The 72,089-nt window shown below is 31.5% G+C and overlaps 7 protein-coding genes across 12 annotated transcripts; 4 read left to right on the forward strand and 3 right to left on the reverse strand.

The window, feature by feature from the left end:
- The first annotated feature begins 3,602 nt into the window (after positions 1-3,602).
- Positions 3,603-4,747, forward strand: LOC125421301 (probable cyclic nucleotide-gated ion channel 10). Its single transcript, XM_048469858.2, has 2 exons — positions 3,603-3,919; positions 4,026-4,747. The coding sequence occupies exons 1-2, from the start codon at positions 3,671-3,673 to the stop codon at positions 4,560-4,562; spliced, it is 786 nt and encodes a 261-aa protein (XP_048325815.1). The 5' UTR covers positions 3,603-3,670; the 3' UTR covers positions 4,563-4,747.
- Positions 4,748-16,289: 11,542 nt separating this feature from the next.
- On the forward strand, positions 16,290-17,735 carry LOC112491633 (thiol-disulfide oxidoreductase LTO1-like; the record flags this gene model as incomplete). Its single annotated transcript, XM_060819360.1, has 5 exons — positions 16,290-16,433; positions 16,537-16,649; positions 17,036-17,183; positions 17,353-17,490; positions 17,644-17,735. Coding segments are annotated over 5 exons (606 nt in total), but the record flags the coding sequence as incomplete, so codon positions are not given.
- An 8,442-nt stretch (positions 17,736-26,177) lies between these two features.
- Positions 26,178-31,080, forward strand: LOC107414583 (cyclic nucleotide-gated ion channel 1). 2 transcript variants are annotated; one of them, XM_048469850.2, is made up of 8 exons: positions 26,178-26,440; positions 26,586-27,066; positions 27,331-27,540; positions 27,768-28,054; positions 28,410-28,521; positions 28,758-29,009; positions 29,238-29,486; positions 29,685-31,080. In XM_048469850.2, exons 1-8 carry the CDS (start codon positions 26,409-26,411, stop codon positions 30,180-30,182), a joined length of 2,121 nt encoding a protein of 706 aa, XP_048325807.2. In that variant the 5' UTR covers positions 26,178-26,408; the 3' UTR covers positions 30,183-31,080. The 2 variants fall into 2 exon arrangements, with proteins under 2 accessions (XP_048325807.2, XP_048325808.2); XM_048469851.2 differs by having other exon boundaries at positions 29,768-29,943.
- Positions 31,081-32,188: 1,108 nt separating this feature from the next.
- LOC107414607 (cyclic nucleotide-gated ion channel 1) lies at positions 32,189-37,873 on the forward strand. Of its 2 annotated transcripts, none has more exons than XM_016022752.4 (8): positions 32,189-32,405; positions 33,029-33,467; positions 34,006-34,215; positions 35,108-35,394; positions 35,914-36,025; positions 36,275-36,520; positions 36,714-36,962; positions 37,068-37,873. In XM_016022752.4, the coding sequence occupies exons 1-8, from the start codon at positions 32,371-32,373 to the stop codon at positions 37,539-37,541; spliced, it is 2,052 nt and encodes a 683-aa protein (XP_015878238.3). In that variant the 5' UTR covers positions 32,189-32,370; the 3' UTR covers positions 37,542-37,873. The 2 variants fall into 2 exon arrangements, with proteins under 2 accessions (XP_015878238.3, XP_024927619.3); XM_025071851.3 differs by having other exon boundaries at positions 34,006-34,170.
- A 165-nt stretch (positions 37,874-38,038) lies between these two features.
- On the reverse strand, positions 38,039-43,736 carry LOC107414606 (spermine synthase). 4 transcript variants are annotated; one of them, XM_025071849.3, is made up of 11 exons: positions 43,510-43,736; positions 41,942-42,162; positions 41,752-41,796; positions 41,235-41,311; positions 40,994-41,116; positions 40,022-40,126; positions 39,838-39,910; positions 39,659-39,730; positions 38,953-39,148; positions 38,616-38,745; positions 38,039-38,442 (listed from the first exon to the last, which is right to left on the reverse strand). In XM_025071849.3, the coding sequence occupies exons 2-11, from the start codon at positions 42,129-42,131 to the stop codon at positions 38,359-38,361; spliced, it is 1,095 nt and encodes a 364-aa protein (XP_024927617.1). In that variant the 5' UTR covers positions 42,132-42,162; positions 43,510-43,736; the 3' UTR covers positions 38,039-38,358. The 4 variants fall into 4 exon arrangements, with proteins under 4 accessions (XP_024927617.1, XP_015878235.1, XP_024927616.1 ...); XM_016022749.4 differs by having other exon boundaries at positions 43,485-43,736; XM_025071848.3 differs by having other exon boundaries at positions 43,448-43,736.
- Positions 43,737-57,637: 13,901 nt separating this feature from the next.
- Positions 57,638-60,958, reverse strand: LOC107414614 (protein phosphatase 2C 51). Its single transcript, XM_016022763.4, has 3 exons — positions 60,113-60,958; positions 59,004-59,109; positions 57,638-58,234 (listed from the first exon to the last, which is right to left on the reverse strand). Exons 1-3 carry the CDS (start codon positions 60,899-60,901, stop codon positions 57,921-57,923), a joined length of 1,209 nt encoding a protein of 402 aa, XP_015878249.2. The 5' UTR covers positions 60,902-60,958; the 3' UTR covers positions 57,638-57,920.
- An 890-nt stretch (positions 60,959-61,848) lies between these two features.
- On the reverse strand, positions 61,849-64,706 carry LOC107414570 (pentatricopeptide repeat-containing protein At3g49170, chloroplastic). The gene has a single exon (XM_016022707.4). It carries the CDS (start codon positions 64,606-64,608, stop codon positions 62,032-62,034), a length of 2,577 nt encoding a protein of 858 aa, XP_015878193.3. The 5' UTR covers positions 64,609-64,706; the 3' UTR covers positions 61,849-62,031.
- Between the last annotated feature and the right edge of the window lie 7,383 nt (positions 64,707-72,089).

Consider the following 72,089-nt stretch of genomic DNA (forward strand, 5'->3'; position numbering starts at 1 on the left):
ATCAGGATAACTTGTTTTCACAGCATTTCATTTATGCAAAGAAAAGTTTCACACTTTTCAGTACTACTTACTATAAATAATAGTCAAGTTTGGCATGTAAATTCCATGATCCTAATGAAGTTCCTTTCTCACTAGTTGCTGCTTAATGCCCTCCTCCTTGCTCCATCATATAAAGGTTTTATTAAATAAAATATTACACCTTTTTTTTTGGGTACGAAAATAACATTGTATGTTTTAAAGTTTCATTGTAACTGTCTATTCCTTTCTTTTATAAACTTCATTTTTCCTTAAAAAGCATATCGTATCTTTCTGCTTGGCATGCTGAAAATCATTATTTGCTCTCGCATTTTGCAGTTGTTGGCTTTGTTCATACCCCCTAAAAAAAAAAAAAAAAAAAAAAAGATGGAATTTGTAATTACTTATTAAACTAGTTATAGTAATTTTTTTTTTCTTCCTTTTTTTTTTTTTTTTGTTGTTGTTGTTGTTTTTTCCGGTAATTAAGTGCATCAATTATGATAATTAACCGCGGATATTCTATTTGGCTTATTTCTGTATGTTGTTATCTTTACCCTTTTTAATAGTTAAATGAAACTAGGAGAAGAAGAAAGAGAAGCAAACAGAGAAGAATGAAAATATTATAAAAAATTAATGTCATTGGAAATTATGAACGTTTTATTTATATATTTCTTGACCATGTATTATGGTTGCAGTTGTTGACGGGAAGTGGCATTTTCTCAAGCTATGGCTCAATCAATCATAAGGTTAGCATTGTCTATTAATCTTACTACTCTTATTTATAGCATTTCGTTTGCAATGAACACTAATGAACTAATAATTTATGCACTCAAATAGATTTGCAAGTAGTTAACTGAAATGGATTCAATTGGGTAGGCTTTCAATACTTATTCCTGAAAGTCATGTCATGGGTTAGAAATACTAAATAGGAGGAATTATTATAAATGAAAAAAAAAATTTGCAATTAGTATTTATAATAAATAACAGGAAATCTTGTCATGGTTTAGAAATACTAAATAGGAGGAATTATTATAAATGACAAAAAAAATGTGCAATTAGTATTTAAAATAAATAACAGAAAATCTCTATTTTTATCTGTTTTATTTCATTTCGATTCATATCTACCATTAATATATAATATCATCTTATTTAAAAATATTTCTAAAGAAAAAAATTAAAAATTATTATTATTTTTTAAGATGACTTGGAATTTTATTACTATCGGGCAAAAAGATCTTCGTCCAAAATTTATAGTCACCAAACTTATCATCAATATTTATTATATAAAATGGGTATAAGTTTGTGAACAGGAGCCAACTGCGAACTTTTATTAATTGTTTATTTGGAGCTTTTATTGGTGCTGATTTTTAATTTTTGTTTTCATGGATGAAGATTATGTTTGAGGGTTTTTTTTTTTTTTTTTTTTTGGGGAACTCTTTCTGATCCATATATGATGAATGCAAAATATTCAGGGATATTGCTCTGGAAGGGAAAACAGATGGTACTGAAGAGAACAAACTTTCTTGGAAAAAATATTTGAAAGATTCTAAAGAAGTTCTGAAGCCGGGAGGGAAATATCCTTACAAATGGAAGAAAATATTTCTGTGGGCATGTGTGATTGCAGTGTCAACGGATCCATTGTTTTTATATATTCCAATAATAATTGAAAATCATCACAAAAAATGTGTGGCACCAGACAAAAAAATGGAGATTGCAGCACTGCTTTGTCGAGCTTTCAGTGATGTATTTTTCATAACCGATATTTATTATCAAATTAAAACTAAATCAGCTATGAACGAGTCCTTCGAAGTAACCACAATAAGAAGAAAGCTTTGGCGATATTCCATCTCAGCTGATGTTCTAGCTGTTCTTCCCCTTACACAGGTAAAACCAATCTTAATATGAATTTATTTCTTCAATTCATCGTTATGTTTTTTTTTTTTTTAATGATGTTTAATATTTTACATAATCAATATTATTATGTATAACTTCTGATCAATGTTTAATTACCAGGTGGGAGTTGTATATTTATTTTTCAAACGGAGTCTTTGGAGATCTTTTGTAAATTTCCTTCTTGTTTGCCAATATACAATAAGGATTGTTCGAACGTACCTAGCGTTTAGTGAACTTAAAAGGACCCCTGAAGCACTGGGCCCAAAGACTAAAGGTGTACTGAATTTGTTTCTCTATGTTACTTCCAGTCACGTAAGTTACAAATATATATATATATATATATATATATAACCTATTATTATTTTACCTTATTATAATGGCTATTTTAATTATTTATTATTTTTTTGATGTATGTATATATATATATATATATATTTAGGTACTTGGAGCGTTTTGGTACTTTCTTTCAATTCAACGACAGACAGCATGCTGGCGAGCTGCATGTAGAAAACTTCGTATAAAAGCTTGTATTCATGCTAATTTCGAATGTACCGACCGTAAATGGTTAAAGCCGGCATTTCTCAAAGAATTTTGCCCTGTAGATCCACAAAATCCAGCTATGTTTGATTTCGGAATATTTGTTGATGCCATTAAGCTGGGTATTCTCGGTCCAGTTGACTTTCCAAAAAAGTTTTTCCATTCTTACTGGTGGGGCCTACAAAATCTCAGGTTTGTTTGTTCATCCACTCATAAACAAAGAAAAAATAATACAAATCTATAGCATTCACCAAGAAAAAATAAAATAAAATAAAAAACAAATGTATAGCGTTATATAAGAATTCTCACTTTGGACTTCCTCTAATTAATATTAAATTATCAAAACCTTCATTATTAGTTTTTGATTTTTTGAAAGGTTGAGATTTGAATCCTTCTTTAATTCTGATTTCTGAATCCATCTTTTCAGTTCTTTCGGTCAAAACTTGAAAACAAGTCCCTATGTCTGGGAAGTCTGCTTCGCGGGTCTTATTACTGTCATTGGCTTGCTTCTGTTTACATATTTAATTGGAAATATTCAGGTTAGTACTACTGAACTTTTTTTTTTATTTTTTTTTCTGATTCAATAAAATTTTGTATAATTTCCAGCTTCGAATTTCTCAACAAGCTCAGAAAAGACTGATCAGGCTTCTGTCCTTGTCCTGTTTTTGATGATCTTAATTCTTGATACTTCTCAATTTGTCATGGACAGACATATATGCAGATGGCCGCCACAAGATCGGAGGAGATAAGAAAAACTATGAAAATCAAAGATAACGAATTGAAACTCAAAGAAGAAGAATTTAAGATAATTGTCGGCGACCAACTTCCTCCGAAATTTAAAATAATTTTGATGCAACAAATTCAATATGCAGATGAACATCATAAAGATGTTGATTGGAAAACTGTGTTGGATTCCTTCCAGGGTCGAACACCGCCTCTCACCATGGAGGAGCTAGAATTAGTGAGTTCCTCAGCCACTTCTGAACAGCAGCTTTTTTTTTTTTTTTTTGGTTAATAATTTTCTTATCAGTTAATCATGTGTTTTCCTGTGCTGTAATTGATTAATTTTCAGCATAACTTGTTGTGAGAAAAAGTATTAATTAGGGTCTTTATATTGAATGAGCTTTAGTTATACATATTTATATATGTTAAGTTATGACTAATTCTAAAAGCTTTGAATGTATATCAAGCTCTGTCAACAATAGACTATATATGCACATATGTTATGGTACAGATATGTAGGAAGATTGATGCCACAGGATTCGGGAATGAGAAGGAAATTCAAAAACTAAGTGCAGACTTGTGGTTGCACAATAATAACATCCCCATCCATTTGAAGCGTATTATTCGACAATATGTGGCATGGAAACTGGAATACAGCAAAGATGTCAATCTTCAGACTGTGCTCTCTGTTCTTCCCCTAAAACACAAAGAGTCTATCAAGATTCATTTTTGCTTAGCTACCCTGAAGAAAGTAAGTTTCTTTAATTTTTCCCTTATATTAAATTTGTTATATATGTCCAATTTGTTCTTCATTATACATATTTCTTACATATATGATGTGCACCTATATATGCTAGTTGCCGATGCTTCAACATATTAGTGAGCAAATGCTTAAACGAATCATAGATCATGTCAAGCCAGTGATGTACAATGCAAACAGCTACATTATCCGAGAGGGTGAACCACTTGATTTTATGCTTTTCATTACGCAAGGCACCGCGTGGAGCTTCACAGCTAATAATTATAGATCTTTCACCAGTTTTACGCGTCTTAAGAAAGGTGATTGCTATGGTGAAGAACTTGTGCAATGGACATCTACATTTGCCTCCTTCCTGGACTTCCCAATGTCGCACTCAAATGTCAAATCCCATACCAAAGTCGAAGCCTTCATTCTCAATGCCAGCGAATTGATGACTTTTGTCTCTACTAACTGGAGCCATTTCACCAGAAACAAACGCCTTGATCTAACCAGATCTAACTTGGAGCGTTTGGACTCTGCTGCACTTCAAAGTGTACGAAATTTCTGGGAAAGTTACCGGCGCCGCCGCCATTCCCATTATCCTAGAAGACTTAAAATCCAACGGAGCAGTGTGGCTAACAGAGCCACGTTCTAAATGGTCATGAAATCTCTAGGCCATGGTATAAGCATTTACTGCAAGATGATGAAGGCATTCCTATGCTTTACTTTATGGACTATTTACACACTAAATATTGTTGTAAAGTCATTAATATATAGTTTCTTTAAATCCTTTTCTTTCTTTCTTTCCATATTTTCTGTGGATTAATCATGCACCAATTAATTTTCTGAGCTCTGGACATTTGCTGTTTGATGTTGCTGTAGATGAATATTTAGTGTTAACAGCACTTTTATTTTGTTATTTACTGTATTTATTTTAACAATATAATGTGTATGTATAATTAGTATTGATCATTTTTTTTTTTTTTTGGGAAGAAAATTATAATTGATCACTTCGAAAAAGCTAGCTAGAACTTGTACGGACGAAATATTTTGAAATAAAGTACCACTGTAAAAATTTGTTAAAACACTGAAAGAGAATTCCTGGTAACTAACATTAAGCAAAAACAAAAACAGAATTTGAGGATTTAATTAACAAGATTTAATATTATTTAACCAAATTTGCCTCTTCTTTTTCTATGGCTTAGATTTCTTTATTCTTCATTATCACTTCATTGGAGTGGGTTTCACGGCATCCGTTTCCTGTACAAGATATTTTCTTTTCTTAAGAACAAATTAAGAATGTATCAAGTCATTGTTTGTGCTTTCGTCTGTAAAATTCATGTGAAATCTAGCCCAACGTAGTGTGTTTGGGTTCAAAAAGAAAGATGTCCCATCTTTCAAAATAATTAAAAGAGGAATTTTGCCCGATACCCTTATTTGAAAGCCTTTAATGAAATATACCCCTCTCCTTTCAAGGTTTTTTGTTTTACCCTTTTATTTTTTAATATTCCTAAACTATTCTTTTCAAATATCAAAAGGAAAAATACACATGAAACGCCCAACGAAAAGAGGAAAGGGAAAATGAGAGAATGGCGAAGCAGCTATCGGAGAGTTCTTCAGGAGGAGAGATGAGTGAAGGAAACATCCTAGGTTCAGCAATTAGCCCAGCCATGCCCTTCTCGGTTTTGGCCTTGGAGTCCTGTCATCGACGTCTACTTGATCGGCGAGCAGATCTACAGCAAACTCCTTGGTCCTTCCTCTTCCTCCTCTTTTGGGTCTGCTTTTAATGGTGTGGTCTTTCCTAGGTTTTTCAAGAAATCTTCAAAATGGAAAAATACAATTAGAATCCTATCATCGGAACCCTAGCTTGGTTTTTATCGTAGGACTTGCCAAATGGAAGTTTATTTTGGAAGCCGCAGCAAGAGGAATCATCCATGGTTAGATTCAATTCTGCTATACTTTTAATCTTTTTCTCTTAATTTTATTGCTTTTCTTGCTTTGAGTAGGGAGAGAAAAAAAAAAAAAAAAAAAAAAAGGAAGCGAAAATTTGTTTTAAAAATGCAAAACTTTAGCAGTTAAGTTTTGTCAAGTTTTCTGAATTCTTGACTATATATGTTTTTATGATAAATTTTTAGGTGAAGTATTCAAGAAGGCCTAATCCTACCAACTGTGAGTAATTTTTCCATCCTTTTTTTTTTTGTTTTAATTGTCGTTGTTGATTTATAGAATTTTGTTAGCCACTGAAAAAATCTTGGAAAAGGGAGGAGAGAAGTTAATTTTTTGAAATATCAAATTCGCATTTTTGAGCAAAAGATATTGATTTTTCTTAGTTAATTATATTAAATTTTGGTCTAAAACAAGGCTTTTCACTAGGGATTTTCTTCAGTGTCTAAACAGAAGTTAGATTAGTTAAACATGGTTTTAGTTTTGGAAAATTTATTATTAATGTTGTTTTTTATGATCTTAATCAGCCTGCAAAGCCAAGGGATCAGACCTATGAGTTCATTTTAAGGTATGCTTGTTTAACTAGATTGCCTTATTAATTGCTTTTATGTGGTTGGTTCTGTACTTTGTGATGAACAATAGTTCTACAGATCACCATCTATTCTTTAAAGCCTATTTGATTGGTGGACTTATAAGGTATATTATTGGGTTCACTGGAACACAGTAATGGAAGCTGTATTGAGTTGGGACAGATGAAGGTCCTATGCTGTTATTGGAAGATAGAATTTCTTTTTTGTTCGCTTCCTTCCTTTTATTATTGCTTTATGTACCAAAGTGTCTTTTAGAGTTAAGGTCCTGGTATGCATGATAGACATGGATATTTTTTCCATGGGCATGTCATTTCTTATTTTGATTGAATCTTGAATCTATGCTTACAAAATTTCTCATTTGTAGGATTGCTACATTGACATCTACTTCCCAGAGATTCTAATCATTTTTACTAACAATTTTGATTACCAACATCTATGGTGCCATTTTGTCAAGGGATTGCTTGTTGATGATGTATGTATTTCAAATCAACTATCTATTGTGTTAAAACAAATTCAACCTGTCAGCTAGATTTACATTTCCATCTCATACTTATACAATGTATTTGTCAGGATCCGTCCAAGATCCCTCATCGAAACCCTAGATAAGTCCTGATCCCTGGGAAACCCTACCGGACCCTTCAATGGAAAATCCGGCAGAACCTTCCCTAAGGGTTGAACTTACCACAAAATTATCCTGCACGAAAAACACTTCTAGATACATCCCTTTATTCCTCCCACCTTACTACAATATATTTTCACAGATTTGCAGCACTCCAAGGAATCAATATATGATTCAATAAATATGTGTCCAATCAGTATACAGAGTATTATACAATACAATTAAGTATGAAATTTAATACAATATAAGATAAAAAGAAATAATACAAGATAGAAAGGAAAGGAAAACCCTCTTGGACTTTCGGCAACGAACCAAGACATCGAGTTCGCCCCCGGATAATCAACGTCGACTAACCTAGACCTAAGAGAACGGAATTTAAAAATATGAGATGCTAATTATCTCAGTGAGCGATCCGATCTACTAATCAATAACAACAATAATAATAATAATAATTATTATATTATTAGAAAATAACACTTGCACTCAAAATTCTCACAATTCACACAGTTGGAAAAGTTTTCCTTTTAAAACATTTTCGCAAAACCCAATCTTTTATGCCCCAAAAAATTCAAGGAATAATTAATTTAATAAAAAATTAAATAATCCAAATACGAATAAAATATAATAAAATAAATTTAGAATACTTGCATTAAAGAAATATAACATAAAAGTGAAATTTAATATATAATTTATAAAATTTGATTTAATAAATCAAAATAAACAGTGTCAAAAATATAATTTAAATAATTACAAATAATCATGTAAAATAAGTGGTAGAAAAATACTATAATATTTATTTTGAAATAGTAAACCAATCTATATAATATTTTTATGTCAAGATGCATTTTAAAAACATTAATTTAAAATAAGTGACATAAAGTATGAATAAATACATTTTAAAAATTACTACTTGGAAATAGGTGGCAAAACAAATTAAATACGTTTAATTTAAATATAACTTTAAAACTTTGATATTTGAAATTTATATCTAAAAAATATTTGACGCACCAAACTATATACCAGTGATGTCTTACGATACACAGCATCCCGAGCACCGTCCGGCAAGAGGTTAAAGAGAGAAACTTGCATACTGTCGCTTTGGCGTCCCGACAGCGCCGCTGCTTAAACCGTCATCCCGACCATAGAGGGGGACGGCTTATGGCCAATATCAAACTCGCCTGCCCTTGATCCAATGGCAACTCACGGGAGACATTATAACTTGCGCGCTCACCCACATACACAGTACAGAACACCAGTACTGTATGAGTGCGTCTAAAACAAATAACCACATTATTTTAAAAATAACAATTTTTTCAAAACTCACTGTGGGAATCATACCATTTTTCAAATTCACAATCCCATATTTTTCTTTAATATCACCAGTATAAATCCATCGATAATATATAATTTTTCCCATATCATAAAACCCACCATATAATATTTCAAGTGCAAAAATATATCTATTTTGAAAGCAGCATAACTTGAACCAATATTTTTCTTAAAATCTTTAAAATCAAATCATGCCAAAAATATTATTAAAACCACATGAAATTCATATATTCTTAAAATACTGTAAACGCATTTGTTATGCATTATAAAATCAACATCAACTCAACAATAATTAATTAAAAACTTTAAACCATAATTCCTTTAAAATCCCAAATACATTTTTCGCAACAACACATATGTTAAAACCATTATAAATCAGCATTGTAAAATTAAATAGAAATTCCTTCAAATATTAAACATATATTAAAATTCACATGAAAACTTTCTCATTACACAATATTCCAACAATAAAATTTAACAATTATTAATAAAATTCCATATCCATAAAATTCTTGAAATCAAAATATTTTTTGATGCACAAATAATTATAATTCATTCAATTTTGGCATCAAGATTCCAAATATAAATTTATTAAATATTCAACACATAAAACATATTCTTCAAATAACCAATTAACACAAAATATATATATTTTAACATCCCAAAATAATTTTGAAGGTGGATCACTCACCTCGAGCACGCAATCCAACCAAGATCCTCCATACGATCAATTCTACGACTCACACGTGCTCCTAGAATAACAATATTACACAGGGTCAAATAAATTAATATTTTATTCAGATAAATAATACATGATACCCGGGGAGGCTAACACAAACGATATCCAAAATTCACAAATAAGGTATCAACGGAAAGCTAAGGGGATGAGGATCACATTACCAACCTTCGTTAGGCTCAACTCGATCCGAGGTGGCTGGAAAGTGGACAGAAGCTTTCGACAGAATTTCCCCTTCTTCTATCCCACAAACGGCTCGGAATTTGGGCAAAGGGAGGTTATTTTCGGAACCAGGGGGTTGAAATCTAGGGAAAAGGACTAGTCTCACGGTCGGAAACCACCGAAAAAGGAGTCAGCCAGAGGACCACCGGTCACCAGTTTTGGACGGCCAATCCAGGCACGTTCGCCAGCCAAATGGCCTGAAAATTGGCCCGTGATGTCGCCTGACTATGGGCTCTCAAGCCCACCGGCTTGTGTTTCTTCCAGCCATTGAAACCCGGCCAAAATGATCGGTCAAAGAGAGAAGGAGAGAGAGTCAAAGGAGAGAGAAAGAGAAACAAGTCACTATGTGTGTTTTGCTGGTGTTTGTCAGGCTCGGGAAAGAAGAAGGAGAAGGGAAAGAAAGGAAAAGAAAAGAAAAGAAAAGTGTTTTTCCCACGTGGGGAAAGGGAAGGAAAGGAAGAAAAAAGACAAAAAGAAAAAGAATAAATAAATAAATATTAAAATAATAATATAATAATATAATAATATATAAAATAAAGACAAAATAATATAATATAGTATTTTCTTATTACTGACATGTGTCACTTCTAAAATATTACACATGGTGCATCCCACTTGGTGACACGTCACACAATTATTCACATTTTTAAAAAAATATTAAAATAATATTGTATTTGAAAAAATTTATAGATCGAAATGTCCAAACCAGGTGTGCCGCTAGTCTATTGACTTGTATCGATAAGTACTTCACATCTGTACATGAGTCAAAACTCATATCCCCAAAAATAAAAAGTCAACTCTGACACCCTTAGACAATTTGGACCTCAACTTGTTTTGCTCATAACTTTCAAACTGTAGCTCCGTTTTTGACGTGCTATTAGTTTATGAACTCATGACAATGCGTACTTCGTAGAAGTACTTTGATCAACATGAAATTCCACAGGGAGCAAAAAGTCAACATTTGACCCATTCTCGGTCAACAACGATCAAACCCGGTCAACCTGGATCAAATTTGAGAAATTTCCGGTGTACTTCGAGACGAGATGTTACAATATTACATAAATGGAGGCACAAAGACACATACATGATGCTCATGCCTCTACCAACATGAATTGTGCATAAATTATTCAAACTTTATGTTTTAAAATGTAAACAGAACTCTCTTTGATTAGAATGTAGTAGAATTATTTCAGATCACTCCTCTAGTATCTTCCATTCTATATATATATATATATATATTGATAAATACATATATATATATATATATATATATATGTATATACAATCATCTACAGTGCTGTTCTTGATCAAACCTCTTTGCACGACAAAATATCCTCTGAATTTAAGAACATATTATACACACTTTTATAAAGATCATATATATATATATATTTAGCATTGAACAGATCTTGAAGAGAGTGGGGTTCTGGAATATCTAAATAGGGTTAATGAATAGGTGCATAACTAGCGACTCCAAATCTTTATAGACCTACTAGAACTCCTATTCAAAATGTACATTGGCCAAAGCATGCCATGTAGACAAATCAGCTGAAAATGAGATGTAAGGCAATCAATGTATCGTCAAGTTCATTTATTTTACTACAGTATCAATATTAACATAGCTATAGGACATTTGTAGTAAAAATTATTGATTGCAAGAACTACATACCAACATAAGTTATTTTATTTAATTTTCTCATTGTGGATAGCATGTTTTTGAATATTTATTTGGTAATTATATGCTGATTGTATTAGTCTGCTGGGTTTGTATAGCATTCTAAAATTAGTGAAACTTGAGGCATACTAACTGGTGCATTTTTTGCCTTGTGCAGTGTCTTTATGAGTCTTTTGAGGAAGATTCTGGATATTTTCAGTTTGCTACGGCAATAACATCGAATGATATTGCTGAAATATAGAAGTTTCTTGATGCTGTTGTTGATGCAAGGTATTCACTTTTTAGCTTTTAGTAAATTAGTTATTCTAGTCCCCTTGATGATGACCCAAATAGCAATGACCTCTTCTTTTTACCCCCAAGTCCAGGTGGTTAGGCCTCGAGCATTGGGTAAAAAAAAAAAAAAAAAAAGATATTCCAAACATGATGTACTGGATGAAACAATTTTAATTATGTAAATATGGTAATCCTGCATTTGGATGGCATAAGTGATGCTAATTGTGTAGAAGTTCTTTTCACCAATGATGAGAACCATAGACAAATTTATGTTGTTTGCATTAATTTCTCTGAATTACATTTAGTCTAGAATATTTGTAATTAATTTTTCACTGCTAGTTGCATCTTAGTGTATAATTATTATTTTTTTCCCACAGACTTTATCATTGATTTATTGCACTATTTATAATCTTAATTGATCGTAGTTTACAGTTATGAGGGTTTGATTATTAAGACTTTGAATAAAGATGCTACATATGAGCCTTCCAAGTGGTCACTGAACTGGCTGGAATTAACAGGAGCATTGTCACACAAAGCAAGGTCATCCCAATTATATGATAACGTCTTTCATCAGCTTTTGACATTTCCCTTATCCCTTTTGTTTCTTCCCCCAAAACATGGTCTTCTTCATTCAAGATAAAAGGATTAAACAATGGCCTTGTTTGTTACCATGAAATGTTAACATTAAATTTATGATACATTTTGCTATATATAATTATATAATCTGGCTTTTGGTTGTACTTTTTTCTGTTATTTTAAATCCCTTTTCTCTGGTTCACTCAATTCCACTTTTTGTAAGTCTTTAAAAACAATGTACCTTGGTGGTTATCTGTAGAAGTTACAACCTTATCTCCAAAAGCAACAGAAAAGGATGTTTATGATTTGTTCACTTATTGTGGTGCAATTGAGCATATTGAAATCATCAGGTAGAGTCCTTCTACACAAATCAATAGTAGTCCATGGAACCATGAAGGCAATAGTGGTTCATCAGTAACAAATCAATAGAAATAATTTCCATTGGATGGGAAAGACAATTTAGTTCCCACCAAATTCTAAAATTATTCTGTATAAGGATCTTCATTTCCAGGATGTTTTGTTTCCAGGATCTTAATGTTTATGAAGATTAATATATGGCATCACTTATCTCTTATTCAACTAAAGCATCCAAATTTCTAGAGTATTCTCTCTTAAGCTATCTAAAATTCTCTGGATTGTAAAACTTGCAACTGAAATTGCCACTATTTTCTGTACACCATGTCATGCCTGCTAAAATGACCATAAATTGAATGGAAGTCAACTACTTACACTCGATAATGTATTTGCACAATTTCTATTGTGTCATACATAATAAGTATAATATTTGTTGAGAATATACATCCATTTTTCTTATATTTCTAATTTACCGTGTATTTTTGGTATGCTTGCAGAGAAGCTCTTGGTGTACCAAGAGTTGTAGCTGCAATGATTGGTTTATCTATAATCCTTTTGTTAGGAGTCCTTGATTGGGATGATTACTTAAGTGAGATATTAGCATGGGATACCTTGGCTTGATTTGTTGTTCTAGAGTGGGCATGGCCAGGCAACTATCAAATCTTGGTAATGTAACCTGGATGTCTAGCTATGTTGCCAAATTACTTCAGTCCTTCTCTCTGAGCTGGCTAGCTGCATTTGGTGTTCTTTAGGCAACTTATTTCTTTATCCACTACATGTTTGCAAGTCATTTTTTATCTCGAGATTAGTTCACAAACAATTTGTAATTTTTTCTATTTGCATACTACCTCTATCGTGTATGATATAAAATTATATTGAAAATTTGTTAATGTTTCGAAGGTGTTTTTGTCATGCTTCTCTTAATTTGGAATCAATGAGTATGTCATCATTAAATATTTTTTTGGCTACTGTGTTGTTGGTAGTATTTATATTTATATCCTATATACATATGTTTGTCTAAATATTTATATTTATATTTTAGCCTTTTCAATATATATGGTATATTTTATGGTTTACCGTCAACAAGAAAATAAAAATAAATAAATAAATAATAGTATTGCTAGAACTATTATGTATGAGCCTATGTGCTTGCTAAAAAAATTACTGACGGTTTCCTTCAATAATTACCGATGCACCATCGGTAATTTACAATTTCAATCCGACAACTTCGATGATGTATGTTTCCACCAATAGCATGCTAAATCTAACTTTATTAATGATCCTCAACACAATAATCTACAAAAAGACAGGAAAAAGTGGGAAAAATCCAAATAAAGTTGATTTTTGATGGTGCATCGGTAACTACCAAAGCCGACGGTTACATCGGTAATTATCGATATCTTATTGGTAATTTCAATTTGTCATGTATTTTCAAAGCAAATCATCACAATTCAATCCGACAACTTCGATAATGTGTGTTTCCATTAAGAACATGGAAAATATAGCTTTATTAATGATCCTCAATAATACAATCCACAAAAAGTTTGGAAAAACTTAGAAAATTTCACCCAAAGTTTATTATCGACGGGTTATCAGTAATCCATATTAGGATTTCCAATGTTTTCTGGAAAAATTACCAACAGTTCCATCGGTAATTACCGAAACCCCATCGGTAATTTCAATTTGACCATTTTTGGGGTTTTTTCTCTTTAAGATCATTGAAGAACATATATTGTGCATGTTGTTGCATTTAACACACATTAGGGGACTTGTGAGGGCTAAAAAATTGATAAAATGTGATTGCCACAGGGGTTTCGGTAATTACCGATAAAACCTACAGTAATTTTTCCAACAACTACAACTTGATTACAGTAGGTTTCATCGGTAATTACAGAAGACCCTACGGTAATCAAATTTTTGTGCCAATTTGAAAACTTTTTCAGAACTTTTGAGGTTTTTTTTTTTTTTTTCTTTTGGATCATTGAATAATGTATATTTTTCATGTTGTTACATTTAACACACATTAGGGGACTTGTGGGGGCCAAAAAATTAGTAAAATATGATTACCATAGGGGTTTCGGTAATTACCGATGAAATCTACGGTAATTTTTCCAGCAACTACAAATTGATTACCATAGGTTTCATCGGTAATTACCAAAGGCCCTACGGTAATCAAATTTTTGTGCCAATTTGAGAACTTTTTTAGGACTTTTGGGGTTTTTTCTCTTTAGGATCATTGAAGAATGTATATTTTACATGTTGTTGCATTTAACACACATTAGGGGACTTGTGAAGGCCAAAAAATTGATAAAATGTGATTACCATAGGGGTTTTGGTAATTACCAATGAAACCTACGATAATTTTTCCAACAACTATAAATTGATTACCGTAGGTTTCATCGGTAATTACCGAAGGCCCTACGGCAATAAATTTTGTGTGCTAATTTGAAAACTTTTTCAGAAATTTTGGGGTTTTTTCTCTTTAGGATTATTGAATAATGTATATTTTGTATGTTGTTACATTTAAGACACATTAGGGGACTTGCGGGGGCCAAAAAATTGGTAAAATATGATTACCATAGGGGTTTCGGTAATTACCGATAAAACCTACGGTAATTTTTCTAGTAACTACAAATTAATTACCATAGGTTTCATCGGTAATTACCGAAAACTCTACAGTAATCAAATTTTTGTGCCAATTTGAAAACTTTTTCAGAACTTTTGGGATTTTTTCTTTTTAGGATCATTGAAAAATGTATATTTTGCATGTTATTGCATTTAACACACATTAGGAGAATTGTGGGGACCAAAAATTGATAAAATGTGATTATCATAGGGGTTTCGGTAATTACTAATGAAACCTAGGGTAATTTTTCCAGCAACTACAAATTGATTACCGTAGGTTTCATTGGTAATTACCGAAGGCCCTACGGTAATCAAATTTTTGTGCCAATTTGAGAACTTTTTGAAAACTTTTGGAGTTTTTTCTCTTTATGATCATTGAAGAATGTATATTTTGCATGTTGTTGCATTTAACACACATTAGGAGACTTGTGGAGGCCAAAAAATTGGTCAAATGTGATTACCATAGGGGTTTCGGTAATTATTGATGAAACCTACGGTAATTTTTCTAGCAATTACAAATTGATTACCGTAGGTTTCATCGGTAATTACCGAAGGCTCTACGGTAATCAAATTTTTGTGCCAAGTTGATAACTTTTTTAGAACTTTTGGGATTTTTTCTCTTTAGGACCATTGAAGAATGTATATTTTGCATGTTGTTGCATTTAACACACATTAACGGACTTGTGGGGGCCAAAAAATAGGTAAAATGTGATTACCATAGAAGTTTCGGTAATTACCAATGAAATCTACGGTAATTTTTCTAGCAACTACAAATTTATTACTGTAGATTTCATTGGTAATTACCAAAGGCCCTACGGTAATCAAATTTTTATGCCAACTTGAGAACTTTGTCAGAACTTTTGGAGTTTTTTCTCTTTAGGATCATTAAATAATGTATATTTTGCATGTTGTTGCATTTAACACACATTAGAGGACTTTTAAGGGCAAAAAAATTGGTAAAATATGATAACCATAGGGGTTTCGGTAATTACCTAAATTTGCAAGTGAAATAATCTAAATTTGTAAAATGCTTAACCCATTGAAGAAGTATGGGAGGGATGGAGATAGGTACACACAGAGGAGTCGCCAAATTCACTATCAATCACCCTTTGGACTACTTAAGAATAAGCTAAAGACGATAAGGACAACAGACCATGACATGGAGATGAGTTAGTATTTGAACTCTTTCATCCTCATATACATAAATAGAGGCTGTAACAACAAAACAGATCTTGAATGTTTAAGTCAGCACCGTGTGAAGGGCTTTACATAAAAGGCAAAAAAAGTAACAAGAAAACATTCATCTAAAAGGCACAGCTCCAAGTTTATTACTTAAAATTTCCTTATGAAGAGACACGAAAATTACAAAAACAGAAAAGAATATATAGGATATAACTATTACATACAACCCTATTATCTGGAGTAGGGTATGAACTACGACCTCCATGGCTGCTTCAAGTGCATATTTCCTATACATTTTAAGCACTAAATTTACAGGAGCGTCATGCTCTTACTGTCTATTATCTGCTCTCCTATCATTCAGCTTATTTTTCATCACTCAAAAGTTAAACTATTTGTTCGGTGTATTCATGTTTTCTTATCTTTGTATTTACCAAAAACTTATAGAACAAAGCGTTTAAGTCGTAGTAAAAATAACTATGTACTCCTTTGATGTTTTTATTATAGGATTTTGGGTTGCAACAAATACAGAAAGTGGTGGGTTTACAGCTGTTTATAGCTAGTTTGGTGGTTCTTGCTCTCAATTCATCATATAGCTCTTCACAACCTGTGCCTTCAAGGTAATTACTCTCTGTCTCTGCTCAGTGATTTTTTTCTATTTGAATCTACAATATAGGGGTTTAGTTACTTTATTCATCAGGGTGTGACTTGAAGCTAGCATAATGGCAGGCTATTCAACTCTGTCCACTCATAACATTGCTTGTCCTGTTTTCCTAATCCTAAGATGTCAAGAACCCAATTTTTTATTTTAAAGAATTTTTAAAATTTCAACTGAAATAAAACAGCATAGATAATAGAAATGTAAACTGTACAAGAATGCTGACGGATTAGAGAAAATTGGTGATTGTTATGCTGTCATTAATGTTTAACATTATAATTTTAAATATGGTTATAATGTATAAGACATTTTCAGTGACTTATTTTCCTTATTTCATTTCTTGGTCAGCTTGGCTGAAATTGAACTGCCATATTTTACAACTGAGATAACATCACCATCAAGTCCTTTTGCTCTTTCTCTTGCAAAGCATCTGCAATCAATTGGTGCTAAAATGTATGGGGCTTTCTGGTGTTCACACTACCTAGAACAAAAACAGGTAACTTTGCGCTCTGTAACTTTTGTTTTAGAAGCTGATTTGAACGATGAGATTAATACAATTGAAAAATTGGTAACTGTATTCACATTGATCATCTCTTGTGCAATTTGTTTTCAAAAAATGAATTACTTGTTACATTATGGTATTTGCATGGTGACACTGAATGCAGATGTTTGGAAGTGAGGTGGCAAAACTGTTGAATTATGTTGAATGCTTCCCTGATGGTTATAAGAAAGGAACCAAAATTTTAAAGGCATGCGCAGATGCTGGAATTGAAGGTTTCCCAACATGGGTGATAAACGGGCAGGTGAGAAAGCGTTAAAATTCATTCATTGGATTTTACTGATTACTCATTTTGGAGAAGATGAAATTTCCATTGGAGTTTCTCCCCTGCCGACATTTTATTTTCTTGCCCTTTGAAATTCATCCATTTCTCATCAAAGATAGGTGTTTCTTGCAGGTTTTGAGTGGTGAACAAGAGTTGTCAGATATTGCACAAGCATCCGGTTTTGTTGTTAAATGAATCTAGTCTGCCCACATAAGATGATTCTGTTCAAATTGTGTTGTTTCACATATGTACAGATTGAATAGTGTCCTTGTGATTTACGTAGTAATCAGATTCGAACTACAATATTTGTACATCTTCTGAGTTTTTTTTTGCTTTCTCTAAAAACATGAGGTAGCTTTACAATAATCAGATTCGAACTGCAATACTTTTACATCTTCTGAGTTTTTTATGCAATCTTTATTTTGGTTCCTTACCTGTAAAAAGATAAACTCTTCGTTCCAAGCATAAATAGAAAACCAACTAAGCAACCCATTAAAACAACAATTGAAGATCTACCAAAACCATCAAGTGGACCAAAATTGAAATCCAGAACCAAATGACTAATTAGGAAGCAAACCATATTCCCAGCTATGGCTCCCAAAGCCCCAAAGAGAACATTCAATTGCTTCTCCAACCTCCTCAATGCAGATTTTTCAAAAGAAACCTTGGTGAGCAACATCAAAAACTTAAAAACACCCACAAATTCTAGTAGAATCGAACCAAAACCCCCAATTGCTAAAGATCCAGATTCTTCCGATCCACCATTCAAGTATTTCTAAAGCAGCAAAGAAGAAATAACCACAAGCGAGAAGGTAATCTTGTATTAGATCTAAAATAAAGGACATTCAGGTCTTTTAAAATTTTTTTAAAGGTATAATAGATATTAAAAGGCAAAACAAAAAAATTCACCAATGCAAAAGTATATATCGTTATGACCCTTCTAAAGAGGACATTGGGCCAAATTCCCCTAATTAAAATTCTATCCAATATACCCATTCAAAAATTTGCTAGTCTGATTAACAGTGATATGATGTGAATTGGAATCCAAACTTTAGGCGGCTTGCAGAGTACTACAATTGGAAATTTGGAACCATCTTGCATTTTTATTTTTTTAGACTTTTTTGGCTTGGTTTTCTCTCAACACCCAAAAAAAAAAAAAAAAAAGAAAAAAATTCGGTTTCTTCATATTCAAATATTGTAGTCTACTTTTTTAAGTATCCAGGTAATTTCCAGCCAAAAAAAGTGAAAAAAAGTACAAGTTGTCATCAGATAAATGCATGCATATGGGCCATTAGTTGCCCTTAATTTTATTTTATTTTATTATTGTTTTTTTTTTTAACTTTAACTATTTTCTTATCAGGCGTTGCCCTTAGGTTACTTCGTTTACTTTTTTCTTTTTTTTTTTCTTTTTTTTTCTTTTTTTTTTTTTTTACTTTTTGCTTATAATTAATTTTATTTTCCTGCCGCTAGTGCATGCTTCTTCTTGGAATAACCGTTTTTGCTGCATTTCAGTTATGTAAGGAGAAGTTATGGACTTTCAGTACCATTTACCATAAATAGTAGTTACATTTGGAATGCAAATTCCATGGTCTGTAATTGGAACCTGTGTAATTTTGAACATTTTGTGTTCCAACTACCTTGGAAATTGGAATCCAAATGAAGTTCCTCCCACTGGTTTCTGTTTAATACCCTCCTCGTTGCTCCAGCATATAAAGGTCCTATTACACTTTTTTTTACATTTTTGGATACGGAAATATTGCACATATTCCTTTTCTTTTATAAACTTCATTTTCCTTACCAAGCATATAGTATCTTTCAGATCGGCATGCTGAAAATCAATCTGTGCCCTTGCATTTTGTAGTTGGTTTCTTGGCTGATACCAATATATATATATATAGATATATATGGAGATGGAAATTTGTAATTATTTATTAAACTATTTATAGTTCTTTGTTTTCTAGTAGTTTCTGGTAATTAAATGCATCAAATATGATAATTAAGCACGGATTATATTTGATTTATTTTCTGTTTCTTTTTATCTTTGGCCCCTTCCTAATAATTAAAATTAGAAACAAGGAGAAAAAGAAAGAGAAGCAAATAAAGAAGAATGAAAATATTATAAAAATTTTATGTCATTGGAAATTATGAAAGTTTTATTAATTTCTTGACCATGTAGTAATACTATTATGGTTGTAGATATTGACGGTAGGTGTCATTTTCCTAAGCTATGGCTCAATCGATCAGAAGGTTAGCATTGTCTATTAATCTACTACTCTTATTGACAACATTTCGTTCGCAATGAACATTATTATTTACATGAGTCAAATCGTTTTGCAATCAATATTTCGAATTAGTAACATGAACTTTCGATTTTTTGTCTTTTTTTTTTTTTTTCCTAATCTTCATTGTTGTTAGTGTTTTAAAAGGCTCACTTCAGCTTGTCTTGAGATGAGATATACAAAAAATAACACAAGACTTAAATTTGGACAAATTGCACCTAAGCTGCATGCTACCGCAAATATGGCATGTACGCCTTGGGTACGAAAATGTAATTTTTTTTTTCACTTTGAATGATATAATTAGATCTAACTTTTTTTATTTTTAACTTTATAGAAATCCTATCTTATTCTCATCCTCACAGATCATTACTCATAAATTAGAAAAGTATGTTTTACTGAATATTTATTTATAATTTATTATTTTTATATCCATATAAACTTTAGCAGTCTAAAGTTATTTATATATAATTTTTTAATTTTATATCAATTTAAATATATTTTTGATTAGTTTAATATACATATTTATATAATTTTTAATATTATAATTTAATTCCTTAAATGGTATGCTCCAACATCATCGGGCTTACATCTCGCCTTATCTTATAACTGATAAAATATCTGGGCTTCCTCTGTTTAAAATACTTATTTTTGTCTACTATTAGAAAAGAAAAAAATAAAATAAATTAAAAATAATAACCTTTTAAGATGAAATGAAATTCTATCATTGATTAAACAAAAATGATAATAGAAAAAAAATGAACAGGGAATCCAAATTTATACTTAAAGAGTCATAAAACTTATCATCATTGACTAATCATCAAATGGGTAAAAGTTTGTGAGCAGGAGCCAACTGCGAATTTCATAAATTTCTTTTTGGAGCTTTAATTCGGTGCTGATTATCAATTTTTGTTTTCATGGATGAAGGTTACGTTTGAGGTTTTCTTTTTTTTTTTTTTTTTTTTTTTTTTTTGGGTGCTCTACCTAATCCTCATATATATATATATATATATGATGAATACAAAATTTTCGGGAATAATATTGTCAAAGGGAAATCGAAGAGTCCTAAAGAGAAGAAATCTTATTTGAAAAAAGATTTAAAAAATAAATTCTAAATCCTGGAAGGTAACATCCTTACAAATGAAAGAATATATTTCTGTGGGCATGTGTGATTGCTGTGTCAACGGGTCAATCGTTTTATACATTCCAACGGTAATTGAAAAGGATCACCAAAAATGTGTCGTAGCAGACAAAAACATGAAGATTCCAGCACTACTTTGTGGAGCTTTCACTGATGTATTTTTTGTAACTGATATTTATTACCAAATTAAAACGAAATTAGTTATGGACGAGTCCTTCGCTAAAAACACAATAACTAAAAAGCCTTGGAAATATTCCATCTCAGTTGATGTTCTAGCTATTCTTCCCCTTACACAGGTAAAACCAATTTTAACATTAATTAATTAATTTCTTCAACTTATTAATTATTATTATTTTAAATTTTTTAAATATGATAATTCATATTTTACATAATTAATATTAATTATATATAACCTGTTATAAATGTTTAATTATAAAGTGGTAATTGTATATTTATTTTTCAAACGGAATCTCTGGAGATCTTTTCAAAACTTCCTTCTTGGTTGCCAAGGATTTTTCGAATTTACCTTAGCGTCTAAAGAACTTAAAAAGGACACCTAAAGCACTGGCTCCAAAGACTAAAGTTCTCTATGTTACTTCCAAGATATATACTCATGAATCCAGGCAGCAATTGACGATGAAGGCATTCCTAGAAGTTACTTTATAGACTATTTACAAACTAAATGTTGTGTTGGAAAAAGCAAACAAAGTTTCATATTAATAGAAAATTCAAAAAAAAAAAAAAAACAAATTCACAATATAATTCAATTGGACCGCTCCATCAATTATTTGCAAGTTTTGGATTAAAACCTCGTTTGAGCCTAAAGAGATGGGCTTGGGCCAATAATGGGCTTCAAGTTTTTTTAGAGCATAAAAAATTGACCAATGAATCGAGCGGGCACCACATAATCCAAACGGATAGGATCCTATTCTTTAGGATGGGAGCTTCACCTAGGCCTGGAAGTTGGGCTTGAATAAAGTGGCAAACTGTCTACGTATTGTTTTAAAGTTAATAATGTATAGTTCCTTCATATCGTTTTCCTTTTTTCTTTCTTTCAATATCGTCTGTGGATTAACCCTGCACCTGTTAATTTGTCTAAGCTCTAGACATTTGCTGCTTGATGTTGTTGTTGATGAATATTTACAATTAACGGCACTTTCGTTTTGTAATAGTTATTTTAACAGTACAGTACTTGCATTTTGTAATTAACTTTTGTTTTTAACAATATATATATTAATTAGTATTTTATCACTTTGAAAAAAGCTAGCCAGAACTTGTACGGACGAAACGCATTAAAATAAAGAACACGATCATAAAATGTGTTAAAAACTCAAAGAGAATTCTTGGTATAACTAATATTAAGCAAAAACAAAAACAGAATTTGAGGATTTAACAAAACTTAATGGAGTTTTAATATTAATTTAACCAAATTTTATTCCCATTTAATAAAAGAAATGTATAAACAACAAATGGAGAGGGTCCAAAATCCACCCAATACATTTGAAGTTTTCAAATGATATTTCTACTAAACAAAATAAACCATTCTCGGCCACCGACTATTATACTGAGCTTTTAGAAAAATAAATAAATAAACAAAATCGATGCTTTACATACCTTTGTTCAGCATTTTGCGACTTGCGCTGTAAAAGCAGACCCACATTCTTGTTATGGTTGTTAGAATTTGATATCTGCTACGCAGTTTACTTCTTTGCTGAGTTCCAAAAATCACCGGCTTAGACTCAGACTTTTCCTTTTCCTCTTTTCCTCTCTAATTTCTTTTGCCTTTTCGTTTCAAACCGACTAGATTTCTTGACTATTCAGAATCAGTTCTTTCGGAGTGGGTTTCACGGCGTGCCGTTTACTGTAGAAGATATTTTCTTAGTTACCAAAGGACAAACGTGTCCAACTATGACATTTTGGTAATATGCACGACAATGTCATTGCTTGGGCTTTTCTCAGTAAAATTCATGGAAAATTTGGCCCAATGTCGTGTAGTTGGGTTCTAAAAGAAACATGCCGATCTTTTAAACAATTAAAATTTTATCTATCATGTTTGAGATATTAATAAATTATTTATATTTATGATTATTATAAATGATAAAAAAAAAATTATTTCAATTTACATTTTTATGTTTCAATTTGTTAATCCAATTGAATTACAACTTAAGTTACAACAAATTAAGATTAAAAAATCTAAATTGTAAAAAGAATATTTCAATATTGATTAACATATGATGAAATAATTAATCGCATTAGCCAAAAAATTTAATTAGATTAAAATGCAACATATTAAAATTTGAAGGTGTGAATTAAAATGTTTAAAATTTGAAAATTGAAAGTGTAATTTTTTCCGTACGAAAGAATAGTCAACGTATATTATGACCAAGAAAGTATTGAAAGCAGACATGCTGACCAAGACCTTTTTTTTTTTTTTTTTTTGCCCCAAACAAACATTGTTGACCAAGACTGTTGACCAAGACTTGAGAATTCACCATGTACATATTGCAATCGCTGGCCACTTCAGAAGTAATTCTCTGTCCTTTCTTTAAACTCACTACGCCCTGCGTTTGTGTCCTGCCGTCCAGGCTATAGGCCTGTTAAATGTTCATTCAACAGGTGATTTATCTCTCTTTTTTTTTTTTTCTTTTTCTTTTTTTTTTATGTGTGTTATATATCATTTTCTTTTCTTGTCTTTATTTTCCTTTGATCATTTACAATAATTTCTCACATTTCTACATTTTAAGTTTATAATTTTTTAAATATGAATATAAATAGTTTATCAATTAAATTATCTTATTTAATTTTTCTTATATTATATCTCATTGAATACTATGGAGATGGTCTTAACATGCATTTGGGAATTGCTTTTAGACCCCAATTCTGGCTTATAAGAAATTTTTTTATTAAATATAATATCTGGTAAATTTTTAAATAATCTATCATTTTCAAAAACTAAAGTCTGAGAAATAATTATGGTAGCTTTTCAGATTTTTCTTCTAGCATAAGTAGAATTTTAAAATTAAATTACCACTATATTTTTTAATAATGAAATTTCTTTTTATTCATTTATATATATTAATAATATATATATAGGTAAGGAAGTAATTATTTATATTTATTTTAGTAATTATATACAATTCTAAAAATTAGTTAGGTTTTTTTACCAATCTTGAAATAATAGTATACCAAACATTAATTAGATTGTTTAAAAAATTGATTGTTGCTTCAATAGAACTTTTGTTCATTCTTTCATAATCTACGACAATTCTAAACTAAACCTTAAATTGGATAGCATATACATGTAACTGCTTGCGTTTCTTCTTTTTTTTTTTTTTGGTTGGCATTGAAAGATAAAATGATGATATTGATGAGGATAATTTAATTCTTCTCTGTTCTTAATTCAAGTTATTTGAATTGGATTATAATGATGCCTTTTTTATTTTTTATTTTGGATTAACTGGAGAGAAAGATTTTATCATTATATTTAAACTCAAAATTTGCAAATTATTATTTAATCATTGCTATTTTTCACCATTGATAAATATCACTAATAAAACCCTTGCTAATGTGTTAAATAGCAATTGTTTATATTTAAATCAATTTTAATTTTTAAAAAACTAAATTCTTACAAAAAAATAAAATATTAATTAATAACAGACATATATATATTGGTTTCATTGGTGATATTCACCGATGTTAACAAATATCATTTTTCTTATTATTTATCAAAACCAAAAAACTTAGTTATTATAAGTGGTCAATAGCCACTAACGGGCTATTCAGAGGAACAATTATATATTAGATCCTTAATTTGGTCTGTTGAAAAAAATTACTGTATTATAACACCCTTGGCCATTTAGTACGCTAAAGATACTAATGTTATAAATATAATCAAAATGTATGAAACCAAATCATTAATTCATTTATCGCCCCATTTGTGAGGTATCAAATTTAAGAAAAATTGATTTCCAAAATTTAATTTTGAATTAATTTTTTTTTTATTATCAAAATACATAATAGGAAAGTTTATTCAAATAAGTTTTGTACAATAAATTAAACACAAATTTATATTTAAAAAAATCTTAAAACTATTTTTTTAGAAATGTCAAAATGATATTTTCATAAATAAAAATATAATTTTTAAAGTCTATATTTTTTCATCTCTAAATAAATATCCAAATACTTGTGACTTTTTCAATAAAATTAAATTTATTATAAGTTTACCATTTACCGAAAAAAGCCTATGTATATTTACGATGATGAGATAGATTAATTTCATTGATGTTCTTGTTTGTAAAGACTGAATAAACAACTTGTATATATATATATATATATAATGAGAGAGTTGACACCACATTAATAACAACTATTCACAAACCATTCGATCATGCAAATCGAATAATTGGAAATGTTCATCACCTACCACATAGTGGAAGTTTCCCCATAATAACAATCACGTGTGTGTGTGGTTAGAAGAGCTTTTGGATTTGTTTTGTGAGAGAAAAAAAAAAAGAAAAAAAAAAAATTGGTATTAGGGCATGTTGGTACGCTGAATAAGCCTGGGGATCCCATCCTTTTATGAGAGGCGGAAATTGTCTCTGGAGAGTAGGGAAAATTTGCTCCTTTTTTTTTTTTTTTTTTTTTTGGCTTTCTTCTTCTCATTATTTCACTCTCTCTCTCTCTCTCTATTTTTCTATTTCATTCCTTTCTATTTATTTATTTCCATTTTATTTCATTCTTTTTTCTTTATTTTTTTATCCTTTCATTCTTATTTCTTTTTTTCTTCATTCTTTATTTTATTATTTTTTCCTTTTTTCTTTTTTATCTTCTTTCGTTTTTATTTTAATCGCTATTTCTTCCTCTTAAGTTTTTTTTAATATTTTTCCTTTCGTATTTGTCCGTTCTTTTTCTCATGTTCTATGCTTTTTTTTTTTTTTTTTAATCTTTGCTTTTTTTCCATATCCCTTGCATCAGTGTTAGATTCCTTTTTTTTATTATTTCTTTTTTTTTTAATTAACTATCTAACAATTATATGTAGAGTTTTTTATATCTAGATTAATATATACAATTTTGATAATTATTAATAATAATATAATAAATTAGTAAGATAAATTTTTTATTAGAAAAAGTAGCAATCTATTTTAAATAAATTTTCTTTCTTTTTTCTTACTTCAAAAATCAATATATTACGATAATACAACATATTTTGTTAATTAATATAAAAATATGCAGTCCAGTCCAAGAAATGTAGTGTAAGAAGCAATTTTTTCGAAGCACCCTAATTTTTTGATCCTAAAATATCTTGTCCAATCCTGTATTAGTTCTATTCTGAAATATAATATAGTCATCGTATAATCTTCTGTAATTATTTGCAGGAGTTGGAAATCTGAACCCAAAAAAAAAAAAAAAAAAAAAAAAAAACAGAAAAAAAAAAAAAGAAGGTTCTTTGGTTCACTATTAATTGTTAAGAGGGCCATCTCATGGATAATAATAAGCCGGTGGAAGTTGTGAGGTTAGTTTCTTTTATCTTTAATAACTAATGGCGAAAGATTTGAATCTAAAACTTGTACATTCAAATCACTGATTAATTTCAATGTATTTTTTATCTTTGTAATCCTTATTTATGATGGGGTGCAATTATTGTATAATTTATTAAGGATTCAAATGGGGAATTTTGAGACAATATTCACTAAGAAGCAATCAAGCAAGCAAGATGTTAGCTTTATGATCACTAGTAGTGCAAATTCATCAAAGGAGTTGAGAACAAAAATAAAGGAAATCCTTCGTTCAGATGGGCAATACCTTCCAATTTTGAAAAAGGTATTTCTAGTCTCATGTGTGATCGCAATCACATTGGATCCTTTATTCCTTTACGTTCCCTACATAAATGAGAGAAAAAAGTGCCTAGAAATGGACCAAACATTGAAGATTGTAGCACTTGTTTTGCGATGTTGCACCGACATTTCTTACCTAATCTATATCATTTTTCATACGCGTAATGGATTTCAAAGAAAGGCTGCCAGGGCATTGGCAACGGCCCAAAAAAGTGGGTTTATTGGAAAAGCAGAGGCAATATCTTGGAGGATACCCTGGTCACTCATGCTAATTGATATTCCAGCTATTCTTCCACTCCCACAGGTAACATATATATTCCAGACGATGGGGGTTGTCACATAAAGTGCCCATATTATAAGGTTTTTACAGAATATTTACCATCAACATCCGACAGCTTTATATTGTAGTTTAATAATATAAATTGTTTGAACTAAGTTTTATTTTTTTGTTTTATTTATTTATTTATTTTGTATAATTGAAAAAATATATTCAAACATAAATGTTAGTCTTCTTTTTTCCTTTTTTTTTTTTTTTAAATCTATTGAGTAAAAACATTAAACTGAGCAGGTGATAATTGTAGTCTTCTTTACCAAGATGTGGGGCTCGAGATATTCGAGCAAAAGGAAATTTCTAAACTTCCTTGTTGTGTTCCAATATGTGCCACGGGTTCTTCGAATCTACAGATCGTGTAAGAAACTTGGAACGATTCCAAGCTCACTTATTGGACTTGTCTGGAAAGGTTCATTCAATTTGTTACTCTACATTATTGCCAGTCATGTAAGTTAATTTCATATTGTTTGGTTATGTTCTATCTCACTAGCTATTTATCTTTTTAATTTATTTACTGCTTAAAAGTTAAGAGTATGCGATTAAGATAATGCAATTTTTAGTGGTTATTAATTACTTACACAATTTATACATACATATATATATATGTGTGTGTGTATATTCAACAAAATTGGAGTATAATTATTTTTTAAATTACATAAGGCATATATTTACAGGTGCTGGGAGCCTGGTGGTACTTCTTATCTGTTGAACGAGAGGCTGAATGCTGGCTCAAAGCCTGTAAAAATCATGGTGGATGTGCTGCTGCTAGTTTTGATTGTAATGATAAAACCTACTCCACCGCGAGCAATCTGACCATTTTGAATGAGTTTTGTCCTATAAATCCACCAAATGCAGATGATTTTGGAATATATCTTGATGGTATTCTCTCTGGTGTTGTTAGCTCAACGGATTTTCCAAAAAAGCTCGTCCAATGTTTCTGGTGGGGTCTCCGAAATCTCAGGTTTGACCATAAATATGTCCCTCATACTCTTCATTACAGCAAGTTGGTACTCAACTATGATTCGGTTTCTTTATAATTTTTGCTTTTTAAAAGAGGAGCTTCATTGGCTTTGATTTTAAGCTTTTCTTGAAACTGTCAAAACACTTGCAGTGTACTATTTTTGAACTTCAAAAGCCAAAATAAGCGTTTCAGAAGTCATGTCAAATAAAGCCTATGCGTATTGCATACCATTTATAGCTGTCTGTGTCCAATATAGTTTACAAATACAATGATATTGGAATTCATATTCATTGTCTGAGAAAATAACTGGATACTACTATGTTAGCATCTCTTACCTTGCTTGATCCTTCTGCAGTTCTTTTGGTCAAAACCTCAAAACAAGTAACAACGTCTTGGAAACTTGCTTTGCTGCTCTTATTTTAATCACCGGCTTGCTTCTATTTTTATATCTTATTGGAAACCTGCAGGTTGGTTATACAAAATCTTTCTCTACTTGATTTTCCATCTCCTTCAAGTTTTTCTACTCATAAGGGTAGAATCAAAGTTAATTGTAAAGACTTTCTACAGGAATTATATATATATATAAACCAATTTTTGGATCCTCCCTCATCGTATTTTATAATCTTCATAAAAGAATTCAGATTAAATTGCAGCTATATATGTATATATATGGATTAAAACGTATGCTTGGTTATGATCACAGACATACATGCAATTGGCAACTGCAAGATCAGAGGAGATTAGACAGAAAATGAAAACCAAAGAACCAGAAATAGATTTATGGATATCCAGCAGTGGCATCCCTGAGAACGAAAAAACCGTGGTCATGCAACAAATACAATACGCATTGGAACATGAGAAAGATGTTGATTTTGAAAATCTTCTGCGACATCTTTCCTTGTATCATAAAGATAGTCTTAGAAAGGGCAACCTCAGTCTGGATGAGCTACGCAAGGTTGGTTTCTATAAAAAAGTATTAATTTTAAAAGATGCATTTAGTGTAAAATGGTTTGCTTTATTTTCTGTATAACTTGTAGTTAAGATCAATTATTTACCCTTGTTGAATTATAGAATGAGGACTACAATGGCTAGCTAATTAACTTGCCTAATTGAATAGCTTGTACCGCAAGAAATACAAAATTGATATACATTAAAGGATTTGATAAACTTAGCCTTGGAACAGACATATATGAAGTTAGCAGCCACAAGATCAGAAGAGAAAAGGCAGCAAACAAGAATGAAAGAACGAAAAGCAGAGTTGTGGATATTGAGAAACGGCATTCCTAGAGATTTAAAGCCAATAATCATGCAACATACGCGATACAGATTGACAGACAACAAAGAAGTTGATGTACAGAGTTTGCTCTCTCTACTTCCTCTGGAACACCGAAAGGCTATCAAGGAACACCTCTGCTTGGATGTGCTAAAGAAAGTAGGTTCCTCTGCCTCAATAATACGCTTACACTTGAATTTTGAAACTTAAGAAATGGTTTAATTGAAAAAAGAATTATTTATGGAACTTAATGAGAAAAAAATTAAAGGTCTTATCTTATCATAGTATACTATTGATGTTTAGTATTAATGAATCTTACCCACAAACTTTTTCTTAATTGAAATTAATGTAAACTAGGTGCCAATACTTCAAAATATGGACGAGAAAGTGTTTGAACATTTTATTGACTTTCTCAAGCCGGTGGTTTACTCTGAAAACAGCTACATTATTCGAGAGGGAGAACCACTTGACTTGATGCTATTCATCACCCATGGCATTGCATTGACCTTCACGACTAGTAGCAATGGAGGAACTGGTTCCAAATGCATTCAATGTCTTCAGAAAAGAGATATCTTTGGAGAGGAACTTTTAAATTGGACATTGAAATTTGCCTCCTTTACTGACCTCCCCATCTCCACCACAAATGTCAAAGCCCACACAAAAGTTGAAGCTTTTGTTCTTACAGCCAATGACTCAAAGACTTTAGTCACTAGTTTCTGGTGGCTATTCAGAAAGCAGCTCCGCCGTTCAACTAAATCTGAGTTGAAGCGACTTGAGCCATTTGCTCTATCTGCTGTAAAAGAAGCCCGGCGCAGCGTCAAAAAGTCAAAAGAATCTCTAAGTACTCCATTTTAGGCCCTAGTAGTATTTACCACCAATGCACCATGCATTTTAGTTTTTGAAACAGAGGGTCTGAGAAAACTTGGAAAAACTGAAAATAGAAGTACCTCCAGGTAAGCCCTTGTCAATCAAACTAAATTGTATCTGAGAAATAGAAATTCTTTCCTATTTATGCAATTGAGACTGTTTGATTGCATATTTGTGAAGAAAAGTAGCCATAATAATTGGTTCCCATTCATAAATAGGTGATCAGAGAATAACAGAGAATATGTAGGAGAGCATATGTGTCATTTTTGAAAATTGGTTATATATGTGATAACTGACCATAATAAAAATAATAAGTAAACGAATTTTGGGTAGCGACAATTTTTCTTCTTCTCATTAACTCATATATAGATAACTAATATGTCTCTTAATGAAAATCTTATCTGAAGATAAACATCAATGGCATAATCTTTGCTATTAAGGAAATAAAGTAAAACGCAAAGTAAAAATTACATCTGCAAGTCAAGAACTCGAGGACAAGAGAGTTGAAGGGAGACAAGAATGGTTTTCATATTTCATGATCGAAGGGTGTTTTCATATTTCATGATCGAAGTGTGTAAAGTCTTTGCTTTTCAACTCTCCAAGAAATAAACTGCGAAAGCATACACGAGCGAAGTTGGCCGAGTGTATTCTCCTCACACCCACATCCTTGAGGTCGTGAGTATGAGAGTGCGTTCGAGAGTGATTTCTAGAGCTTTAAAAGCAGTGCAAAGAGACTAAAATCACTTCCTAGACCACAAGAAGAAAAAGGACCATCAATCTTCAACAGTGTCAACAGGGGTAAAGTCATCACAACAAGTTATCAACAAGCAATAGGATTCCTATACTTCCTCCTCCTTGAACAATTTGTTTGGTAGGCTTCCTTTAATGTAACTTTTTATTTTTCAAACTTGTTAAAGACTTTAAAAATCATAAATCAAAGATATTTATATCCACAAAAAGAAGTTTGCAACATCAATAGTAAGCATTACCAAACAGAACATAAATTCTATCATTCTAACAATAATACAGTACAATATCAAGAGGTAGTACAAAGGAGGATTATGTTCAAAAGGAAATAATCTACTTGCATATTAGTGAATCCTACTGGTCATATTGGACTTAGACTGTCCAGGAAAAAATATATATATAGATATATATATATATATATATATTTTCCTATTTTAATTTTAATTTCTTTTGGGTTTTAATATTTGACTGTTGCTTTAAAGACGCAGATGAGACGTTCTGGAAAATCAGAAGAGGTACCTAAATCTATATAACTATGGTGATTATTCCAAGGTTACTTTAACCCCTTTTTTTTTCTCTTTTTTTTACTGCATATCATAAAATTTCAAATCTTTGAGATAGAAGGAAAATGCAATCAGTAAGGTTTGATATTTTGTGCCGGATTTCAAAAGTCAGGTAGTTTAATCCTGGGATGTAGTCTCCTATATTGAACTTCTTGCACAAAAAATAGGAGAAATTATTGTCTTTTGGACGTTGCTATCGCAAAACTATATCTATATTCCAAATCAGTATTTAATTATAATTCTGCACTTTGCGAATACTATAATATTTTGAATATTAGTTTTCTTCTTTTTTCTTGTTTCTGGTTTGGTGATGGCTTGTGAATTTTCCAACAAATATAAATGTAATCATGACCTGCACTCCATCATGTTAAGCTTTTGAAAATAGTAATTTAATTTGATTTCAGTTTTATAAAGTTAGTATGCTGGGATGCTATCCAAAAAAGTAAAAGCAGCTTACAATGATATGTTTACCTTTTTTCAGAGTTAAGCTAAGGAGGCCGACAATATTTTTTTACTTAGTATTTTTTATATCTGACATTCTTTATCTTTGCATTAAAAAGAATATATAAATTCTCATGGGATGCCATTTTGTATAGCTGATTAGCCCATTCTGCCCTTGCGTAGACAATTATAAAATGAGCTAGATAGTCTACTAGCTTATAAATGTGTGTATATATATATATATATGATGCAACAATTTTACTTATTCTTTGCTTGTGGAGATTGAAAAATATTCTAAGAAAAAAGAGTAAACTAATGTCCCTTATTTCCCTTATAAAGGCAAAGTTGGAAAAACTTCAGCCTATTTATCTGCAGACTCGTCATTGTCTTTGATAATGATGTAACAATTATAGAGAGGGCATCTTATGGATAAGGAGATGGATGATTCTCAAGATGTGAGGTTAGTTGCTTTATATTTTTGTAGTCCGTGAATGGTGAAAGGTTTGAATTCAAATAAATTGCTTATATACATTTATCTTCCCTGAATTTGTTCAAAACTAGCTAAGAACCACATTATATATCTTGGTACATGGTACGGTAATATTCAATGCACCAAAATATTTGACAAATTTTTTTTCAATAAATGTCTCCTATCAGAATGTATAAGGATGGATTTTTCATTATTATTTTTATTATTAACTTTTGAAGCCATTTAAAAATTAATATTCAAAGATGTATTTAGTATTTATATGAGTTCTAAAAACTTATGAACGCAAAATAAATTATATCAGAATTCATATAAACCTCAAATATATTTTTAAATATCAATTTTTATTTTAATAATTGATTTGAGAATTATTATTATTATTATATATAATACTACACACAACTGAGGTCGACCGGATTGTTTTAGCATCAATAACATTGGATAGTTTTTCAAAGGTTGAATTTTAAAAATGTGTTAATAATTTCAAATGATTTAATTATATTACTTGTCCACTTAGTAAACTTGCTTTACTCATATTAATGTTCTTTCTGATTGGTGCAATTTATGCTCTTTTCGTTGGGTTCAATTTTATTCAGGATTTCAATGAGCGATGCAGAGAGGAATATTGAGAATGAGCTAACCAAGAAAGATGATGTGAGAGCAAAAATAAAGAAAATATTTTATCCATGGGGGCAGCACAAGTACCATCTAATGTTGAAGAATGCTTTTCTAGTCTCATGTGTGATTGCAATCTCAATGGATCCTTTATTCCTTTACATTCCTTATATAAATGAGGAAAAGAAGTGCATTCAAATGGACCCTAAGTTGAAGATTGCATTTCTTGTTTATCGATGTCTCACTGATATTTCTTACCTAATCCATATATTTTTTCATACGCTTCGAAGGGTCACCAGGCCATTGAGAAAGACAAAATATAGTGGGTTGATTGGCGAAACTTCGCCATTATTTTGGAGGATTACCTGGTCATTCATACAAAATTATATTGATATTCTGGCTATCATTCCCCTCGCACAGGTGACCTATATACTGTATATGTTAATATAAAGAGTTTTCTCAGTTCTAACTACTGGTGATGATCACTAAGTGGAATAATCTATTGATAGTATGGTATAAATTAATTATTGGCTTATTACCTAAAACATGCATTAATTATTTTTATAAAAGAAATAAGTATTAATTATTGGCTGCCTTCAATTTTATTTTAACTTTTCTCTTAAAAAAAAAAATGTTAGTTTGACTTTTGAAACTACAAATCTAATGTGTCTCCAAGAATAGCTTAATTGTAGTGTCATACTTTTCCATGTGCGAAGTTATGGATTCTAAACACCTATTGATAAAAAAATTTCAAAAACAAAATAATTATAAATTTAATATGGAAAGATGAACTTGAAATAAAAGCTAACCAATTAAATTAGCACATGATATACGAGTCTCATTCACAATGGTTATTAACGATAACAAATAATTTTTTTTTTTTTATATATAAATCATTTTAACTTGTTGAGCATCCTAAACTGGAGGAGTCAGAGATATTAACTTGTCACTTGTGCAGATGATGTTGATCTTCTTTGCCAAACTGAGGGATTCGAGATATTCGAGTACAAGGAATTTTCTAAACTTCCTTATTATCTCCCAATATGCGCCAAGGATTTTACGTGTCTACCTTTCATGGAAAAATCTTGGAAGGATTCCTACGTCAATCACTGGAGTTGTTTGGGTTAGCGGTGCATTCAATTTATTTCTCTATATTATTGCCAGTCATGTGAGTTAATTTTCATTCTCACGACTCATCCATTTATTATATGTAGGACCAAACAATGCAGAAAACCCCCATTTTCGGTTTGTCATAATAGATTGGTTTGGATTAAACTGAATTAATTTAAGTCCAGCACAATTTGATTGGAGTATTTTAATTTTTAGTCTAATGTGATTTGATAGGATCTTAAATAATCAAATCCAATCTAATTGAGTTCGCAATTCACAAAAAAAAACCCCTAGTTTGATAACATTTATGTTTCGTGTTTAATAAAGTTATATTTTAAATAATAATTAAATTGTTATTTATTAATGTGTTTGGTTTTCGTTTGTATTTTTTCCACTAAATTGTATACAGTTTGTTTACGTAAAATTGATTGTCTATAATGGTTAATGATAATTAGAAATCTCAATTAACTACATGCCTACTTTGTTTCTGCTTGGCTGCCTAACCAAAAAATAATAATAATAACTACATAAAAAAAGAAAAAAAAAAGAAAAAAAGGCACTAAATGATACACAACTAACTAACAATTAAAATAAGCAAATTAAATACAATTTAGTGGGAAAAAAAAAAGAACAAAAAGAAAAAAAGTGGCACCAACAATCTTTTCACACATAGCTACAAACTTAAAAGGAAAAAGAAATTTCTAGATTGAAAAACATGTCAAACTGTTTATGGAAATGAGATTCATTTTGATAAATGTTGTTCTTTGTGTGATCTACAAGTAAGCCTACTATCTATTAAAATTGTGCATGGGCTAATTAATTAAATCTAGTTTTGTTTGTTTGCTTTTTTAAATAATTCCAATATTAGAGAGGTCGATTTTCATAATTTGAAGAAGCTGCAAGTTGTAATTTATTTAAAAAATTGAGAATTTGATGTAAGTAATTTTCAGGCGCTCGGAGCGTTGTGGTACTTCCTTGCTGTCGAACAAGAGACTACATGCTGGGGCCAAGCCTGTAAAACTCATGGTGGATGTGTTGATACGTCTTTTGTTTGTAATGACAATACTACCCCCAGGAACCTGATCATTTTGAATGAGTTTTGCCCTATAAATCCACCCAATGCAACGGTCTACGATTTTGGAATATTTCTTGATGGCCTTCAATCTGGTATGCAAGCGTCGACAGATTTTCCAAAAAAGTTCGTTCAATGTTTCTGGTGGGGTCTGAGGAATCTGAGGTTTTAACATATACAACCACCTTTAATTTAATTTCGATTCCCAATTAACTTGAATATTTAGCTGTTTGCCTATATATATATATATATATATATATATTTATTGCCAATCTTCACCACATTCTATTAAACTTTTCATATTACTAATTTTTGGATTAGTCATTTAAAATATAAGTTTATTAAAATAATAAAGAATTTAAATTCATATCAACCCAAATATATTTTTAAATTTTAACTTTAAAAGATTTTAACCATTAATAATTAAAATTCTAGTAAAAAAGACATTAAAATATTCAAATAAAAAACTAGCTATACATATATTTATATATTTATTGATATTTGCCATTTGTGTTTATTATCTATTAGTAGTAGAAACTATGTTAATTTAGCAAATATCAACACATTAAGTCTATGAATAATGCATCACCAACTATGACAAATAATATTACTTTTCCTATATTACTACTAGCATTTTATATCCATTATGATATATTTGCTTGATTCAATTTCAATTTTATGCAGTTCTTTTGGTCAAAACCTCGACACACGTAATCATGCATGGGAAAGCATGTTTGCTGCTTTAATTTCAATTACTGGCTTGCTTCTATTTTTGTATCTTATTGGAAATCTGCAGGTAAAAAATAAAATAAAAAAGAAGAAGAAGAATTAGTAGTGACGATCAATGTATACTTTAATTGAGACTACTTATAAAAGGATAATTAGTAAAGATTAATTTTCTAAATAAAAAATTTCCTTCGAAAAATGAATTAGTACTGATGAGGTCAGAGAGCAAGAAAATGCACCCTTTGATTTATTAATTAATAATATTGATATAATATATATATATATATATATATATATATATATGGTTAATTATGAACAGACATACATGCAATTGGCAACTACAAGATGGGTGGAGATCAGACAGAAATTGAAAATGAAAGAACCAGAAATAGATTTGTGGATATCCAACAATCGCTTTCCAAAGACTAAAAGGACAGCGGTTATGCAACATATTCTCTACTCATTGGAACATGACAAAGATGCGGATGTGGAAAACCTTCTCAATTCTCTTTCCTCGACTGACAAAGAGCGCATTGAAAGCAACCTCACTTTGGGTGAGCATCAGGTAAATTAATTAATTAATTAATTAATTATCCCCCTCTAAAATAAATTATAATCTGATCCTATAATTTAATGAGTAGTACCAGAAGAAACATAAAACATATCAATAGTAGTGGGAATTATAATTATATTGATGAAACTATGCACTAGCTAGCTAGCTATGCTTATTTGCTACGTAATCATATGCTATGGAACAGTCATATGCAAAGTTGGCAGCCACAAGATCAATGGAGAAAAGATATCACAAGAAATTGAAAGAACGTAGCGTGGAGTTGTGGATGTTAGGAAATGGCATTCCCAATGATTTAAAGCCAATAATCAAGAGATGCACTGGAGATAGATTGCAAGACGACCAAGAAGTTGACGTAGCGAGTCTCATGTCTATACTTCCCCGGGAACATAAATCCGCTCTTAAGAGACACCTCTGCTTGGCTACGTTTAAGAAAGTAAGTTCCTGATCTGTCTTCGCCTCAATATTTATTTGGTTAATTATTAATCCTTATTACTTGAAGAAATTAAGATTATATATTTTGTTAATTGGATGAACCTAGATTCAGGCACTTCGAAATATGGATGACAGAGTGATTGAAATATTTATGAACCATCTGAAGCCAGTGGTGTACACTGAAAACACATACATTATTAGAAATGGAGAACCACTTGACTTGATGTTTTTCATCACCCAAGGCGTTGTTTGGACATTCAAAAGTACTGGTTCCAAAACCACTGACAATTGTCTTGAAAAAGGAGATTTCTATGGAGAGGAACTTCTGAATTGGGCAATGGAATTTCCCACTTTTGCTCAAGTCCCCATCTCCACCACAAATGTCAAATGCCACACAAAAGTTGAAGCTTTTTATCTCACAGCCTTGAACTCCAAGAATTTGATCAGGAATTACTGGTGGCTGTTTAGACAACAGCTCCAACTCTCAACCCAATGCGAGACCAAGCGATTTGAGCCATTGGCGCTTCTTGCTGTAAAACAAACCTTGCTGCGTGGGAAAAGAAGAGCATTCAAAAAGTAAAATTGGCGTAAACAATAATCCTTCCCTTGTCGACTGAAGGTGGTGGTGACACTGCCAGTGAGTTGAGTATGTACCAATTACCACCAATAAATTCCTGCTCTTGTTTTAGTTAATTTTCAAACACAGGGCGGTCTGAGAAAACTCAATAAATTAAGCCAAGAAGAGTAGGCCATGTATAATAAGGTTTCTCATACGGGTTATGACATTTGGTTATGCATATGTCACATGTCCCCATACAGACAACAAACCGGGCTCATAAATGTTACGCACACTTGTTCTGGTTTTCATACTTTTTGTGCCAATAAGGTATCTTTTTCTTCATTTCCTTCAACAATTTGTTTACTCCAATAAAATCTGTTTTTTTTTTTTTGGTTGGACAATGAAGGGAGGAGCGTGGCCAGCGTGTGCCAGATATGCTAAACAACCGGCACATGTCACAGAATCTATAGCTACTGGGATAGATATCCTCAGCAACAAAATGATATAATCACAATAAATTCCTAATAAAAAGTAATCTTTTATTTATAAGAAAACAATATCGTCTTCACACAATCAGTCGGACAAATGAAGCAAATAAAGCATCCACCAGTCAAATAATAATTAACATCACAAGGCTAGAGATGTACTGGTCACGGTAGGAAGTAATAAGTTTACAAAGCTAGAATCAAAATCTTTAACACAAAGGTGGAAATTCAAAGACCCATCTACACTTACAGACTGTCACTGTGACTTGCTACTTTTTTCCATATACTACTAGTTTCCATTATCAGGAAAATCAACAAAATGCTGCTGCTATGAATTAAATTCGTATGCAGATTCATCGTGCTGGGATAGGAGAATCACGAAGCAAGCTCACCTCCCTCTTCAGAAATGAAGGCAAGGCAAAGGCAGCTGAGTGCACCTGCCAAACAAACCCTTCTTAATTATCTAACTGCACAATATCTAGAAGGCTAACGAATTTATGCAAAAGCAATTCACACACACACACAAAGACTGAAAGAGAGAGAGAAAGAGAGAGAGAGAGAGAGAGAGTGCTCAGAGAGCGATAAATAGAAAAAGTCAAGGAACTCTTACATCTGAGTTGTAGAACTTAAGCTCTCTTTTATGTTTGATAGCCCCATCTAACTTCTCAATAGGGTTGACTGGATTTTTGAAATCAACTGATGGCCCCTCCGTTGAGCATATCAAGAAACCTATCACACCACTGCATGACAGTGATTCATTAATAAGAATGAATTTATGGTATGTAAGCTTGATGTCGACAGATTCTAAGCACAATCACTTAGTTGGTCAGATAAAATGGTGCTCTACTAATCTTGATACTTAATAACATACCTAAACAACCACATGAACCACAAGTATAAAAACACAGAAAATTAGCAGAAAAGAAAGATATTAAAGATCATGTTACCTTGGATATGTGGGAACACTTGTCCATGCATAATGGACAGATCCCTTGAAAGTTTCCCGACAAATAGCTATCATATCTTCAATAAGATGTGTATGGAGCCACATACTTTCTGCCATGTTACAGAGGACACCACCAGGCCTTAATGCTTTAGCTATAGTCTCAAAAAATGGCTTTTCCACAAGCTCTTGAGCAGGACCTATACCAGAAGAAAGAACTTGAAATGATTTAAGTTCTGAACAATAAGCATTCTAAAGTGAAGAAGCGGACAAAATAAAGGAAGAAAAAAGAAAATAAAAAGAAACCAAGGCATCATGGCTTTCCCTACGCTAGTTGATGCGATAGCAATGGATAAGCTAAGGCACCTGTGCTCCAACTTTCAAATATAAGAGCGACTGTAATCAGTAACCACAGAAGAAAATCCTAAGTGTTACAGAAAAATATTGTTTTTCATATCAATAGACACATTCAGATTTCAGAAATGCACAGTAAAGTACTTGACCTCCAACCGTGAAATGATCTGAACAGAATTTGAATGCATCTTCTAATTTCATTCACATGATTTTCCAAATGCATATGCACGCTAATGCTCAAAACAATGGAAATATCCAAAAATGCTCAAAACAATCAGAGACATTCTAAAAGTAAATAGCAGACCAAACAGGGTAAAAAGAGTAGGCAGAATATAACGTAAAGATCAATAACCTACCTACAGGGTCAGAAGAATCAACTATAATAGCATCATACTTCCCTTCAGGTGCACATCGCAGAAATTCAATGGCTGTCATGATCATTGAACAGATCATTAGTAACAAACGTGAGACACAAACCAATTTAGCAAATTTTCTATACCAAGGATTTGTAGCAAACTATGCGGTAAAACCATACCATCATCAACAAAAAGATGGACACGAGGGTCGTCAAATCCAGCCGCTAAGTCTGGGAAAAACTCCTTAGACACCTAGAAGAAGAAAGGAGGGCAAAAGAGAATACGAGATCATAGTAGTTGGTTTACTCAAAAAACCTTCAAAATGGGAAGATGAATGGAAGGTTATGTTGCATCACTACTTACATCAATGACCATCTTATCTATCTCACATATATCAATATGCTCAACAGAGCTATGCCTAGATATTTCCCTAAGAACCCCACCATCACCGCCACCAACTACCAGAACCTGCACCATGAATTTTAACATCACTTAACCTATAATATCAAGAAAGTAAAAATACCACCATAACAATTATGAAGATTTTGAAAGCACCTAATTACAGCAACATCAGTTTATTTTTCATAAAATAGCATCATCCAGTATCAAACTATAATCCAATTATCCAAAAAACTTATTGCATGCATTTTAAGTAAAAGAGAAATTGCAATTATAATCAGAGACAAAATATGCGCTGATTGCCAAGTGTAAGCCAATCACCAGTGACCTAGTCCTTACAAGGCTCCTAGGCCCAGAAAATGTATAATAACCTTTGTTATGAATCTGATTACCAAAAACACTTGAGCTATGAATCCCATAAATTTCAGAGTTCCTATCTGTTCTCATAAATCATAATCATTAGGTTACAAGAGACAACAAATATTTTTCATTGGTAAAAATCGACAAGACATTTACTCTCAAAAATTCATGAGACACTACGTTTTCCAGCATTATATTTTTAAAGATTATATAAGAATGTCAATCATTATGGGTTGCTCCTGTCTTGTAGCAATACAAAGTTTCCACATGAGGTATATTGCAAATGAAATTTTAAAGTTACCGATATCTTTGAGCAGAAATGTATTCATCTGCATATGCTTGCACACAAACATACATGCATGCATGCATGCATACATACATACGTACATACATGTATATGTCAGCAGAGGAGCAAAGAGAAGAAATAACTAGCAATATTATGTTATCCAATAAGACTTATAAAATGTGGTTATTTTCATACTAGCAAGTATACAGGTAGAAACCTTTATAAATGATATAACATTACTAAATAGCAGGAATATCCAAAAGGAAGATGAATGGATTATGTGAAATTACAGTTTTTGGGGAAGGAATTGAACAAAGTGGAAGATGAGTTATCATCTCCTGGTAGGCACATTCATCTTTCTCAGTCAGCTGGACAATGCCATCAAGTACAAGCACTTTTCCATACACGGAAGACTGAGAATAAAGAAATAGGCATCAACTACCCACATAAATAAAATAAAAAAATTACGTAAGAGAGAACCCTAGGAAGACAAGCAGCAGAAACCAACTATCAAATGTGAAAATGACAAACCTTAAAAACTAATATCTCTTGGAACTCCGATTTTCCCCTGTACAAAATGTTTTCTACTTCCAGAGAATGGACTTCTCCTGCCAAAGGAAAAGGGTAATATACATGAGATAGCATTATACAGCAGTTAAAGGTGCAAGGAACCTATTCAATTATGATTCCAAAAGTTTTAGAAACAACCAATTTATTATTTAGCTAGGGTGAAAAAGACAATCAAACTTCAAAAAGGTCAACAGATGTAACTTTCAGGTGTTGAAGTCATCACACCAAGTTCTCAACAAGCAACAGCATTCCTATGTTTACCTCTTCCTTGTACAGGAAAAGAACAAATTTGTGGTAGGTTTCCCTCAAAGATAATCATATCCACAAAAAAAAAGTTTGCAACTACAACAATAGAATTACCAAATGGAACATAAATTCTATCACTATTATTACAATACAATATCAAGAGGTGCGGATAAGGATAATGATTATCAAAAGGCAAAATGCAATAATCAACATGCATATTAGTAAATCCTACCAGGCCACATTGGGTTGTTGAAATAAACCTTCTTGCTGGTTTTGTCTGCAATAAAAAAATAAAAAACTGTTCAATTATACTGTAATCTATCCATTTGACTTTTGGGGAGAACCACCATAACTTTATGCTGCAAAAAGAATGACATAATTAATTAAAGAATCAGAGGAATAAGAAGATCACAGGTAATGACCAGAGTGAGATTTAGATTCTGAGAACCACCCAGAAACAACAGTAGAATGGCATTTTGTTTCAAGCTCAGGGGCTGAAGACTTAGCCTTCAAGCAACAAGAAGGAATAACCTTCTCTGAACCATTTTCATTACTCGCCTTCCCATCCGTAGTCTTCTGGCATTCCAAACCTCTTCCTACGTCTGCCTCCATATATTATCTTTTTCTTATCTGGCTCCAGCCTCTATCGATCAATATAACGTCATAAGAAACTTTACAATTCTTCGATCAAAGATTACAAATTAATCAACCTTCAATAACAGGAAAAGCAAAATAAAATAAAACCCCCTCTTACCACAGGAACTTATATTAAACTCCTACCCTGCCTATATTTGCAAACGAATCTTAACTCAAAGATGGAATCATTAAAGATCATATTTAATATCTAAATTAAATAGAAAGTATAACCAAATAAAATCGCAGTCATACGAACATAATCAAATCCTAGAAATTCAATACTTGTAATAATAATTATCGATAAGAGCAATGCCAATCAAAATTAAAGCCTCTAAAACAAAATATTTGGGACCCAAAAAAAAGGAGACCAGAAATTTTTTTTAAAAAAAAATCTCCCGTTCAAGGTGAAAGAACTATCTAATCTTTTCTAGTAAAGATTAATCTTTAATAAAATAATAAGAAGAAGAAAAGGAAAAAAGAAAAAGAAAGCATCACCTCCTATTTGCCCCCCACCCGAACGAATCCCAGAGAGATTTTTTTTATTTTTAATTTGATAGAACCCAGAAAGACTAAAAATAAAATGACTTCATGGTTTCTTACCAATTCGATCATTACTCCAGCAACCAAATAATACTTTTTCTTCGGTTAAAAGCACAAAGAAATGAGAATAAAACAATAACAAACCAGCTGCATAACAGCCAACAAAGTAAAAATACAGTAAAATTTCACCGTAAAATTCAAGAAAAAAAAATAGTCATTTGGTTCAACAAGTACCAATCACAAACAAAGGAAACTATATTTTTTCAAAAAAATAAATAAAACAATGAAACTATCCAGGCTCCACCTACCATTCAATGCAGGATATAAATTCAATAAATTTCTTAAAACTCCATTTATTTCCCCAGAAATTGTAGGGAAAAAGAACAGAAACTATATGTAAAACGAAGCACGTTTTTCGGAGGTATAAGCAGTGACGAATGAGGGGGAAAACGAAAAAAGTTTCAGTTGCACTTCAAAAAAAGGAACCAAATTTTCGAATTTCTGTATGCAATTTTCTCGGAAAACAAACAACAGGTTAGGGTTCAATAAAAGAAAAATGATTCCGTTACAAAGCAATCGAACTGTTACTCTTGTATCACAAATTTCGAAAAAGAAAATATATAAATATATATAAATGATTTTCATTTTTTGTTTGGAAAGAAAAAGAAAAGGGAAGAATCGCATTTTCCATTCAAAACTTGCAGAGGCAGAGGATCATATAAGAAGAAAATAGAGCAAGAGTAGGAACCTACACAAATAGAAAGAGAGGGCAAAAGGGTAAGCAGACACCTATCGATGGAGAGAGAAAGCTCGCCTGGCGTTGATGAGAGTGAAAACTCTGTTTTTCGGGGATTTTCTGAGAAAATATGAGCGGGAAAGATGAATTTATAGGACGCACACACACAAACACGCACACGCACACTCTCTCTCTCTCTCTCTCTCTCTCTCTCTCTCTCTCTGTTCGTCTCTGTCACTTTATCGCTCTGTGGAGCGTCGCTGGTTTTAGTTTAGTTCGAAGGCAATGGCGTCCGAACGCTTTATTAAAAACAATATCAAAGAATATTTTATAAATAATTTTACACTTACCAAATTTAGAAATCAAACTATTTATTATAAATCAATCTATTAATCAGTAATAAATTGTGATTATTTCATTAATTTTTACTATTAATTTACATTTAATAATAAAATGCTATATCATTTAATTTATAATTTTCATAAAAACTTTAATATGTTGCATATATTTTATTTACTTATATCTTATTTACATACTAGTTAACCATATATTATATCTAGTTTTTATTTTAATTACTTTGGTATCTTTTATTTTATTTTTTATTTTTTTTTAGTTAGAATTTCACATTTTCATATTGCTTTGAAGGAAAAATTAAAAAATTGGGTAGGTTGGACCAATTAGCACAATTTTATTTTATTTTTGTTTGAAGTGGGCAATTCGAACCTTTGAACAGTCCATGTCGAAATTTTGTAATTTTCTTTTTTTATCACAAATTTTTGATATAAAAAAAAGTCCACTTTTTTTTAATGAAATTTTTTTTAATATATATTCTAAACAAAAAATAAATAAATAAATTTGTGAATGAATGTATCCTATCTAAAGTCTAAATCAATTATTATCTATATAAGATAAAAATTTTAAAAAATATATTTTTTGAATAAATTAAAATAATTTATTATATAAGTTTTATATGTATAAGGATTCTCCTTTATCAACTTTTAGATTACATAAAACATGAAATTTAAAGATGTTTCCATAATTTAATAATTCACCTGGATTACTTTAAGGGATGGTCGAATTTTTTTGACTTCTTTAATGAATAGAGAACTAAAGTAATCTCAGAGAATTTTTTAAAATAAAAATCATATTCTTCACAATAAACAACAATTTTTAAGATAAAAATGAAAATTTAAAAGGCCACAATATCACTCCTTGTTTATGTTATTTATTTTATTTTATCTATAAATATTTATTCATCTATTTACATTTTCACTTTTTGATCATATTTTCTCTTAAATATTATAACAATGACATAAATAATTATACTATGTTAAAAATTAAAATAATATAATATTGAAATAAAAAATAATTTTGACTTTTTAAATTTAAAAAACTAAATTAACTTTTTTATATCAAAAAGTCAAGAATAAATAGTCTTTTGAAATTCGTTTTTAAAGAATGGTTCTTTAAAATAATGGTTGTTGACTCAATTAGTCCCTAAAATATGTATATTTGCACTTTAGTTCCTTATTTATTTATTTATTGAATTTTGGTTTCTAATTTTATTTTTTTTTATTTTAAATTTTAGTAATTTTGAGACATACACTACACTTAGTATAACAAAAAAATAAAAATAAAAACTACAATATTAGACAATCACATAAGACTCATGCATAATGCATCTAATATATTGTATGTCCCAAAATTACTAAAAAGTAGACAAAAATAATTTAAGATTCAAAGTACAACAAAAGCTGAATGCATCTAATATATTGTATGTCCCAAAATTACTAAAAAGTAGACAAAAATAATTTAAGATTCAAAGTACAACAAAAGCTGAAAATTTAGATCCAAAATGCAAAAACAATAATAATAATAATAATAATGTTAATTGACCAAATTGCAACCACATATATAGTTCAGGGATTAACAAAACTTATAAAAGAGTCACTTTCGATGTTTTAAATCCACTCTTCATTTGTATTTTGTACTATTTTTATTTGATGTTGCACAAATTTCAATTGCACTATCACAATATTTTATAGAATATTTATATATAATTTAATATTGTAGAACAGCGAATATTTATTGAAAAGAAGTAAAACACAGAACATTAGTAAAAAAGTATTGTTGGAGGGTCTTGTAAAAGCTTACTTTTTATATTTAAAAATGCTATTTGATTTTAGAAATATATTTTTTAAAATAAAAGTCCCTTAAGGATACACATAAACTGATCCACACCAACCAAATCAATTTAACCAAACCTATTTGATTTTGGTTGGCTCAATTTTTGTGTTATGGTTGACTAGGTTTGATTTAGGCAATTTTTAATCCAAATCAAACAGAACTAAATTGACTATACATATAAACAAATTTTTATTATTTTTCCTATAATTAATTATATTTTAAATTTATTTTTATGTTTTTTAATTAGTTAGTTTAAGATGTTAATAATAATAAATTTAAGTCATTAAAAAATTAATATTTATTAAAAAAATAATCAATAATGAAAATAATCAAATGTTATGGTACTAGACCAAAGCTCAAACCAAACTTATGATGGTAGGTTCCATTTAATCTGGTTTTCTTGCAATGGTTTTATTCAGTTCAAATTGTAAAATCCAAAAATTGACTGAACCAAACCAAATTGACGTCCACCCCTATTTGGGGATGCTTTTACAATGTTAGTAATTTAGTATAACCCATATATAAAATGAGGTTACGTAGTGGTATGTCCCTCACACTCACACTATGAAAGCATTTCTAATATGAATGTGAATTGCAATAATTAACATGCCACATAAACACTATAGATATTGTGTTTTAAAAACAATGTCTTTCAGTGCTAATGTATAGAATGAATGTCGAACTAATGTGATCTAGACATTATCAAGGTGAACTTCTATTTTCATAAGCTTTGTTAAATATTGTGGGTTTTCCTTAATAACAATATTTTGTTGAAAAAGTCAATTTTTCCTGAAATAAAAAAAAAAAAAATATATATATATATATATATATATACATAGTAAGATAAGTATTTATTAATAACCATGAAAAAAAAAATTGCACAATACCATTAGTGAACAACTTTTGAATTCATTGTACATTTATGCCACATAAATATCAACGTTGTTAATTTCTATACTACATAAACAACTAATCGAACCAACCCCGAAATCATTCCTAAATGCCTGAAGTGATCTAGCCTTAGAAAGTCCTATCAAATACTATATTGAAAATCCAGTAAAATATATTCATAATTTGGATGTAACTCAATAATATAGATAAAATATCATAAATATTTTTAATAGAATTCCCAAAAGATCATCAATATAAACATAAAAAGTTCCAAACCCAAGATTCAAAAGAGAAAAAGATAATATAAAAGGTCATACATATTAGATCAACTCGCTAGGGCAAGCTAAAGAATTATAAGAGTTTAAAACTAAACAATGCCAACATAAATAATAAGTTCAACGAAAATACATGGAGAAGAAAAATATATCAACAATGGAAATACAACAGTAATAAAAATATAAAAGGATGAATACACAGAAAAGATGATAAAGATGTTAGGCACAGTATGCACAACCTATCAGCTAAGGCCTAGAAAATATATAAAATTATAAAACAAAATCAGAAAGTGAGACAAACTAATAGTATGAAAATAGTCATTTAATTTGAAAACGTTTCACTCAAAACTTCATATCTACCCTTTTGAAAAGTTCTTTTTTTTTTTTAAACTATTTTATAAAACTCAATTTGTACACCATATTAATATCATAAAATGAGCTATTCATAATTAAAGAAGTTAAAATATGAATGACCAACTGAACATAAATTTAATGAGGGGCAATAAATAATTTAACCATAATCATAGAAACAATAATAAAAACATAGTAAAACCATAAATATATATCATAAATAAAAACATACAACCATCAATATATGTATATCAAAAAGAAAAACATACAATATACGATATACCTAATGTTATTAGATAGTGTACAACGTCCCATAATACCATCAAACAGTAAAGAGATATAAAAAAAACCAATTTCATGAGAGAATAGCATATAACTCATCATCATTTCGAAAGAATGACGTAATAGGTGCCTATAATACAATAAAATATTTTTTAGATTACAACAATCAAACTGAAGATATTAATGCATACCAAATGTCTTAAAACACTTTATACAGCTTTAAAACTATATAAATTGAATACCGGATAATCTAATTATACTACGAGCATTTAGGATTTGATATTCAAAATTAGAGTTTTTCTAGTTGAAGGCCAATTTCATAAAATTAGACCAATTTCATAAAATTGAACCTTCCAATGGGTCATATTATCATCTTATAACACAAATCCAACTTCAATTTGGTCCTAGGTTGTTCAAACATAGTCCAATTTTATTTGGTATTTAACTAACTGACTTAAAAATGGAAATATATTAAAACGATGTCCAGAATTTATAAATTATATGTTAGTTGAAAACTTATAAAATATATAACAAGATGGTAAGCTCACACTAGTCTAAAAACATCGCCGTTGGCCCAAAAACACATTAGAAAACTTAACCAAACTTTCCATTAATTGATTTCTCAAACCATAAATAATTTCACGAAACGAATACTAGATTTGAGCTCAAAGGGTCTAAATTATGGATTATAGAGGTATGGGTTGAGTTATAATAGTCAAAAAATGCATGAACTCTAAGAACCTAACAAAATCATTGTCGCCATCTTAATCTGGGTAGATTAGTCTGAGATTTGGAGACCTTGATCACGAGATAATGGACAACAAGGCTAGCCAACACATGTAAGCTTTTGGTGGCCAAAAATGGGCAAAATCCGATCGACCCAATTAGATGAAAATGGGTTGCAACTGAATCTGATCAAATTAGGTTCCATGGGTCTGCAGGATTTTTAGGGACTTTTTGAATATTTTTTGAATTGTTTAATCAATGCACAGTTCCTCATATATATAAGTTTTTGGGACACTAAAAGACAAAAATTTAGAATTTGATTGGACACTAATATAATACTAATATTTAAAACTTTTCAAAACTATAGTTTTTAAATCGTAATTTAGATGTGCTATAAGTATATAAACTTATATCAATGAGCTCCACTCTATAGTGTACTAATCAGAACAAAAATCTTAATTATATAAAAAGTCAAATATGGGATCCATATTCACTTCACTTGGGCAATCTTGGTTAAAAATTTAAAGTTTAGTATTTTTTTTTAGATGATTTATTACAACATTATTTCAAAATTCACCATTTGAGATGCTTTCAAGTTTTGAGTTTGAGACATTTCTTCTTTGCTTTAAAGTAAAATTATTGTAACTTGAAAAAAAAATGCATATTCTCATATGGTAAACCAATGAATTTTTGAATTTCTAACATTCTATACAATGCAAAGGCTAATAAAAAATTGATTTTAGTGTCCTAAAAGAATGCTGGAGAGTTATGTTTTAGCATTTGCATGGTTTAGAAGTTTCCAACTAGGTCTCCAACCAATTAAAATCCTAGGTATGTATATTCTACTTGTTAAAATTTTGTACATATGTTTCTTCATTTTTAAACTATAATTTTCCATTCAGGTTTAAGTTTAATAAATTATTTAAAGGAATTTTTTAATTATTTCTCTGTAAAATAAATTTATATGCATAATTTTCAAATATATTCTATAAAATATAATATAACAATAGCAGAATTTACTTTCCATAAAAATAAAAATAAAACTAAAATTTTCTAAATTTTATTGAATAAATAAGTTATTTCATAAAACATCTAAAACAAATATAAAAGTAATTAACATATGCTGTAAAAGTAAAAAACATAATAATTTCAATATTATAGCTTTTAAATTAATACCCATGCTAGAATGTCAATTTGCCCCGAATTGCCATGTTCCCAAGGTGCCTTGCTTTGTTAAGGCTGAGAGGATGATGGGGCGGAAACCTTAACAATATAATCATTGCCTTGCTTACATATATTTAATAAAAAGTATTATTATTTATTTTTTTTATAATTTATATATGTATTTTTTGCTGGGTTTGAAAAAGAATATGAAAATATTAACTATTAATTTTTTCAAACTAAAATATCAAGGAATGGGGCAAGGATGAGGATTGAGAATCTACAGGATGAGAATCAGGGAAGGTTGCCCCAGCCTATCCAAACCCATTTCTAAAAGGTCTCTAATTTAATATCATGCAATGATAAATATATATTTATAATTATATAATAAAATTCTATGGTTCGACCGTACACATCATATAAGAATTCTATATATATATATATATATATATATATAATTGATATTATAAAAAAATTGTAAAAAATATTCATCCATAATTTTTTTTAAATTATGAAAATTATACAAATTTAAAAATTTTGCATGTTGTTCTTGTAATTATTCTTTTATAAATTATTTAATATATCAAAATTATATATATAAAATAATTTTAAAATACAGATCATTCTTTACCAATCATATCAAAAACTGAATTTTTTAAAAAAAATATTAATTTTATTATATATATTGTATAAATATATACAATAAAATCAAAATTTTATTTTAAAAAATATCGATTTTTGATATAGTCGGTGTCCATAAAATATCCATATATATATATATATATATATATATATATGCTTTTATATTTAAATTAATATTAACTGAAACTCAAAATAAAATTTAAAAAAAATAACAGCTTGTCGGTAAAGTATGTTTGACCGCAACGACAGAAGGGAGACCCACATCGCACACAGCGGACACCCTCTCTGATGGTACAAAATTCCACCCGAATTATGTTTACCAGCGCTAACCATTGCTATTGGCACAACCTTGGATCACCTTTTCTTTTTTTTTTTTGGCTAATTACATACTTGGATTACTTGCAATTTTTTTTTTTTTTTTTTTTTTTTATCTTCTTTCACATGGTTTTATGACACGTCTTCGAATGAATGCTTCAGGGTCCTTTTACCCAGGTAAAAACGACGAAACTATGCAAATCTCATTATTTTATATCTTTCTTTTATTTTTTTCTAATTTTTTGCTTTTTGAAAATTGAGAATACAAATATTTTCAGATTACGAAAGATTGATAATATCAATAATGCTATTGTAATATTGTTTATCAACTTTTTTCACAAGATAATTCGATATTATTTTATTGATTTATATATAAATATATTTTTTTATTTAAAAATTTATTTATTGATATTTAATAATGTAAATTTTTTAAAATAATATATTGTGACATCATTTTTTTATTCATTTTTTATTTTATTTTTTATCTTAACAAGAGTTCATCTAAATATATATATATATATATATATATATATATATATATATATATATATATATATATATATATATATATATATATATATATTAACAAGGGCAATTGGACACCTTCCATCTTAAAAAGTTTTCTTTTCATATTATTTTTAGTAAAATAACATTCCTTAAAAAAAAAAAAAAAGAGTAAACGAATATTAGTAATATGAATGTCTTTCGTCATAAATTCTTATATAAGATGATAGGTGTCATAAATAAATAGTAAATTTTTTGACTAACCTATTTTGGTGTTCAACTAATAATGCACTTTTCTAAAATTTCTAACCAAATTCCTCTATCTTAAAAAATGATACCATTTGCATTTAACATTCCTAATCTACATAGTTCCTCAATCACTTTATAGTTTCTAAAATACTTATACAGCCATCACAAAATTCTTATTTAATGTTCCGTATTTAATAGAAAAAAGGGGAAAAAAGAAGAAGAAGAAGAAGAGATAATTCCTTTAATATTCTTTACAGATATGTATATTTATATATGTGTTTATTATATTTCTATCAATTGTACCTTTTTTTTTTTTAAGCATTCTATCAATTATACTTCAACACGTTAAAAATAAGATCTTATGAATCACGCAAGCGACTGTACAAATAGTCAAAATCATATACAGTGGGTTGGATAATGGAAATGCAGGGACATTGAAATAATATTATACTACAAGCATGTTATTTGATCCCCTTTGCTTTTTACATATTTTATAACTATATTCACCGGCACACTCAAAGGAAAAATGTGCAACACGTTTTTTATTCAAAGTCATAATGGATTTCAAACTTTATATTATGTTATTATATAATTTCATATATATAATGTCAATGTAATATATGCATTTGGAACACTTTTATTTTATTTTTTTTATGAAGAAAGCTTTTGGAACACTTTATTTTGATTTGTTTTGATGCCATCGGCAAAATTCTACATTTTAGATAAATTCTCTAAAAGATAAACAAGAAGGTTCCAAAAATGTAAAAAGTAAAAATAAACATAAAAATAATAATAATAAGAGTGAATCACATTTCTGAAACCAATGGAATTGAGAAAAGTGGGGAATATTATTTTTTGTCCTGAAGTAAAGTCAAAAAATAAATAACAGTTTGTCCTTGTCGACAACTACAAGGAAGATATCCACAATAAATCACATAATTATAATGTTGTGGGATTATTCTGACATTTAGGTACCCTTACTAAACCATGTTTGTTGTTTGGTGCTTTTTTTTTTTATTTTAATATTTTTCCTGTGGCTCATGAATTAAGATCTATTGCCATGGCAATTCAGCTTTTGAATATGCTCGTTCATTTTCGTAAACACGTGGTCCCCTATCTTGGCAAATCAAATGTTCAATCAATTTGACAGCATAAATTGGGGGTTACCTCGTTGGCAGAAGCTCTTCATCATCACATTATAATTTTTTTTTTATTTTTTTGTTTAAAAAAATATTATTTTTCCAAATTTATTCGACACATTTTATCATAACTGATTTTGATTGGGATTTGCAAATTTATTTAGGACGATTTTCTTATAAGAAATTTTAATTGGAATACCAAATAAATTTTACATAGTACAATTATAAATTTGTATTTTTATTTTTTAAATGATTAGTAAATAATATTTAATAATTAAATTTATTTGACTAAATGAAATATATTAATAAGTATTTAGTGAATATCTCAAATATCTTTTAAAATATTGATAAAATGCTTTTAGAGACATTTACAAATTTGAGATTAAACATTTTAATAAATATATTTTTTAAATTATTCAACTGTATGAATCAAATGTATTACTGAATTTCAATTCCGCATTAACATGTTTACCATGTTCGACCAACCATGTTTACCATGTTTAAATGTTTAAACGGAAAAATTTATAAAATTAGATAAGGTTTATTTGAATACACTTAATACAAAAATAATATTAAAAAAAAAAATGCCATGGGAAAAGGCTTGTTTGGCGTCCACCCTTCCTTCGCCACCTTTGGCCACGTTTGAAACGAGATGTGACTATTAGTATTTTTTTTTTTTAATTTTTTTTTTCCAAAAGGCTTCTGACGGTCACGTGAAAATATTTGCAGGCACCAATCCAGAACAAATATATGGGAGCAAACAAAGGAGACAATAGAAAGCTCGCCACAGTGGGGTTTCAGCGTGATGGGGTGAGTTGATGTTTGAATTATGAATATTTTAAATATTAAAAATAGTGCATAAATTTATTTTATACATTTAAATTATTGTATATAAAAAATAAAATTGTATAAAATTATTTGAAATTATGAAAATAATTTCTCTTTATTTAAATCATTTGGCAGAATGTATTTGTTTTTTTTTTTTGATACAACAATACCAAACCAATGGGATTAGTTGCTATAATTCTTAATACGGCTAATTTATGTTGCTTTTGATTTCGTAATCCAATAAAATTTTAATATTCTTGAATTACATATGAAATGGAAAAAATATTCTGAAGATTTTAAAATAGAAAATAAGGAAAAACTCTACGCCTCTAATAATAATAATAAAGAATTTGAATGCTAAACCACACGTTTTGTGTCCTTGAGATCTTTTTTCAAAAGTCAAAATCCAAAATTTAGACACGTTCTTTTATTTATTTATTTTTTTTGAGATGTCCACATCGCTCCGAATAAGTGCCCCAATCAAGACTAGAAGCCTAATTCAGAAAAATAGTACAAAGCTTAAGCTACAAGATAAATAAAATAAAATAAAATAAGTTGCAATTAGATGGCTTTCTTCAAATTTTATATTTTTGAAACTTTATCTTTTGAATAGTGGGGAGCTTGATTTTCAAATATCGGTAAAGGTTTAATAGCTTTACTTTCCACGTAATTCATGATTATCGAAATATCAAAATTAATTGCTATCACAGCATAGACGAATAAGCTATTTGTGGTGATATATATAATAAAAAAATAGAAGATACTTGATTTATATTTTTTTAGATTTGTATTAATTTCAATTTAATAATTTAAATTTTAAAAATTACAATTGATAATCATAAAATAGGTAAATGAAATTATTTTGATGAATGTGAATAAAATAATAAAGGAAGAAAATAAAGACTGTTTGAAATCTAAAAAATAGCAAGTGGTATTTTTAAAATTTGAAATAGTAAATATAAATTAATAGAAATATGAGAGAATTTAGGTGAAATATGTTCTAAAAAATAATCATGACCTATGATGTAAGATACATAATTAATGGTCCATAATTAGCAACCATGGAAAATTAAAACGGTGATAATATTTTCAAAGCTCTTATTAAAAACAATTAGATAATTATTAAACTTTATATTTGTAACTAAAGTCAAAAGACAAGACAAGAAGATGTATCAAAACAATGGCTGAATACAAAGCAAGGAGGGGTTTCGTAGGATGCCTACAAAGAATACGACTCCCTATTGTGTTTTCTATTATTAATGGGGAAAAAGTCAGTGAGAAAAATTGTTATTTAATATATATATATATATATATATATATATAGAGCAAAACATAAAAACCCCATATATTTTTGTCTAATGCTAGCATCTACATTTTCAGAAATTATATAAATATATATAGAGCTTCTAGCCTTTTACCACCTCTGTATATATATATATATATATATATATATAGCAAAACATAAAAACCCTATATATTTTTTGTCTAATGCTAGCATCTACATTTTCAGAAATTAAAAGTTAGCCATGGTTTTTTTGAATTTGGTTGAACACTGTGTTTTGTGGTATAGAAGTTATTCGTACAAGGTATAATTCATTTCGGATTTCATTTAAGAAAGCGAATCATTTATAGGAACTGATCTTTTAACAGGAAATATAATATATATATATATATATATATATTTTTTTTTTTGGGGGGTAAAATATATATATTTATGTGGTCCATTCATCCCATTAATTTAATTTGTTAACACTAAATTGCCTCATCACAAATGCTGGAACCCCTTTGGACAATAAAAAGTTAGAAATGGACCGGAACGCTGTCGGAATAAGACTTTGTAATCAAATATTATATATTTTGGTGAATAAAAAATAATATATATATATATATATATATCAGAGCAGCTTTTTCATGGATACGTTAAAAAGAAACCCAAAGGCTTTTACATGTGGATTGTGAAATTAATTATTAAGATGATCAATAAATGGGGTATGATGAAGATTACATCATTGTTCTATGAATCTGTACCACGTGGCTGGCAAACAAATATACACTTTTTTTAATTGTTTGGTTAAATGTCGTAATAAATTATCAAGTTATTGAAAAGAAGTATTCACCAACCCAAAAAAAAAAAAAAAAAAGAAAAAAAAATGTTATTGAAAAGAAGCTGCATATAAGAACATGTAGAAGGAAGATCTTTTGTTCCTAACCATCGAAATGTTTATATGAATATTATCTTTTGCAAAGGTAAAGGAAGTACTGAAAGAATCATCTTCCGTCTTACCAAAAAAGAAAAAAAGAAAAAAGAAAAAAGAAAAAGAATCGTCCTGTGATTGGTCATTTGCTGTAAGATGCTCTGATTACTTGTGGATTATTTGTTAATTAATATAATATGTATACTTTGCATTTGGTTGTGGAATATTTTCGAAAGTAATTGGACCCAACCTTAGAAAGAAAAAGTAGAAAGTTAAGCCACGCATGCTCGTCTTTTTTTCATTCTCTCTATCTTCGTACAACACGTGGCTCCACTTTTAAAGCCCTATAAATAAAGTTTGAAATTTTTTTTAATATAGCATATTATCAGATTTGGTATAATAAAAGATTTATAAAATAATTATTATCAATTATTAATGATATGAATTTAATGATTATGGATGTTATTCTTTATCATTATTATTTATAAGTTTTTCATTATACCAACAACATTGACTATGCAACAATAGTTTCAAAAATTAGAACATCGTTATTCAAGAAGATTGCAGTTTTTGCTGGATTTGAATTGTTTCAGCAAGGTTATTTTGAAAATCAACGCCCATATTGAAGGAATTAAAGTAATTAATAAATCAATATTACATGTATACTGTGATTAATTATTTCAGCTGGTTTATTTAATCTGTTTTATTTTGTGTATAATGCGATTGAGGGAAAATTTTATCCTAATTAATTTAAAGAAGAAAATCAAAGAGACATAAATTCAGGTTCCTACTGAAAGGGAAATGATAGGATAAAATTCAATCAGTCAAAGCAGGGATATTTTGACGAAAAAAGGGAAAAACAAGGTTGACGTAACAAAATAATCTTTTACTTTTTATTGTTTAAACTAAATAAATATGCAAAATCGAATTAGATCATCCAAGAGTGAAATTTGTTATTAAAGTCCTGTAGCATAGAAGATAGTACAAAATATATTGTAAAACAGTACCAAGTGGAAAATAATTAATATAAATAAGTGTATATATATGTATATATGTTTTCACAGCACTTTGTAGTTCTCTCCTTGCCCTTAGAAAAAGTAATTGAACTTACGGTTTAAGGGAATATCAAACCTGTGAGTACCCTTTGTTTATATGGAAAAAGGATGTTCCACTTTATATCCTCTATAGCTCGTCTTATCTCGAACGGAAAAAGCTTTTTTATTTTTATTTTTAATTTTATCTTTTTAATTTGGTGGAGATTCACGTTAGCAGTGACTTGTATTCCAAAGAAGACGAGGCAAATAATTAATATATTTTATTTGTTCAGGGATTATATCATCATTAGACTAAATTAACAATAATGTTAAAATTATTCAAATATTCATCAAATTTATATTATAATAATACCATAAATATTTTAACACAAGTTTATAAATCAAATTGTTGAACATTTTGATTCGTAGGAATAGCAAATCAGTATTTGATTTCGTACAGGAATGGCAAATCAGTACATTTTTCTCAAATCACATTTGGTTAAATCATCATCATTGGTTGTCATAACAATACAACTTCGGTCTCCTTTCCAATCGTCACCTTCCTGCTATATTACAGTGACGAATCTGAGTTCACTCTATGAAACCAATAGTGTTTTTCATTTTCCTTTATTTATGAATTTATTTGTTTATTTTTTCAATCTTCATGGATTCACGTGAGGACGTTTCATAAACATTCAAAATTATTAGTTGTCAAGATTTATTTGAATGTTTGACAGTGGATTAGACACTCATAATCAAAGATTTCTAATTTCCATTGCCAAACACGAGTACTGCTTTTCTGATATATGTATCACACTTGTTCATCCACGGAAGCTCACTTAGGTTTGAACAAAAATCTACAATTTATCGTGGAATTCGTAAATCATATATACATGTTGGTTTTATTATATTAATGTTATTAAAGAGACCAACTATAAACATATTGTGGTGGTAAAATTCCTGATGTTTAAATCTTTTTATCATCACCATATTTTTAACCAAACGTGACTTCTAATGACAGCAAATGAATGTTCATAATCAAATCTCAAGTACAAAAATAATATATATATATATATATATATATAAATATATTTATCATAGCAATTATTAGAGTGTTTTTGGGCTTAGAATTAGAATTAGTAAATTACCTCCTTCAGGACTTGGGCTCATTAATAATCTAATGGGCCAGGCTCCTGGAAAGAGGCCCATGTTAACGGAATGTCCCAATCCCAGCTTATCAACTATGAGCTTGAATTAGACCAAGTTTGATCACACCCAAAGTTTTATTTCTTTATTTCTTCATTTGTTTTACTTTTTATCATTATAATAATTTTTGATCTAAAAATGAAAATGAAATGAAAATGACGTATCTCATATGTCCACCTTTACGAGTGTGGGTGTGAAGAGCATAAAATTAAAAGACAATCTCACTGTAAGCGGGTTAACATTCATAGGTCCAGCTCAAACTACAACACACTTACACTAATCGCTGTCTTCCGACATGTAATTAGCGATAACTCTAATAATCCATATAATCAATTCTTTGGGAAATAATCAACCTCAATTACGAAATAAATGGTGTTGAAACAATGTACAATTCACAAGATAGGTACACTTAAGGATATATATATATATATATATATATATTTATGGCCTCTATATAATGTTATATGAAGTCGGGAAAGAAAAAATTTAGCCTGCGCTTTGTAGCTAGCTAGGCAGGTTTTTCTTGAGCTCAACGACTATGACACTAATGTTGTCTTTGCTGCCTCGAGCCATTGCTAACTCCGCCAGCACTGCTGCTGCCTCAGATGTGCGGTTGCTGCTTTCATTGACAACCTCTTTGGAGTTTATTCTCCTCATTTTACCCTCAAGACATCTCTTCACTACCTGACACGCAACTTCGTTTGATATCACATCCCACAAACCATCACTTGCTAGTATCAGGAATTCATCCTCATTGCTCCGCTTCGTCACTGTCACTTCCGGTTTCGATATTACAAATGGCCTCAGGTATTGGTCACCTACATATATATCCAATGTTTCAAACCAGTGAGATTGAGAGGAAAAGTTCCATATGTATATATGTATATATTACATGAAATGATCTAAACAAGGCGTCATGAAAAATCTTAATTAGTCTTCGGTGTAACACTAATCTTCATGCATGGAACTAATACCATAAACAAATAAAAACATGTCTATTTGTATTTTTAACTTTGATTTGTTAGGAACATAATTTCTATATCCAATGATAAAGCAAATGTTAAAGGATGCTATTTAGCCCAACTAACGTTTTAGTATTTAATTCATTATTTCAAGTAGCATGTCAAATATGTTTCTACCTTATATTAGGAATATTGCTCTAATATATATATATATATATATGTATGTCTATGTAAACCTTAAAATCTACTGAGTGAGGGAGTAAAGATGTTTCTTTTTCATTCTCTTGATATTAATTTATACGAAAGCACAAAAAAAAAAAAAAAAAAAATTGGGACCAAATATTAATTAACAAAAGGTCTGCTATAGCGACTGATACACACTCAGTCCTCAAATTATATAGACGAATTACATGTGGGTCTCAACTGAAACTTGATTATACGGTCTAATAAGACAATCACACGTGTTTTCAAAATTACCTTATATCTGATGCATGTGTTATTAATTAATCACAAGCAAAACATGAAATATAGGAGAACTATTCAACAAACGGTGCAGGTTTTATCTAGGTATATTGTATATAATGGAGATCGGAGCTAGAGTAGTACTCTAGAAGCTTTTAAGTACCTATAGATCTGGAAGTAGCGAGAACCCCTAAAACACGATATCCGTTCCAGTTTATCACCCTTCCACCAGCTGCTTCAATTCTCATCAACTCATCAGGCCTGTAAGGCTGTTTCATAAAGGAAGTCAATAAAGCGGTTTTCAAGTACGTTCTTGCTAACAAAAAAAAGTTTAATCCCTTAATTAGAGGATCTCGTCCACTAATAATATTTGTTTCATATATATATAATTCTCTCACAATGGATCTACCAGATCAGTGGTGAGCCAATGGAACAATGATTATAAATATTAGAGTTTTAACAAATTAAACCTCTAGAATACAACATATATGGATCTGTATATTCCGTGTTTACGTACACTATATGACCATAATAAACTAATTAAGCCGTACGCATTCCACCTTTTTGTAGGAATAACTAGATGAAAGACTAACAATAAAGTGTACATATAGATATTAACTAATAGAGATCGAGATTGTAATTGTAATAGAAAGTTTAATTTTAGGACAGACACAAACAGTGAAAGCCGTGTAGGTACATGTGATAATAGGTGTGATTCAATTAATTATATCTCCGATATAAAAGATAGAATGCTTTTAATCAAGAATCATTCTCTTAGTAAAGAAGAATAGGCCCATTTAATAGGGATGGCGACCAATGAACCTCCAATTTAATTACGGGGAATGAATCACTCATCGATCGTATAACCCGTGAATGACTCATCATTCATGTGATTAAAAAGGGCTTCCAAATGGTTCATATATCTAACACGTTGACACTAAAAGGCGTCTCTGAAATTTTCTTTATTTTAACACCCCCAGACTCGCCATTAAAAGCAGCAATTTTTTTTTAATTATTTTTTCTTTATTGAATAGTAGCCTACTTAGAAGTGTGTGATTAAATTCAAAATTTACAACTGCTTTTTTCCATTTTTTTTTTCCCCATAGAGTCAAGACACAAGAAAGCAAATATCTCGCACCCAAAAATTTTAAAAAACAATAATAAAATAAAAAGCAAAAAGATTGCTTCTCTTCAAATAATCGCGACGTCAAACAGCTCTTTTTAGCGAAACCATTAAAAAAAGAAAAAAAAGAAAAAAAATTGTATTGTTACCTTGTGATCAGTGGACAAAGGCAACGGAACACCGGCTCTTGACATCACCGCCCTACAATCCCCACAATTGGCCACCACAACCTCCCCCTCCGCCACCAACGCCACAACCGCCGTCGAACCAACGGTCCTCGCCGCAGCAACATCGCTCAACTCCTCATCCATTTTACTAAAACACCCCTCCATCACTTTTTCCCAATCGACCTTAACGTCGTTTATTCCTACTCCACCCTTCTCCAACAATATTTCCTCCGCAATCACTTCGTGCAGCCTCTCACTGCAGGCCGTTGCCACGTGCGATCCGCCGTGTCCGTCGTACACGGCGAAGAAATCGAACTCTTCACCTCCTTTCACCGCGAAACCCAGCTCCGCTTTCACCGCATCTTCCATTTCCCTCCTCCTCCCTATCACCGATAAGACTCCGAAACTTCCGCGGTCAAACCTTCTCAAACACTCCGTACTCGATAATACAGTATCGTTTTGCGACGATGAAGATAGCGATACGGATATCTTCACCGGATGGTCGTCTTTTTGGATTTTATCCGACGATTCTTTCTTGATCTCTTTGCGGCCGTCGTCGTCGTCGCTATCGGAGGAGTTCTCTAATTTACCTCCTGTGACCGCGACGTGGACCTTCGTCTGACACGTGAACTTCAGTTGCCTAATTTTCAATCGTTTCCGGCGAACATTCTTGGTTTCGGTGACGGAGAATTGGCTAACATCGCCGGAATCCGGCATAGTTTGCCGGAGATCGTTGAACGGTGTTAAGTGAGGGTTAGGCTTCTGCCTCATGTGAGTGCATGAAAGAAAGCAAAGCTGACCTAGAAAAAAGAAAAGTAGATTTTGGAGGAGCGGAGGATTCTCAATGTATTAATAAAAAAGAAAGTGAGAAAAAGCAAAGTAAGGAATTTGAGCCGTTGATTATTTGGGGTCGGTTGGATTGGAGCCAGATGGGATGATATGGACCACTGAGTAGGATTTTTCAAGAGAGACGTGGACGGCAAGGATAACGAATTAAACACGTGGAGGTCAGATGGAGCGGTTAGTGATTCGGTATGGTGAAAGATATTGTGGGAGGGTGGTCCCACTTTCGGTCTCTAGAAATCATGAGGTGGCGGTTCCTGATGTAAGGGGATCTTTTAAAAACTTTATACAGTGTGTGGTTCTGACAATAATGTTGACCCGTTTGGAATGTGAGAGTAAACGTGTCGATGGATGCGGAGTCGCGTGTTGGGGCTAACTCCTCGTACTTTGAGTTTTCTTTTTAATTGCCTCTTCAGATTTCGTGTGGGCTTTGTGATCTAATATTTGGAGTCATCTCGTATTTAATTATTCTAAAATGCTGAGGGTTCAAGAATCTAATGTTCCAACTTTGAAGTTAACTCTTTCTATAAAAATAATTACTGTTTTTGCTATAGTTGTAGTGTTGAAAATGATTTCTATTTGAATTCTCAATTTTTTTAATCGTTATATTGTTATATATTTTTCGAAACGAATTAATGTTATTACTATATACACTTTTTTTAGGACAATTTATGAACTCTTGTACTATTCATAATTTAGGCCGAACCAAATGTGCACCCCTGATAATTGATAAATTTAAGTGCCAAAACGGATAATCAAGTAAAAATAAGAAAAGAAACATGAGAGAAAATGAAGAAGAAAACTAGTTACAAAGCTGAAACTTCAAATACAGTTTCGTTTAGAAAAGGGTGGGATAAAAATCAAACAATTTCGAATAAAATAAATTAATCAAATTAGAGTATATTCCTTCATCATAAAGAGAACTGTACAGGGATGTATGTTTGCCTTCTTTCACCTTCGTAAGCACTTTCAATAAAGCACCACTTAGAAGCCTTGATTGAGGGGCCTTAAATAACAAAAGGAGATCTATTATATTTAAGTTTAATGTCACACAAATATTACCAATAATCATTACAGGAACATGTGCCATCCTTAATGTGATGAAACCGGTTTGAATCTCTCAGCACTATTTCTCTCCCTGTCGCCACCGAAATGAACTTAATTGCAGTGTGACAGTCTCCACAAACACGGAGATTGTTAAATACTCTTATGGGTCTTGATTTGGATGTGTTAATAAGACCAAACGCCACTGCTATTTTCTCGCTGTGTTGAAGCAAATATTGCTCTTTTTGTTCATCCTCCACATCATGAAGTACCCAATCTGTGTTGGGGACATAGCCTAGTTTCTTTATTTTTGAAGCCAACTGTTTCAGTTCCTCATAAATCTCACGAGCTTTCGGGTGTGAAGTATCCCCAACATGAAATTTGTACAACTTATTTTCAACCTCTATCCAGCTCGAACCAGCTTCTTTAATCAAATTCCTCTCCTTCATATTCTTTCTGATTTTGGCCACTTCTTCCCATTGATCCGTGGAAGCATATAAATTGGATAACAAAAGATATGCAGCAGGATCATGTGGGTTCTGCATAAGATGCATCTTTGCCGCGTGTTTTCCGAGTTCTCTGTTACCATGGCTTCGACAAGCTCCGAGAAATGTACGCCAGATTAGAGCATCAGCCTCAAAGGGCATCGACTTTATGAACTCAAAAGCATCTATAAGAAATCCTGATCGACCCAGCATATCAACCATGCATGCATAATGTTCCATTCCTGGGGCAATACCATGTTTTAGGTGCATTGAGTTGAAGTGTTTCCATCCCTCAGAAACCAAACCAGCATGACTGCAAGCTGATAAAACGGCAGTATAGGTTATCTCGTTTGGTCTTATACCAGCCTGAAGCATTTCATGGAACATTGCCATGGCCCTTGCTGCATTTCCATGTTTTGAAAAGCCTGTTATAATTGAAGTCCAAGTTATAACATTTCGATCCCCCATCTCATGGAACACTTGAAAAGCAGCGTCTATGTTCCCACACCTGGAGTACATAGAAACCAAAGCATTAGCTACGCACTGGTTTGACTCGAATCCTGATTTTAGTATCCGACCATGGACTTGCTCACCCTTACCAATTGCACCAGTGCTGGCAACTCCACTCAAAAGACTAGATAATGCAAAGTCAGTAGCCCTGAAGCCCATTTCCTCAATTTCATAAAATAGATAAAAGGCTTCTTCCAAATTTAAATTTTTAGCATACGCATCAACCATTGTGTTGTAAGAAATCAAATTCTTATCAAACAGAATGTCAAAGGCTCTCTGGAAATCTTCCATCTGGCCAGACTGTGCATACATGTGAATTAGTGAATTTCCCACACAATTAACAGATGCTAGACCTAGTTTTACTGCAAGGGCGTGAATTTGTTTGCCGGTAAGCATATCTGACAGATTTGCACAGGCCTTAAGAATACTAGAAAAAGTGAAATGATTCGGAAAAACATGATTCAAGATCATTTCCTGAAAGAGCTTTATAGCTTCCTCATCACACCCTCCACTCTGTACATATCCAGTTATAATCGCCGTCCAGGACATAACATTATGATTTGGCATACAATCAAATATCTTCCTTGAATCATCCACTGATCCATCAATTGCACACTTAGCATACATGTCCACCAAACAACAACCAACGGAACGATCTAAAGCCAATCCAGACCGTATGATATAAGAGTGCAGTTGCTTCCCAAATGATAACAATCCTAACCTTGAACAAGCCGCCATGACACTGCTAAACGCAAACTGATCGGGTTCATACCCATGCAATATCATGTCCAAAAACAAACCAATGGCCTCTTTGGCACAGTCCAACTGTGCAAACCTGGTCATCATCAAAGTCCACGCAACCGCATTCCGTTCTGGCATTTTCTCAAACACCTTATTTGCTGCCTCCACATCACCAACACCCTTTGCCCACATGTCTATCAACGCACACCCAACAGACATATCAGAATCGAAATACCCACTTTTTATTACAAAGCCAAAAACCATTTTACCAACCCAAACATAATTCGTATTAGAACATGCCCGAATCACCGCGGCAAAGCAATACTCATTGGGGCAAAAGCCATTCTCAAGCATGTTAATAAACGCACCGATAGCTTCAGATTCCATACCATTATTCCCAAAGCACGACACAATTGCACTCCAAGAAATCAAATTCCTCTTATTTCCCATGCTTTCGAAGATGGCATTTGCTTTTTCCCAATCCCCACTTTTCGAGTACAAGCTAATCAAAGAGTTAAGAGTGACGGAATCAAGCTCAAGCTTTGACCGATCCAACTGGGCATGAACGACCCTGCCGAGATCGAAATTGCGGGACCTAATACAGGTTTTGAGGAGGAGGGAATAGGTGGTGAGGTCCGGGTGGGTCCCGTGCTGGACCATGAGATCAAGGGTAGAGATTGCTTTGCGGAGGTGGCCCTCATTGAGGTTGCGGATCAGACGGTTGTTAAGGGGTTCGAAGCTGAGATTTCTCAGTGAAAGATTTTGGTCGGAAGGGTTAGGGTTCTGTTGGGGTTTTACAGAAGGCAAGACGAGCTTGGAGGGAGAGGGAACAGAGAAAGCCAGGCTCGGCGGCATTTTACTTCTAAGTTCTAACGGCTAGTATTTTACCAAAGAAAACAAAGTTTTAACGGCTACTCCGTGTGTGTCATTCTATAAATTTATTTGAGAAGCCTCCAAAATCATCCAATGCAAATTCAAACGGAATATTTTTTTGAGGAATATTATGATAAAATATTATTTTCCATCAAGAAATTATGGTCAAATACTATCTGTTTGGATGATATAGGTTGTTTGAAGATTACTAGTTTACCCACTAATTTAAGCAATTATCTATTATTGACTTGAATACAATTATTAAAAAAAAAAAAAAAAAAAAAGAGAAAGGAAAGACTTATTTTGTCTGCCAAATATAATTAGACTTATTAGTCTTATATCTCAAATCTTAATCTTTACATTTAGAATTAAATAGTCTCTTTAAAAATCAATGTTGGTGACCCTATTGAAATTTGATTTATCCGCTTCGGATATGGGAAAATCTTTGGAGGCATTTTGAAGAATCCTACTTTTTAAACATATTTGTGACTTTATTCTTATAGGCTTATCTTGCGGACACAGGAAAATCTTTAGAGGCATTTCTAAGTATTCAAAGTCTCCTCCAACATTTCCATGTCTTTGTTCATTGTATAAAAATAAGTCTGCTTCCTCTCTCTCTCTCTCTCTCTCTCTCTATGTGTATATATATGTATATATATATATACACACACCAGAATATATAACAGTCAAAACAATATTCAAATAATTTGTCCTGCCACACTTACACAGAAATTATCTTTTACCCTGGAGAAACAGAGAATTAGCCTTTTCTATACATGTATAGATTGGCGGCTTGCTAATCGTCAGACTAATTTGAATTTAAAGTCAAACTGATTTAATCCAAAGTATTTCCTGAAATTAATGATGTGAGGATGTTGGATTGGTGCTGTCTTCAATATCATTAAGCATTATATCTTTTGGATAAATGGAAGGCTTTGGAGGGGTTTCTAGGCTTTCAATTTCTGCTTCAAGCATCTCACTTACTTTGTTCATCGAAGGATGATCACTTGGCCGCATTTGTACACTCCATAAACCAACAATGGCCATCTTCCTAACTATTTAAATTTCCTCCTCTGGTACATCTACTATTTCAATGTCCTTTGCTTTACTGGTTTGGTCATAAACCCAAGAAGGATAGTAAATTTGGCTAGAATCCTCTGCAATTGCATTCAAAGTCTTTCTTCTACCCCATCATTTCCATCAATAACATTCCAAAGCTATAGACATCGGTTTTATATGAAATACTCCAATGTTTTTGTAGAAAAACTCTGGAGCAATGTATCCTATTGTTCCTCTTGCCTCAGTTGGAGACACAATGCTACCATCTACAGGATAGAGCTTCGCAAGTCCAAAGTCTGAAACTTATGGGATGAAATTTTCACCTAGAAAAACGTTTTGGGGCTTGATATCAAAATGTAGAATGCGCATGTCAGATATTCTAATTCCCCGAGCAACTCCTAGAGAAATCTTATGCATTTTCTCATAACTCAAGCATTTTCCTTCTTCGCATGCAAAGCTTTTCGAGAGATCCATTAGCCGTGAATTCATATACAAGAGCACGTTTAGATCCCTGTGCACAAAATCCAATGAGTTGCACCACGTTTACATGATGTATCCTTCCAATGGAAGCAACTTCGTTGATAAATTCGTGGCCATTGGCTTTCGACTTGCCCAATACTTTTACAGCTACAGCACGACCACTTCTAAGTTTTCCTTTGTAAACTGAACCGTAGCCTCCTTCACCCAATTTTTTCTTGAAACCTTTAGTCATCTTCTTAATATCTAAGTAAGAATATTTAATAGGCCTTAGATTATTGTGACTTTGGAGGAAACTTTAATCGTATCATACATTGATAAATGTCTCCGTCGCCATTTATAGATCAAGAGCACAACCAAGGGCAGCCAACCAACAATGAACCTTATATGAAGCATGGTTACTGTGCAGGAACATTCAACATAAATATTAAGTAACAAAGGATTTGAATTCTAGACTTCTGGTAGAAAATATAATGCTTTTACCACTAGACTGTTTCCATACAAATTTGCATTGTTGTGTGAAATTATACAGATTTTACCGTACCATATGGCTGAGCAAGGTCTTATCCAACACAATCAAAAGGCTTTGTGGTTATGCTTATAATCGTTTTCCCTTTGGAAATATCATTCCCAAAAATCATAGCAAGAATGGATAGACGATCTTACCGATGCCATAAATTGCCAGATAAAGGAGGCCTGTACAAGAGGCAAGGAATCCAATATTATTTCAAGTCATATAGGTGAGCAATATAATTTAAGGGTATATGTACAATATTTAAAATTGCACAAGGAAAAAGTTTATGTAATACACACTTTTATGGGCTAGAGCCTAGAGAAGAATCAAAATTAAATGTTCACCATCAATTCTTTTGGGCCAAATTGGGCCTGGGCCTGGGCATTTTCCATTTTTAAACTTTATAAACTTCTTAGTTTTTCAGTGGTAAATCATATACTTAACAATATCCATATTGTTCCCGAGTAAACCTAACATAAAAAAATAATAGTAATTACAATAAATAAAATAAAAAAAATCCACTTTTAGTTAAAATTAAAATTGTAAATGAAAAGAAAACACTGACCTTGAGTAGTCCGTGACACAATGCCTGCATTGGCACATTACAAATATTAACGTAGGACCTAAAGTATATATTAAGTTTTATATCAAACTTTTTATCATAAAGGAAACTATATCCAAAGGATGATTATGTTTTTCCTTTATTCAAATGCACCCGATATGTTTTATAAGTATTTGCACAACATTGATTGTTTATGGTGACAAAGTATATTATACGACTTTTGTCATCACTAGTGGAATTCATGCCTACATAACAAATACGAATTAGATTTATTAATTATATAATGATTTTTATATTAAAAATCTAATCAGAAAAGATCAACCTCTTAGATTACGATATAATGATAAACCAACCTTTTAGATTACGATACAATCACAAATAACATTTTTCATATATTGATGTTAACTAATATCTGCTCAATATAGTAGCAAGAAAGCAAAAATAAAAATAAAAATAAAAAATCGGTTCAATATTTTCTGAGCAAAACGAACACAATAATTTTGTTCATTATTACCCTCACTCAATCACCTTCAAGTACAAATTAAGTAGATCAGAAAACCATCGATTGATTGCTTTTCTATATCTTGTGATTATCTCAATTTAATTACCTAAATTTGTCCCCCATAAAAGGGAAAAAGAAAATGCCACCTTCGATCTGAGCATCATCATCAAGCAAGCAGAGCTCTGTCCCATGCACTTTTCGCAGTTAATGACACACCATGAAAGCTGAAACCCATAAGCTAACGCATCGTGGACTTCCTCATACGAGCAATTATTTTTACACATTACTGTCTTCGAATACGTACCAATCTTATCTATTCTGCACAAATCTTCCACAACCGAAATCTCCAAATTATCTCTAAATTATTTTCATGTTAGAGACCATAGAGTGCTGCTTGCTTGTTCTATGTTCCAGAGTCTAATTACGAAGTTTTGGTTTCTTTCTTGTTGGTAACTTCTTGTACCCTCATTTTTTGGTATTTCCTTGTTTTTTTAATTGGAAAGTGTTTTATGTTGCGGAATGTTTTGATCCACGATAGTGTATTTTTATTTTTTATTTTTTTAAGTACTCTTAATTCAGGTATGAATAATTAAATAAGGTTTGCTTACCGGGGAAATTACATGATTTTAATTTATTATTATATGAATTTCTAAATATAATGTCAAACATGACTATGACATATATATTAGAATCACTAACCCATAAAATTCTGTCTTTTGAATTTGATAGAATTAATAAAAGTGATGAGGATTGACTGAAATAAAGATTGGCCGAGACAAAACGAAGAGATAAGAAGCAAAAATGATTTCTGTATTTGGAATCTTTACATTTGAGATCGGAGAAAGAATATTACTTTGTGATCTTCATTTAATATTGAATTTAACTTGTCGGTATTGTGGTTAAGAGGCTTCGTAGTGGTTGAGTAAAAGAAGGAATGCCATGAAGTTGTGATCCTGTGCACAATATGTAAAAAATATATCCACACATGTACCTCTGGGATTTTTTCATAGATTGGGTTATGGTAGCCCAATTTACATCTGAGGTTTGTAATCTGTTTAATTTTGTCTTTAATTAAAAATTGGATTCAACATCTTATTTTGTTCACTTATTTTGTGAGTTAAGAAGGGTTTCTGATGGATTGGGTGATTTTTATGGGCTACTTCGGCTCAAGCCCAATACATAAGAGTATGAAACGCAGTTATTGTTTTTTTATTTTTATTTTTTAATACACCTAATAAAATAGTGTATACCTCCGTGTTATTAAAAAAGAAACAAAGAACCAGAGAATCAAAGTTCCAAAAACCTCAAAGAAGTAAGTCCCTTTATATGGAGGATCAAGTACTTATCAAATCCTTTGCAACATTAGCTAATTATACAAAAAAGCTAACAGCAAACAAAATTACAAACTAACCACTGCAGAACCAACAAACAAACACACACTAAATTAACAGCTTTAACTTACCAGCTGCTGCATTAAAAGGCTTAAAATTGTTACCGTTGCATTATCTGTAAAAACAACATTGTAGCTGTTTTGATAACCTCCTGAAAAGTCCTTATCAATCCACACCATTTCATTAAACCATTTAATTTGTTTTGCTATTAATAGTTGGCTAATCTTGCTTTAGGTAATAAGTTAGTTAAGTTTTGTTTTCTTTTGTATAAAAGGCCGTTCTTCTCTAAAGGAAGGGGTTCTTCTTTTGTTGGTTGCTGTTGGATATACAATGGACTGAATTCCTGAGTAAAACTTGCCTCTACCAGCCTTTCACATTTCTCTGTGAGCTGGTTGCTGGAATTTTTGTCGTTGTTTACTATTTCACTGCATCAAATTGGTATCAGAGCAGGTTCTTTCCACGCTCACCATGACTACTCCAGATGAAGGAACCAACAGAAATTCAAGCGATGAACAGGGAACGAAAGCCATCTGGGCTGTAATTCGAAGCCTGGAGCAGAAGTTTGACAGCTTTTCCATGGAGATTCGTCAGCTCTGTCCCAAACGAATCGTGCCACACCGTCGAACTCCCGCACCCCTGTCACACCTTTGGTTACTTGGTGTTTTTGGTCCGATAGAACGAGACATAGCTCGTCTACCACCAGAACTTGCCCGCATCATTTTCTCATCTTTTCCCAAACATTTACCCAGATTTGGACCTCCCATTTTAATAGATCTGACCCTTCAATTCACTCTCCCTTTTCCATCCTGATATTCCGTTGATCATGAAGATTCAGATGATGAGATTGAAGCTTCGTTGCTGGGGACAACTAGACCTCGTTTTCAACCCATTTTCGGCGAGCCTCATTTGGGTAATCAAGACAGGCATACCCGGAACCAAGAATCCTCTGACTATAAGATTAAAATTGATATTCCCTATTTTGATGGTCATATGGATATTAAAAAATTTCTGGACTGGTTATATTTTGTTAAAAGTTTTCTGGATTATATGAATATTTCAGAGTCTCGGCAAGTGAAATTAGTTACATATAAATTGAGGGGAGGTGCTGCTGCTTGGTGGGATCAATTACAAATGAGTAGAGGGAGAGAGGGAAAGGAGAGAATTAAAACTTGGCATCGAATGAAACAGTTATTGAAGGCCAGGTTCTTGCCCACCGATTATGACCAAGTCTTGTATCAGCAGTATCATTATTGTCAACAGGAAAATAGAACTATGAATGAATATGCTGAAGAGTTTTATCGGTTAAGCTTCAGAAATAACTTACTTGAGACAGAAAGGCAGCAGGTGGCTCGTTTCATCTCAGGATTGAATGGAGGCATTCAGGAAAAATTGAAATGAGTTCAGTTTGGTCTCTAAATGATGCCATTAACTTAGCAAACATTGTGGAGAGGCAGTATAACAGAACCAAACCCCCTAACAAATGGAGACCTATAACTGATACTCCTCAGGACAAACATAAAACCATTCTTCCCATAAACACAAACATTGCCACCTCCACTCCAAACATCACAAACAACAATGCCAGAAACACATCAGATTTTTGCAAAAATAACTCCAGAGATACTCACGATTACAACAATAGACTCCCTGCTAGACAACCTTCTTTCCAACCTAAATTGAACAATCCTTATGCTATACCAGCACCAATAAAGTGCTATAGATGCAGTGAAGTTGGGCATCGATCCAATGAATGCCCCCAAAAAAAATTGTTGAACATTTAAGAGGAGGAAGAAGATGGGCACTTTGATGAAGAGAACTATGAAAAAGAAGAAGACCAAGAGGAAATCAAAGAGCTTATAGGAGACCCTGGAGACCCTATTGTCTGCATCCTTGAGAAGTTACTGTTATCTGCTAAACTCCCCAACCAAACACAGAGGAAAACAATTTTCAAAACCCGATGTTCTATCAATGGACATGTCTATGAGTTGATTGTAGATAGTGTGTAACACCCCGTCCCGAATCGCACCGGAATCCGTGCACGTTGACCGAGGTTGACCGTTGACCGTTGACTGAAGGGGTCAAAGTTGACTTTTTGACTCGGTGGGAATTTCGAGTGGTCGGTGAACAGTGAAACGCCACGTGTCAGTTTCTGATTGGTCCACGTGGCATGAACAGTGTCATGCAGGGGTTTTATTTGTTAAAACACTCGGGGAAGAGAGAGAAAGAGAGAGAAGAGAGAGAAAGAGAGAGAGGAGAGAGAAAGAGAGAGCCACCGCCGGCCACCGGATTTTGCCACTGTTCCGGCCGAGTTACTGTACACGCGCCGGACAGAAAGGTTGCCCACCTCATTTCCGGCAAAACCTCCAAATTTCACGGCAAACGGCCGCCGGACGCGCCCGGATCGGACGTCCGAAGTTTGGCGGCGATTTTTCCCCTCCACCGCCGGCCACCGCGAATCGGCACTATTCCGGCCTATAAACAGTACACGCGCCTGACAGCCTTGATCCTCTCCTCAAGTCCGGCCTACCCACCAAAAATCACGGCCATCGGACCACCGACGCGCCGGGATCGGAGCGTTTTCCGGCGAGGGGTCGAAAATCTTCAAACGGTGATTTCTCCGCCGTCCGACCTCCGTTTTGCTCACCGTCGGTCCCGTTGGATTGCTCTCCTCACGATCTACAAATCTGCAAAATTTCACAGCAAACGGCCACCGTCGGAAATTACTGTTCCGGCGACGGTTGCCGGTGACGTGGCGGCCGCCGGAAAGTACTGTTCCGGCGAGTACCCCGAAAATTCCGGCCAGCTCCAGTCCGCAGTGTTCGACCTCCTGAACCCAAATCCGACTTCCGTTTCCACCAATTCGCGACGGTTTGGGAGAATTGCGGAGCCGAAACCCGAAAAGCTTCCCGATAAAATTCCGACCCCGTCGGGTACGATCATCGGAAATTAAGACCGGAT

The sequence above is a fragment of the Ziziphus jujuba genome, chromosome 8 (genome assembly GCF_031755915.1).
Source record: "Ziziphus jujuba cultivar Dongzao chromosome 8, ASM3175591v1".
Lineage (NCBI taxonomy): Eukaryota > Viridiplantae > Streptophyta > Magnoliopsida > Rosales > Rhamnaceae > Ziziphus > Ziziphus jujuba.

Bases quoted from the DNA above. Each gene is read 5' to 3' on its own strand.
- LOC107414607 (XM_016022752.4), top strand. From the start codon at position 32,371: ATGGATAAGGAGATGGATGATTCTCAAGATGTGAG. The intron at 32,406-33,028 runs GTTAGTTGCTTT...AATTTTATTCAG, and splicing joins GATGATTCTCAAGATGTGAG to GATTTCAATGAGCGATGCAG. The intron at 35,395-35,913 runs GTTTTAACATAT...AATTTTATGCAG, and splicing joins TGGGGTCTGAGGAATCTGAG to TTCTTTTGGTCAAAACCTCG.
- LOC107414614 (XM_016022763.4), bottom strand. From the start codon at position 60,901: ATGAGGCAGAAGCCTAACCCTCACTTAACACCGTTCAACGATCTCCGG. The intron at 59,110-60,112 runs GTAACAATACAA...TTTATGAAACAG, and splicing joins CTTTGTCCACTGATCACAAG to CCTTACAGGCCTGATGAGTT. The intron at 58,235-59,003 runs GTACTTAAAAGC...ATATATATGTAG, and splicing joins CGCTACTTCCAGATCTATAG to GTGACCAATACCTGAGGCCA.
- LOC107414583 (XM_048469850.2), top strand. From the start codon at position 26,409: ATGGATAATAATAAGCCGGTGGAAGTTGTGAG. The intron at 27,541-27,767 runs GTAAGTTAATTT...ATATATTTACAG, and splicing joins TCTACATTATTGCCAGTCAT to GTGCTGGGAGCCTGGTGGTA. The intron at 29,010-29,237 runs GTTGGTTTCTAT...GCCTTGGAACAG, and splicing joins GTCTGGATGAGCTACGCAAG to ACATATATGAAGTTAGCAGC.
- LOC107414606 (XM_025071849.3), bottom strand. From the start codon at position 42,131: ATGGAGGCAGACGTAGGAAGAGGTTTGGAATGCCAGAAGACTACGGAT. The intron at 41,117-41,234 runs GTTTGTCATTTT...CTTTATTCTCAG, and splicing joins AAGAGATATTAGTTTTTAAG to TCTTCCGTGTATGGAAAAGT. The intron at 38,746-38,952 runs GTAACATGATCT...ACTGTCATGCAG, and splicing joins AGTGTTCCCACATATCCAAG to TGGTGTGATAGGTTTCTTGA.
- LOC125421301 (XM_048469858.2), top strand. From the start codon at position 3,671: ATGGTACAGATATGTAGGAAGATTGATGCCACAGGATTCGGGAATGAG. The intron at 3,920-4,025 runs GTAAGTTTCTTT...TATATATGCTAG, and splicing joins GCTTAGCTACCCTGAAGAAA to TTGCCGATGCTTCAACATAT.
- LOC107414570 (XM_016022707.4), bottom strand. From the start codon at position 64,608: ATGCCGCCGAGCCTGGCTTTCTCTGTTCCCTCTCCCTCCAAGCTCGTC.